At 38.1% G+C, this 72,089-nt stretch overlaps 4 protein-coding genes and 1 pseudogene across 4 annotated transcripts; 3 read left to right on the top strand and 2 right to left on the bottom strand.

Moving 5' to 3' along the window:
- The first annotated feature begins 5,023 nt into the window (after positions 1-5,023).
- LOC105047262 (uncharacterized) lies at positions 5,024-7,648 on the top strand. Its single transcript, XM_010926110.4, has 3 exons — positions 5,024-5,286; positions 5,644-6,068; positions 7,016-7,648. The coding sequence occupies exons 1-3, from the start codon at positions 5,122-5,124 to the stop codon at positions 7,452-7,454; spliced, it is 1,029 nt and encodes a 342-aa protein (XP_010924412.1). The 5' UTR covers positions 5,024-5,121; the 3' UTR covers positions 7,455-7,648.
- Positions 7,649-8,868: 1,220 nt separating this feature from the next.
- LOC105047261 (homeobox-DDT domain protein RLT2) lies at positions 8,869-28,678 on the bottom strand. The gene is given in 19 exon segments (XM_010926107.4): positions 8,869-9,823; positions 9,826-9,961; positions 12,178-12,441; positions 15,845-15,949; positions 16,075-16,710; positions 17,882-18,436; positions 18,521-19,237; positions 19,320-19,529; positions 20,280-20,435; positions 20,534-20,686; positions 21,550-21,636; positions 21,971-22,071; positions 22,343-22,565; positions 22,646-22,810; positions 22,889-22,978; positions 23,071-23,598; positions 23,856-23,926; positions 27,729-28,235; positions 28,357-28,678. Coding segments are annotated over 19 exon segments (5,544 nt in total). The 5' UTR covers positions 28,505-28,678; the 3' UTR covers positions 8,869-9,131.
- A 4,973-nt stretch (positions 28,679-33,651) lies between these two features.
- On the bottom strand, positions 33,652-34,312 carry LOC105047277 (protein DMP6-like; annotated as a pseudogene).
- Positions 34,313-39,511: 5,199 nt separating this feature from the next.
- On the top strand, positions 39,512-40,945 carry LOC105047260 (serine/threonine-protein kinase-like protein CR4). The gene has a single exon (XM_010926105.4). The coding sequence runs from the start codon at positions 39,534-39,536 to the stop codon at positions 40,542-40,544; it is 1,011 nt and encodes a 336-aa protein (XP_010924407.4). The 5' UTR covers positions 39,512-39,533; the 3' UTR covers positions 40,545-40,945.
- Positions 40,946-56,569: 15,624 nt separating this feature from the next.
- LOC105047259 (NAC domain-containing protein 73) lies at positions 56,570-63,869 on the top strand. Its single transcript, XM_010926104.2, has 3 exons — positions 56,570-57,061; positions 57,364-57,568; positions 62,853-63,869. Exons 1-3 carry the CDS (start codon positions 56,918-56,920, stop codon positions 63,386-63,388), a joined length of 885 nt encoding a protein of 294 aa, XP_010924406.1. The 5' UTR covers positions 56,570-56,917; the 3' UTR covers positions 63,389-63,869.
- Positions 63,870-72,089: the final 8,220 nt, after the last annotated feature.

The raw sequence follows: 72,089 nt of genomic DNA on the forward strand, positions 1-72,089 counted from the left end.
TATTCGAGAATCGGAGGAGTATATCGAAATATATCCCTCCGTGTTAGTTAGGCTTGAAATGGGAGAGAGGGATACCAGAGGGTCAAAATTCAATCTAACCATCTGATAGATAGATTGAAGTGTCTATAGCTTCATATCATCAAATGAAATATGTAAGAACAATCCGTTCAAGAATTGGAGAAGTATATCAAAATATATCCATCTATGCTGGTTTTGGCTTCAAATGGAAGGAAGTATCCAGAGGGTCAAAATTTAACTTAACCATCTGATGAAGTACTGGTTGGGGGGTGTCTATAGCTCCGTATTATCGAATGAACATATACAAATAATTCGTTCGAGAATCAAAATAGTATTTTAAAATATATCCCTCCGTAAAGATTTAGACTTGAGACGTATCAATTACAATATTTTACTGTTTCAATTAATTTAGTTTTAAAATTATTAATAATATTTTATTTTTTCATTACAGAACGGTGGGATATCCGTCTCTCATCCACCTACTACTGTAGAGGATGTATAGGAGCAGAAGCAGGAGGAGGAGGATCTTCGTTGATTTTTTTTTTAGTTTTAATATATTATATTTAAAATTTGGTAATATTATTTGTATAATTTAATTTTGATTTAATATATAATATTAATTTTTTATTTATGATGGTGATAAGTAATTGTTAGTTGGTATAATGTCCATAAATATAATTGCTTGTTAATTAAATTATAACATATTTTAATAAATATAATTATTAAAAATATTTTTTAAAAATATATATAATTATTAGCAACGGCTTTAGCAACGAAATTCCGTCACTAATAGTATTAGCGATGGATTGCCGTCGCTATTATATTTTTTAAATTTTTTAAATTTAAATTTAAAAAATATTATAAGTGATGGAGTGCTGTCGCTAGTATTTTTATTAGCGATGGCTTTTTAGCCGTCACTAATAAGCTGCTTTAGTATCGTTTTTTTTTTGATAACTTTTTAGTGATGTATAGATTAGCGACGGCAATTAATTTATTAATGATGGCATTTGGCCGTCACTAATAATAAATTTTTTATAGTGAATATCTAGAATAAATTTTAGATTTGAAATTTCTGAAACCTTTTAGCACTGAACAAGCTTTAACACACACTAAGGCCTTATCAAACATCAATCCTTTATTCTATGGGCTACGATTAAATGTCAGGATGCGAATGATTGTTGAATGGAATATATTCTGACAGTCCAGATGCGACGTTGAAAATGATATCTGATCCATTAGTCCTCGATGGTACTGGAATGACATACTCATCTATTGGTTTGTCCACATGGTGGAAAGAAGTCGTCTATTCATAAATTCGGTCCGAATCGAATATTTTTTAGTGGTGATTGGGGCCTATAGTCACACCCGGAGAAAGTCCGGATCACCCTCTCGGCTTCTATTTTTTTTAGCAAAAAAAAAATAATCATTATACAAAAAAAAAAAAAAAAAAAAAGTAAAACATCAATCCTTCACCAGGTTATCTTTTTTTCCCCAGCACTCTGGATCTGAAAGCAAGAAGTTTATAAAATTATGCACTGAGAAGACGTGTGTGATGCCCGCTAGATTTGAATTTCTTGGCCAATTTACTATAATTTACATAGTCTTTTTTCCAAAGTACCACCGGCATCACGTAGAAGCTATGAAGAAGTCATTTTAGAAAACATATTGGGCAAAGGTCCAAAAGAAAACAGGGAGTCGGATCTCAGGAGTGAGGAATAGTAGTTTAAATATAACGGTTTAAACGGATATCCATTCAATCCGATCAATTGATATAGTAAACAGATTAAATAAATCAAAAAATTAAAATCTAAATTTAATTTAAATAATATATAATTAAATTGATCAATTTATTTATATTTAAATTTATTTAATCCAAATCTTAATATATTTATATCAAATCAAATGTAGATCGAACCGTATTTTGCCACATCTATGTGCATCCACCAATGTCTGCAAGCAATGTTACTTTCGATATCCTAAAAACAAACTAGAACTTATAAATTGAGCATTATATCAGCCATAGCTTTTTTATTCTAGTTCCAAATCTTGAGCGGTTCTACTCTCTAAGATTTCATCCAAAATGGCCACACCAGCAAAAAAAAAAAAAAAAAGGTGTGGAGAGGCAAGGGAAGAAGACAAGAACGAAGAATCACTCGGGCTAGTGCTGGTCAGTGCAAACCTAGCAAAATGTTTGTGAAGACAAAACCTACATCTAGGGGTACAACCGTAACAAGAAGCCCAATCCATGCACGCATGAACCAAACATGGACCAGCCTGCGTAATTTGAGTGCAAATTGTTTGCCCAGTGGACCTTATGAGAGCATCACTCTGTCTTCTACAAGGGCAGTTCTATGAGCGAACGGCGCCGACGGTGATCCGCTCGCGGGCAGCGGAGCACAAGTGAATCCATAGACGGTGGTCGCACCCTCTCCTTCCCACAATCAGAGACTCAGAAACTGACCTCTAAAAGGAGATAACCACGTTAGTTTAGAAGGGAGAGAGAAAAAAAGCCATCAGCGGCTGAAAGAAAGCAAGAGTTAAGAGAGAAAAAGAGAGAGAGAGAGAGAGACATGGCTGCATTAATGCAGGCCTCTGGGATTCTTGCTAAGGTTCACCTTCGCCGTGACCGCATTAATGCTTCAATCCCTCATCGGTGCCGCGGTGTGGTTCATTTTGGGTAAGCATCCATCTCTTACATCTCTCTTCTCTTTAAATTTCTTTGTGGTTCTTGCTTTTGTGGAGAATCTCATTCACGCTTGTGTTTTGGAAACTTTGCAAAAAGAAAATAATCACTTTACTTCCATTGTAATTTTTGCTGCAAAAGAAAAAAAAAAGATTTATTTTTTAAGTTTTATGAATCAGTGTGACTCTACATTTAAATGAATGCACATACTTGTCTAACTTCATGCACACATATTTGATTGATCTGCATGTATGGATATTCTCAAAACTAGTCATAAGGGCAGGCACATAACAGTCCAATGTAAACCAAAAAAAGGTGCTTCTACCAAATTAACCATTATTGCAGCCATAAAAATGAAATGGATTCTTCTTAGCTATTTTTCAAAGAAATAGTTCTATTTAAGGTTTACAACTCTCAGTGGGCTTTGCTCCTTCCATGTTGCTGTTGATTTTTTATGACTTGCATCTGTTCTCATCCCACGGGTGCTGTGCTTAGGTGGCCAATTTGGCAATAGATGTGATACAGCCTATTCAGCAATTTCCACAGGATTCGGCTGAAGAACTCATAGGATTTATCAAATGGACCGTCCATTTAAGTATGGTCTAGTATCAACCAAATGCTACCTAGCTCAAATACTTTACGCAAAAAAAAATCCGCAGCCCAAAGGCTAGGATTTGGGCTGAATTTAGATAAGTTCTTAAAATGCAAGCTAGATGATCCAATAGACCAATTTCTATAGAATTTTAATCTAATCCTGTAGGAATATCCAAACAGGCTTTAAAGTAATTCAGTGGTTCATTGATAAGATCCCTTACTAATGTTAATATTGTGAATTGTTTGTTTGTATATATCTTTGATGATTTTTTTTTTTGATTGTTTAAATTACATGATTCTTTATTGTTGGCATGGTTGGAGCCTTTTGTGATTGGTTTGAGTCATTCATTTTGAGGTTTGTTGAGGTTTGATTTGAGGCTAATAGGGACCGGTGGTCTTATATCTCAATTTGTCAGTTACATTTCAACCTCCAATGTGATGCTCATATGGTGTGAATTATTTCTATTTTTATCGTCCCAATTCTGAAAGGTCCATCAGGTACCTATCCAGCTCCATCAGGCCATGTCCAAAGGCCCATGAAGTTAGCAGCCCACCGAGCACCTCCGAAGTGGATATGAGATTGACATGATCCAAGTGATTACATTTTGTCTAGCTGTGTTCGTTTTGCTATAAAGAAAGAAAGTACGTTTGTTGACGGTAAATGTTTTCAAAGTGATTTACTTAGAAGCATTTGGCAAGTAGAATTCCTCTTTGCTATTGATCCTCCATCCTACAGGTGTCTTGAGCTGCACTTGAAATGTTCAAGAGATGGTATAATACAATGAAGTATGTTCTCCGAGCGTTTGGGTTCTGATTATGTCTTTGGCGTGAGAGAACGGTGGATCCTCTTCTTTTTAATTTTTTATCACATAAATATTCGATCATATTTTAATATTTATTTTTTATCTAACTGTATAATTTTTAAAATAAATATTATGTGATCCAACAGTTGGTATCATAAAAGAATAATTATTTCTTTTTGCCCGAAAGACACAATTCAAATCCAACTTTAAAAATAAATTTTATTAAAATATAATTTTAAAGCAAATAGATGGAATAACTCATCATCATCGTCATTATTATTATATAAAATATTAATTATATATTAAAAATTAAAAAAATATTTTTATCATTAAATTTTAGTCTAAAATTATTATTTTAAGATGATTTTGAAAATATATTTTTAAAATCATTACATTAGATGATGCTTTGCAATTATGATGACATAATATCATTAAAATATAATCAAATACGGTAATTTTATTATTTTCACCAATATCAATTTTTTTTTTAAAATCAACACGCATCCGAGAATCCTTAAAATATTGCAGGTAGCAGCTGTGTGTATAATGCAATTTTTCTTTTTTTTTTTGAAGGGATCATACAAATTATCTTGAGTGGGCATCAATGGTCTTTAATCCCCCTGCCATCCCCATCATGCGAGCGTTCTTCTATGCCACCCCTTTCTAGCGAAAATGGATCATAAATGCTTAACCGTTGCAAGGGAAGAAAAGCTAGAGGTGTCCACCGAGAATTACTCGAAGAGAACATACGTAAAAGGAAAGTACCGTTGTAAGAAGAAAAAGAAGATCCGGACGCAAGCTTAGACACCATCATGTTCTCATGTCTTCCTCGTCCCCAGCTTCTTCTCGAACCTTCCACTGGCTTCTCGACTTGTCTCTCTTCCAGAGCTTTCCACGTCTCCTTCTATATATGTCTACCCCCTCCCTCCCCTTCTCTTCCTTGAAATCCAAACACTCGCAGACGAACCCCACCAAGTAGCAGAAGAAGAGCAGCAGGAATTGCAGAGAGGAGGAAGCTAGGAGATGGGAGTGGATTACTATAAGATCCTCCAAGTCGACAAGAACGCCAATGACGGAGACCTCAAGAAGGCCTATCGCAAGCTCGCCATGCGATGGCACCCCGACAAGAATCCCAACAACAAGAAGGTAGCTGAGGCCAAATTCAAAGAGATCTCCGAGGCTTACGAGGTACGCAATCCATCGCCCCACCTTTTCTCCCACTCGATTCCCACCTTGAATACCCTTCAGAGATCGCTTGTTTCGATCCTTTTGTTAGTTCTCACTTCGAATTGCCTCCGAAGATCTCTTTTTTCCAACCCTATCCCCTCCAAAGATCACTTTTTCTTTCTGTTTTCCTCTTTTTCTTAGGTCTTATATCCAATTCCCGCCTAAGGAATACTTGTTTTGCATCTATTTCAATCCATTTTCGAGTTTTTCCCTCAAATTTTTTACAAAGATTACTTTTTTACGCCTAATTCCCCCTCTCTCTTAAATTCCTATCCTCGGATCACTTTTTTTACTCCATTTTTTGCTTCTCTTCTCCAGGTTTTAAGTGATCCCCAGAAGCGCGCCATCTACGACCAATACGGGGAGGAGGGGCTCAAGGGGCAGGTCCCGCCTCCGGATGCCGGCGGGGCCTCCTTCTTCCCCGGCGGCGGTGGGGACGGGCCCACCGTGTTCCGCTTCAACCCAAGGAACGCCGACGACATATTCGCGGAGTTCTTCGGTTTCTCGAGCCCGTTCGGGGGCATGGGAGGCGGCATGAAGAAGGGTGGAACCAGGTTCTCCAGCTCGATGTTTGGGGATGACATCTTTGGGTCGGCGTTTGGTGGCGGAGAGGGGCCGATGAATTCGCGTCAGCCCGAGAAGGCGGCGCCGATCCAGAATACGTTGCCATGTAGCCTTGAGGAGTTGTATAAAGGCACAACGAAGAAGATGAAGATCTCCAGGGTGATTGCGGATATAAGTGGGTAAGTCTCTTCCGTAATTCTTTTCTTAATCTTGGAAATGTTTTTTATATTTTCGTTTTGCTTTGCTTTGCTTTGATAACTATTTTTTTCTCATTCTCTAAATTGCTTTTGTTTGGTTCAATTATAAGTGATGGAAGATGGGGTGCGTGAAACTATATCGATTTGGTGAGCTTTAATTGATGATATGCCTCGTTTATATGATTATCCAAGCTTGATTTTATTGGGATTACTTGGATTTCTATTTTGTTGCTGTTGAGTCGTGTGAGTGTGAAATATTTTACTTGGTTTGTTTTGATGAAGGGATGCTATCTTATAGTAAGTTTAAATGGTAAGTTTAACTGCTTGATTTAATTACTATTTGGTATTATTTTGGTGTAAATATCGCGACGTTCCTATATATTTTTTTTGATGGGTTCGAGCCATTCGCATCTAGAACTTGAGCTTTGCCTACTTTCCCACCAACCTCAGGTTCGTGCATGTGATTCTTTCGTGGCTTGCAAAATAGAAGCATTCCTTTGCTTTCCAAGTTGACGTGCATACCAACTCCGTAGGCTTGCAAATGCATCCCCAGTACTGTTAGATAATATGGACAAACTTTCTACCATTTCCCCTCAGGTTTACGTTATTGAGTTACTATGGAGGAAAATGTATTCTTATTTTTATTGTAATCATGCTTTTGTTCAGAAGAGGATTTTATTTTGTTTCTCATTCATGTAGATGATGAACTTGTTTCTCTTAGACATGTTTCCTTTGATAAGCTTGGTTGTTTCTGCTATATCGTTGGCTTCTGGTTCTTTGCTTGCATACACATTGGTAAATTATATGCTTTTTGAGACTCCAGCAGATGCTAGACTCGATAAAAATTGTCTTAGCAGCTTCTATATCCAGTAGAATGGTTTATGATTTCAGTGCAGTTACTGATTTAATTATTTGATAATTTTGTGCAGCAAAACAATGCCAGTGGAGGAAATCCTGACCATTGAGATAAAGCCTGGTTGGAAGAAGGGAACAAAGATTACGTTCCCTGAGAAAGGAAACGAAGAGCCCAATGTCATTCCTGCAGACATTGTTTTCATCATCGATGAGAAGCCACATCCTGTCTTCACAAGGGAAGGAAATGATCTGGTTGTGACAAAGAAAATTTCTCTTGTGGAAGCTCTGACTGGGCATACCGCCCATTTGACAACATTGGATGGTCGCAGCCTCACCATACCAATAAATTCTGTGATCCATCCCAGCTACGAGGAGATTGTTCCTAGGGAGGGCATGCCGATACCGAAGGATCCATCCAAGAGAGGAAACCTTAGAATCAAATTCGACATCAAGTTCCCAACAAGGCTTACTTCGGAGCAGAAAGCTGGAATCAAAAGGCTGCTTGGTCCTTAATCCTGAAGCGACTGGAGAGAGAAGTTTGTGAATATTTCTAGTGCGGCTTGGCTTGATGGGCTTGATGTATTTATAAGCTGAACAGGCTTTTGCAAGAGCTGTATCTGATAGCTGAGTATAAACATAATTGTAACATGATCATTTTTCAGTAATAGAAAAAAAATACAGAGATGGTCTCTTATTTTTTCCCAAAACATAGATTGTTGCTTGAGAACTGCTGTTCTTGTGATCAACCCTCTTTTTAATTGGAACCTGTACGGCCAACCCCCTACTTTGGCTGGAGATGGTGATGGCGGATCAAAAGATTTTCATTGTTAATTGTGTACCATGAAAGATCTTGAAGATGCTTCTGACGTCTATCGTCTTCATGCATCAAATGAAATTTCTCATCTTGCAGATTCTGAGATACATCGTGGCCTTGTTCTATATCCCCCACGCCATCAATAACTCATCAGGTGGCTGGTGACGGGCTTTATCTCTTCCCGTTCCTGGAGATTCTAACATAACAGCACTGATCAGTTTTTGGAATAAAAATGTAATACCCCTTTTATCTGTCCCACCTGTATTAAAATATTCAGGACCTTTGTCTCATCAATCCATCTTTCATTGACCCCATCTCTTCTCACACGGATAGGACTTCCAAGCTCCCTTCTTCCATTGACTGGAGCACTTGAGCAAAGACCATAAATCACAGTTTACAGATGAATATAACACATGCTTTAACCCTCTCCGTTCTCTTGTAGCCTTTCCCCCAAAAAAAAAAAAAGCAGACATACCGCAAGCTGAGAAATTTTTTCCGTGGGCTGAGAATTTCTTGATTGCCTGACAAATACCCAGTATTTTCTTGCACACCATCCTCCCTGTGCCACCAATAAAGAACTTGCGTGGTGACCAACCCAAGCAGTGGGGTTCTTCAACAGACCGTTCCATGCTAAACGTATGATGCCAAAGGTGGTTGAACACAATTTTCAGTTAATCTGAATATACAGACAGGCTTTCATATCAGGGACAGCTATCACACAATTGTTTAAGCAATAAGCACGCTGCCAAAAGCTTCCGTGAGAACTCGAATGCCACAAGCAAAGAAAAAATGGCAGTGGTACATCACGATGAACATGGAAACAACCGGATGATACCAAAGAATTCAAGATCTGAAAGTACTACCATGCATAGCTCGGCCCACCCTTTCAATGTGATAAACCGGGGAAGCACGGACACGCTTCCTCAACCTGACACTGCATCATAGCTAGTAATTAAATCAAATATATCCTAACCAAATGAAAACTTTTATAAATAAAAGATAAATCGTTTAATAGGTACATAGAACAGCCTTGAAAGACCTGACCGACACAAAATCTACAAATTTCTGTCACATCACTCGGTATTACTTGGCCTGATCCAATTTTGCTGCCAGCTGGACGAATAGAGCAAACCTGCCTCAAAGCAGCCCTTCCCACTGACAGAGAGGTCCTTCCCTTATCTGAGCTGTCCAGAATTCACCTCAGATTGCAGAGGCAATTAGAAAACTTCATCATACTGCCTCAGCACTTGAATACCATCAGTCATTGAAAAAAGAATAACTACAGCTACAGCTATCACCACGCAAAAAGGAAAATGGATAGTTATCATTTTCTTAAATATTTTTCTTCTACGCTATACTGGAAGAGTTAGAAATCCTTAATCACTGTATTCTGAAGAGAACGATGAAGCGCCTTCATCTTCATCTCCATTTCCTTCATCCCTGACCTCCCCCTCATCCCCAATTTCTTCATCATCTTCATCATCCACATCAGCATCCAAGACCTCATGCCCATTACGGTCCACCTCATCTTCCTCTACCTCTTCATCTCCTTCCTCGTCATCTTCTGGATCATCCTCCTCTTGACTCTCATCATCCATTAGTCCTATGGGTTTGCTCTCATCGTAGTCTATAGCATAGTCTGCTGCCTGGTCATCATACTCCTCTCCCGATGCCTGACCATTTTCATCAGATTGGGAACCTTCACTGTTGTCATCATCTTCGATGTATGCCCTACGGGTGTCCTCTAAACCCCACTCTTCTCCACCTGAGCTTCTTGGAGACTCCTCAACATTGTCCTGCTTGACACTATTACTCACGCTGTTAAAATTGCCAAACAAAGACTCCTTTCGAAATGTTGGCACCCTGCTCTCAGATCTTTGACGTGGCCTAACGGTGCGACGACCCCGCCTACGTCCTCCTCGGCCACGTGTCCTGCCTCTTCTTGTATACTTTTTTGTGGTCTTCTCAAAACTATTGATGTTATCATCTCTGAACTCTACTCTGGCGGAGCTTCCATTCCCTCTGGAGCCTCTCCCTCCACGACCACGACCCCTTCCGCCCCGACCCGGCTCCCTCGTCCGCGACCTCTACGTCTACTTCCAGGATCAAGCCACTTAGCCTCTCTCTGGTAATCTACTTGGTCTGCGGTATCTGCTGGATCCAGCTCTTGGAAGTTCTTGACCACAGCATATCTTGATGGAAGTTTCTGCAGAAAAAGATACTACAATAATCCAACAGGGCCAAAATATGCTAAATTTAGATATCTACCGTGTTGAGGGCCTGTTTGGATGCCCGCACAAAGAATTCCAGGGATAAGTTTCTCATGCAACTGAATTTTAAGAGAGTCAATGACGGTAGAGAAAAACTTGGCATCCATGGCAAGAGACCAGGAGCTGAGAATATAGTCTTTGAAAATTAAGATACAGGAATTCTTCTCAGAGAAGATTTCCAGTATCCCAATTTTTTTTTTTGAAAACACGAGCCAAAGGTTCCTTGATCAGAAACATTATTTTACTCTCAAGCTAACCGGTTCCCACCATTAAACATTCATGGTATATGCTCTGGACAGCTTACCCGCGCATCCAGACAGCTCCTTTAGAAGTCCCAACACAAAGAAAGAAGAGACACTAATCTACAAAATTTTATTTTGTTTTTTTACTCAAATAAAATCCCCAGCTAATCATTGGTAAGTACGAGGGGACTACATATGTATCAAATTTAAGCACACAACTCTATCCAATAGGACAAGCTTATTTTCCGGATAACATTAATATCAGAATTTACAAGAGCAATGTGATGCAAAAGTATTCAGATTTTACCTTACTGATAAAGTTCCTCTAGATTTAGGATAGGTTTAGTTAAAATTTTAGATGAGTCCACGAGACAAATAGGGAAACACATTAGGAACGTGGCACAGAATAATTTTAGGAAGAGTAAGAGACAAACATTTGGTGAAAATGATGACTTAGAATGGTACCCAAACCCCAATAGCATCATTCACATGTTGGTGAGTGATACTTCAATAGAATTTAGCTTGAAAATGAAGTGGTTTCTGACATTGAACTAGTGATCAAAAATGCAAACTTCAATATTTGTCCTGTTTATAAATGTATGTTGTAAAACAACAAGATGATAAAAGGAAGCCTGGCTTTAAGGGATTACAATATATACGGAGACACTTTCAATGTAACTTCCTGGAGGCAGATAACATTAACAACCAGGTCTTAGGAGGAACAGGAGCGTTCTTTTGAAATAAAATTAGAGATTTCACTAGTTCAAATCAACGTAGGACGGATTCTGGTTGTTATTTCAAAAGGCTGAGCACAACCAAGGTGCTCACAATAACTCTTGCATCCTAGCATCCCTCATTTCTTTTTGGAATTATTGTTTTTAACATTAAGCATGCAATTAAAAGTCATTTACTTTTGATGTAATATGGATAACCTAAATACAACTATTAAGGCTCCACATTTTGGTTCATGGTTGTTCTTCCTGAAAAAGAGACAGGACTTTTAAACACGATTACTGGATTGAATAAGAGCATAATTTGATTAAACCATAGATAACTTGTTTTCAAAAAGTAAGGAGATATTCTATCTCAATTTTTGAGACAAAGCATAACTAACATTACATAATTTTGCCCCCTACAACAATTTCCACATGAGAAAATTAAGTTATATTTCTAGAATAATGCTATAGGGCACCTACTATACGCATACGAAGATTCTCTTGCCATGTCGCAAGAGGGAATGACTGCAACTCAAGATCTGCCATATCGACCTGTACTGACTTGTACTGACTGTATGGTACCTTACCAGTATGGTACCAATGTTCGATTAATACATGAGTCGAACGAATCCGTACCAGTCTTTAAATCTAGCAGAATTGATCCATCCCACAGATACCACCCAAGACCGGGGTGGATACTATACCACACCAATCTATAGTCCATACCACATGGTTTTGAGCAGTACCATGATAAAAGTGAGAAAAGGCAGAGAGCTATCTCAGCACGGGAAGGTACCATACCATCCCAAACAGATGACATACTGGTATGGTACCCAGTACCAAGATTGCAGACCTCCACAAGGGGTTTATTGATATAGAGTTGCCAGATCAGCAATTGCGGGCCTACTGAACTTTTCGTGTGCACTTAACAGGTTGCCCTGAAGCATTTTCTTATCTCAAATTGAGCCAAAGTATCATATTCGTCCTAACAATATCGATGTCCAAATCCTTATATGTCACACGAATACTCTACGATTTAATCAAATTTTAGTATAATATATCAACTGAAAAACCATAATTAACCATTATGATGTTACTGATTCCTACATTCCCATCCTATCCGGTCTACAAGCTATCCCGTATATCTATTAAAAAGAACACCAAACTTCAGACGAAAAGAGCAGATGAACTTACAATGAACTCTCCTACTTCCTTCTCTTTATGAGATTCCAGCTTCTGGTGCAGCATGTAAGAAATTGAGGAATCAAAATCCAACAGTCTTAAAGTCACAGCTGCTGCAGTATCAGGCACCCATGGAAGTACAGGAACTGAACCATAAAGGCCAACAGTGCTGTCTACAAAAAATCCTGGTGTAGTAGAACTCAGCAGTTCAGTTGTTGTTTCAAAATGCGATGATAGACAGTCCCGTTTTATTGCACCTTCTAACAAAGTCAGAATCTGCAAGCAAACGAAACAAAATACAACATTACTACTAGATTTCTATATAAAAAGACACAAAACAGCAAGTCCACAAAACTAATGCTCAGCTTAGTGGTATTTGAATCCAAGGAGTGTAGCATGAGATTATATTGACACCAGAAGATACCTATTCAAAATCAGGCAATACCAAAAGGCTGAAGTAACATCCACAAGATGCAAACACCAATGACAAGTCATGCATTTGAGATAACCTATAACCATGTAACCTTTTTCCCAACTATTTGGGTTAGCATGTATTTTAAGATATAATCCAAAATTCCAAGTGATTATATCCATAGCACATTACCAGTAACAAACCGATTCACATTACTTAAAAGAATTCACAAAATATAAGGTATCTATAGTCAATACTACTTCTTTAACTTCCGGTTATATTTTTTTCTTTTTAAGTTTTACAAGTCTATCCAGAAAAGTTGGTGAATTTTCCAAAGTTTCATGAAGTATCAAATTTCCCCTCTATGAAAACTAGAGAATATTCTTTTCTAGGCCAACACAAGTTCCACCTGGAAAATATATCGAGTCCACTTAACATTAATTCAATTCAGATTCTTTCTCAATCTTGAGTAGCGGTCAGGATCTACTTAAGAATACAACCATGGTTGGTCATACCACCCCATGTGGAGCATACCATACTGTCCGGTCTCATACCATACCGACACTTGATATGTTGTCTTGTACTATATTAAACCGCATACCAATACTGTAATAGGATGGTACCAGTAGGGGGTCCAGTACTAAGATGGTGAACCTTGAGTGCAACAAACCCATAGATAAGCTGCTTGTGCTTCAGATCTATTATGCAGTTAAGAAGCTTGATACCATGTTCAACAAAGCAAGATGCTTGCTTTTGCAATCCACCAGCCACCATTGCATAAGTGTGCTGTCTCTCTTTCAGGCAATGCAATGAAATAAGGACAATTTACTTTTGACAGGCACACTGATAAAGAACAACTGGTACAAAATATACATTGAAGATGAACCAGGTATTTTCCAAACTGTATTACTGCTTATTTTCGTCTGATATAACAATGCAATATTTATTTTTAAAGTTATGCAAGCACTTTATTCCAACTTGGCCATATCATATATGCAGAATACCTATGGCATTGCAATTCTTAGGATCATTGCTATGCCATTTTGTATTGGATAACTCTCCTCCCTCCTGGAATTGGAAATCCTTTATGGGTTGAACTTGGTTATGCAAACCAGCATTAGCAAGACTAATATTGGAATATTTAGGGGTTATCCAATACAGTATGATGTGCAGGGAGTGAGAAACTGCAGGTGGAGAAGTCTGCAAATACTGAAAAGTGGAGAGTAAGCAGGCAATACCTCCATCAAGCATGAGTAAGAACTTACAAAATAATCCAAAAAAAAAGTATTATTAGCAGTTTTACAAGAGAGTTGAGCTATGTACCCATGCCAGCATGTATACTGTACACACTCATCTGATTCCTAGGAACTACCTACATGCTCATCTGATTCACATGACAGCCAGAACATTAAGTGGGAAATGCTGTGTTGCAAGCTGCATGTGGACAATTGTTCCACTACATGCAAATGCAAATCTATCACTGTCCTTCACATCTACAATTCTACATGCATGTGACATGTATTTACAATGTTTTATACTGTATTACATTCATAATATAACACATTAAAATAACAAGAAGATAAAGTGAACAATTCAAACTTGTGCATGTGTACACCAAACAGTTCCATTATAAGGAAAAAATATTAATCATTATCTTGACTATTGATGCAGTGACTTAAAGTTAAACAATGACTATAAATTTCATCAGAAACAAGCCAATATTTCTTGCCAACACTGTAGCTAAAACCTTGATAAGAAGCAGATAAAATTCACATGGTGCCAAACAGATGAATTATGGCAATTGAAGCATTCCTTATGATGGTCAATAACTGCCAAGGGCAATGGAGACAATTTATGATCCCAAGCCACAAAAATGTGCCACCAATGTTGATCGGATTACAAAGTCGGCAATAATTACAAGCAAAATCCCAGGAAAATAACACCTACATCTTCAATAGACCTGTTCACAGGCCCAGCCAGCTCAAGCCACAGTCTTTTGGGTGGGCTTCGGCCAAGGTTTTAGGCCTGGCAGGTTGGCTAGGCCTGGACAACAGGCCTACTTAATAAATGGGCTGGGCTTGGGATTCAAGTCCGGCATGAGCCCCTGTATTGCCTGAAATCTTTCGTGTTGATTGTTTGTGTTTGATGTATTTGTAGAGTTACTTGACAATCGTTGATGATATTTGAACTTAATAGGGTAATAGACATGTCGTAGGCTATTGACAATATTTAAATATTATATTTAGCTTTTTTAAAAAAATAAATTTAAGCAATTAAAAAAAAAAAAAAAGAAGAAGCCCAGAGCCCAGGCCTAAGTAAATTGTTTGAGCAAAGCCTAGCCTGGTTCATGAATAGGTCTAATCTTCAATCATGGTCACTTTTATACTATATTTTTGTTAGCTTCCGATGAGTAATTAACTGAATCACAATTAAGGTTTCAAGTTTTGGTGTAAATGCATGGGCCATGGCACACATGTCATGCCATGTCAAAATAAGAAAGTCAAAAGAAAAACATAGTTATTTAAAAAGAAAAATAGATTCAGTGTCAACTCATGTTGGGACCCAATTCTGGAACATGATCATGATGCATTACTTCTGGTTTCATTTAATTGATATAACAAACATTCAACATTACGTTCATATTTTACAAAAGCAAAAAGAATGGGGGAAAATGAAGTGAACAATCCAGGAATCCCACATCCAAAAAGACAACCAACTGGAATGCTCAATCAAAAATTACTAGATTGGAAGCTGTTTCACCCTGATTAATTTGAAGATCTTTCCCCTAATTGTGTTCATTTCAGGTCAGGGCCACGGATAATTTTGGTCAATGACAACAGAAGAATACCAAGGACAGTTAAGCTCCCAAAGCCGACAAGGGCCAAAGCAACCAAACGTCAAACAACATAGAGTACCAAAAGCTAATGAAACCATATTTAACAATTTCCTAGCACTAGCATTGAAACTTATTACCTTAATGCCAATTTAATTTCATGAAGACAGCTAATGCCAACAGGAAGCATTTAATTTACTGTACGGTAGAAGTGAAACAGCAAATAGGCCATTGAAACCTACATTAGATAGACACAAGGTTTATGATGCTCCTCCCATTGAGTAAAGAATTTCAAAGAGTGGTGAAATAAGAAAAACTGTTATTTAACATTATTGGTTTCTATTAGTTTTAGCATAATTAGTAGGAAAAACCATATTAAAATGATCATATCACAAATTAGATATTATGAGGTTGATATGTAAAAGTAATGCAACCTGGAAGAGTTCCTCAGCAGATGATGAGGAGTGCAACTTTACACCCCAAGACTTTCTATATCCTTCAGTCCAAAAAGGCTGAAGAGCTTCTGCTGGAATGGAGACCTACAAATACAGCAAACGCTAAAGTGAAGACAAGCAGAAGAAACCACAGTAAGTTAAACAAATTTAATTCAAAAAATGAAACTTATTAAAAAAAAAAAAAAAAAACTAAAGCGATGTCACAACACCTCAATCACAGCCAACTTTGCCTTAAGCAGCCTGATCCCAATGGGAGGAGAAGAATCTGAAACTTGCATTTTCAACTCAGAGTCCATTTTTCGCTTTTCTTCACACTGAGTCACATGTTCTGAGAAATTCGAATCAGCATTATGAAAGGGTTTGAATGTCTTGTGGCAAGTAGGGCAATGCCTTTCTTCAGCTAAGTAAGACTGGTAGCAGAAATGACAAGTTTGTAGCAGCTCAGAACATCTTTTCTTCCCATATTTCATGGCACATAACATATGAGGATTGTAGCATTCTTTCCACATCCATTTTAAGTAGCCCTGGTACCTTTGCAAAGCAGCATTCTTCTCGATCCCATTCCGCCCAAGTTCAATCTTGAAAGATTTCGAGAATTCCAATGCATCAGAAGTATGACCACAGAGAGTACTGCTGGGACTATCAAATTCAGTGCTGCAATCAGGACTTGATGTCATTTCAGTAGCCCCTCCTTTTGCAGGACCTCCAGCTGAGTTCAGAGAGGTGGTACATTTTTTCCTCCTAATTGCTTCTTTGAAGGTTGTCTCAATTCTTTGCAACATAGAATGCAAATGCGACTCCCTAATACCACGCGTATCAAGGGCAGCCAGAAGAGCATCAAATGCCTGCATTTTTATTCAGGAAAACATTATATTACAAAAAAAAAAAGCATAATTCACAAGGATCATGTGCCACATTCAATACTTAAGTATATGTCGTGAACGAACCCAAGATTACAAAACAGCAGAGTTCAATTGGTTTCATATGTGTTAAACTTCAATAGTGATTTACTTCAAAAAAATGAACTTCGCCTTCTTTTGATGCCTATGTCACCCTAGCCCGACTGATAGAAATTAGTGAACCTAAGATGGTAAGCACTAAAGGAACAAACACATCATTCCTCCAGTAAATGTTGCATGACACGCACAAGCAAAGGATGGAAGGAAATTATACTAGTGATCCAGATAGTGTCTGACATGGCCCCTCATTCTTATTCATAGCTATAAAAATGCTCCTTTCCATTAGATAAGAAATGAATGAAAAAAGAATGAATGCAGATTATTTGTTGACAATAACTTTGGAAATGAAATGAGTAGGGAGACCGAACTACAAATGCCCATGCAATAATTATGAGCTTAAAAAAATGCAAGATTAAATAATCGAGAAAAAGAAAGTATGAAGTTTCCAACCTAGTCTATATGATGGTTCATTTTTTGGCAAGATGAGATATCCACTAAGCTATTTCCCCTATGCCCTATTCATTCATTATTAGCCCCTTCAGTTCCTCAATCTGTATCTTGCCACTATACTAGCATAGCTTGCAATTCTTGACATGCCAATCAAGTTTTTACATACTTTAATTCTGTGGTAGCATTTAGATAAACTGTGGTTATTGAATCAAATTGGGAAAAAAAAAAGTTGATCCAGCAAATTCAGAAATGCACTGTACATGAAATTATTGTGAACATAGCAAGAACTATTGCACTACCCAGTCCAAGCCAATTAAAGAACACAGAATTTACTATATATAAACATCTAACAGAGAGAAACAAGTATTCGAAAAAGGAAAACATCAAAAAATGGCATGAAAAAAATGAGCCGACAACTTAAATACAGCACCTGAAATTTAAATTCAAAATTGTTTTGATAACTACATAGTTGACTGCAACTTCTATCTAATTAGACAATAAGTTTGTCACTGACAGATATTCTGCTTAGAGAGTAAGTATGCATCCTCCACTAAAAGTAGGTAAATACAATTAAAATTCTAACTATAAAAACAAAAGAGATGAGCACCTCCTCTGAATCAAGAAGCCTCCAAAAGCCATCTTTGGACTCAAAGAAGATTCTTCCTGAACCAGGATCATTTGGTGAAGCAGATGTTGAAAACTGCCAGTACCGATTACGCCTACGATCTTGACCCAAGGGCAGAGACCTATATACATATAGTTGTTCTGCCTTGTGACCAATGTATGATTTTAACTGGGAACGTGACTTCTCAGCTGCATATCCATATTGTTGAGGAGGAAGAGTGTCTGCATTTGTAGAAAAATCTTGCCCTAAAGAATTCTTCTCAGCAGACACATTACTAATAGTTATCTGACTGTTTTGCTCAAGATACTGGTCATTGGTGATGGTATTTGGATTCCCATCACAGCTCTGATTCTCAACAGTGTGCAGTGGAGTTTGATCTCCCTCTGTTGCGGCATTTGTTTGGGTTGCCTCAGCTTTGCTCCCTGTGAAAGAAGTATACTGTAATTTGCTTGCATACTCTTCTTTAAAACGTCTTTTATCAAGCTGTGCCTCCGCCCACATTTGCTTCTTTAGAGCATTTGCAGCTTCCAAACGTTCCTGGAAGACTGTGCTTTAGATGACAGGTCACAAATAGAAACAAAAGTAAGAAAAAACATAGTACAAAAATAATCAAATTGCTACCTCAAGAATAACACGTATGGAGTTTCCTTCAACAGCAACACCAATCAAGGCCACAAGCGCCTTAACACGCTCTTCAACACTAAGATCAGAATAATCACCTTCTGTCAGTCCCTGAACCCATGGTTCACCAAAGTTGCTTTCATCAACCTCAATGTCCTCCATGTCAGCACTAACTACCCCATGGCAGTTTGAATCAACATCAAGGGACTGGGAAGCACCTGAAGCACTTATCACTTTGGAATTTTCAGGAGGAGGAACCGAATGACCTTTTTCCACATTCCTAGAAACATTCCGTGGAGTTAATTCGACCTCATCACAAACTGCCTCCTTGTTAGTACCTAGGGAAGTTGATGCTCTAGTATCTTTTAATTCAGTTGCAAAAGGAACATTCTTGTTCAGTTTTGCTTCAATACTGGCATCATCAACTTCAGGGTCATCAGCAACATCACATTCAGAATCTTCATCTCTTTCAGCATCATCAGCATCTTCTGCATCCTTCTCAGCTTCAGAATCTGAAAGTCCATTTTGGAATACTCGTATCTTTTCTCGTGCAGCTGATAGTACAGCTTCTGCATCAGCAGGATCTTTTCTAAAAGGAGGTCGCACACAATATGTTGAAGGAGCTGTTCTTTCAAAAAGTTTTGTATCTCTGGACAATGCGGCAGCAATAGATGCCTCTGGTGTCTTGCTTGTCGTGAGATCCCTTAAACCAGATTTCTGACAATGAGGGGACCGCAAAAGAAAATTCAGATGACCAGGTCATGGAGAGGAAGAATTTGACAATTGACAGGACACATACCTGAATCTTGTCTGCAACTTCTAGTATTGTGAGGCCTTTGCTTCCCTCGAGAGAAAGGACATGAAAAGCAGCAAATTTGACAGTACCAGGGGTTAACCGGTGCCGAGATCTACGCCTATGAGTATAACCTTTTTCTTGCATCCATGCAACTGCATTTTCAGCAGCGGAACCATCCCGTAAAGTGGAAATTACATCCTCACCATCATTACCCTGACAAGCAAAAGAAAATTTTGTAAAAACTCCACTAAAAAAGATAAATGGCCTATCGGATACAAATACGAATCGGACACTAGTATAGCTGTATTTGTATCCATATTCTTTCAGCAAATATGAATCAGGTACTAATATATTTATATTTGTATCTCATATATTAAATCCCCTGGGAAGGCTGTCCCCATGAAACAGGATACATTGCCGTCCCAACATTTGGGATAAAGAATGCTCCAAGATGTGCCAATCGAGATGCTGAGGTGATGGCAGGATGGTCCTGACACATGGGATGATACCCCATCCCGATGTCCCATGGGATATCTTCCTGGGACTCAAACCCTTGTTTATATCCTGCTGGGGCATCCTGCAAACCCATGATTCTCATGACAAATATAAACTACTAGTTATAAAGCATATTAATGGCCTGGTCTAGAGGAAAAACTCGAGGGACAAATTTAAAGTTCCATCGTAAAGCAATCAAAGTGCATTTTTTTAATGCCTAATCTTGTTAACAAATAAAATCCCAAATTGGCAACTGTCTGTCTTGTCTTCTGAAATGAATAAGACTGACCTTTTAACTGTGCTTCCCTAATTCTTTATGATAAATATATGTGCATCCAGACAATATCAGTACCGCGAACGGATATAGCCACATCAACCAAGGCAGGTCCAAAGATGCTTACCAAAGTTTTGCAGGAATTAGATTAAGATGTGAACATTATTTTAGAAGCTTCATCAGGGGAAGGATACCTCATTGTCATCACGGAAATAAACATGTTCCACATTTCTTTTCTTCAATTGAGGCCCAAATCCAGCTGACAAAGCAAATTGTCGCAATATTTCAGGCCATGTCAAGTAATTTAAGTGGCGCTGCCAGCTGCGTATGTTGAAGCCCCAAGCATATGCCTATAATGACAGTGAAAGTTGAAAAATAAGGAGATATATTAGACACAAAGTAATATTGAGAAATTAAAGTACAGGGCAGGTGCAAAACACCAACATACCCCTTCAACAATCTGTGGATGACCTCCTCCTGTACTAGCAGCACTATTTTGGTTAGCTCCCATTGCAATAGCTGGAGTCCTTGCAACATCCTCGATATCTTTAATGATAGATTTCAATAAAGCAACATGTATCTCCCCCAGCAGTCTCGAGTCCTGGGAAAGCTTAATGTTAGATCGGCAAAACCAAGACTGCTTACTTGGTTGGCAACTGGGAAACAAACTAGCATCATCTAGGATCAACCACACATTTATCCTAACTACATATTACATAATATCCTTGAAAAAGTTTGGCCTGACTAGATAGTGGATGAAGATAAATGCACTCCTTATCAATATATATGCCCTTTTTAAATATCATTTTTAAAGAGAGATAGCTCCAAGGGAGTGCCTTCATCAAAAAAAGTGCTATTAACAGTTCACAAAATACACCACAATGCCTCAAAAAAACATTAAACTATTTCCAAATATACAATTTTATCATCATTTTCACTTCATCAGGGAGATAAGAGTACAAATACCCCAAAATTTTAAATTTTGGAAACATACTGCATGGTATAACAAGTGGTGCACAGAGCACGTGCAAGACACAAGTAGTCACATATCTGTCTCTGCATGTATACAAAGCTGAGTTTGAGCATTGGGGCACAATGTGACTAGAAGCAAGCTTACTCCAGATCAAGCCAACAGTGGCGATAAGTGGAAAAGAAACTTCTACCAGTCTATAATCAAATTTAGAAAGCATTAAAATATTTGAATAAATCAAGTATATATAATGGAGATGGGTCTAGCTAGTCCAAAAACAATATATCCAGACAAGCATTGATCTTTATGAATGTCAGCCAGAGTCTAGACTCTAGACTGATTGCAGACCAAGCTAGTGCCTTGCAACCTTCATGCTCCTGACTTCAGACTTCCACGTTGTTTATAGCACTGGTGCAACAGCAAATAATTCCAGGATGCAGAAAACGTAAGATAACAAAGTTCAGATGATTAAAAGCATTGTATAGAGGACTCACATAATCATGGAGAGATTGAACAAACTCATCAAGAGTGAATGGCCAAAGTCCAAGGACATCAGCAAAAGTAATTAAAAATTTCCAAACCTGAAATTGATAGACAGTGGCATTTAATATGTGTTAGGAAAAAATAACTAACGAACACATATAACAAGAAAGCATCATATTAAGTGTAAATGGAATTTTAGTAAATCCATACTCATGAAAGCTATAAAGAACATCACCAGCTTTCTTATATGATAAACAAATCACACATGCATAATCTAGCTTATTATGTCAGATATCCAAAATAAAATAAAATAAAAGTACATTCGAGCAACAAAAGATGTTAATTGAAAACAAAGTCATCACAAGAGCAATCAAGTTGAACATGAAATATTAAGCAAAGCAATGTATAATAGCCAGATCAGAAGAAAGGTACCATAAGAAGGTTCCCAATGTTCTCTTCAGAATCCATCCAAGGTTGAATTGCAAAAGGTCTCTTCAGTTGCACTGATTTGGGCGGAAATAAACTCAACATATCTGAAGCACATGGAAGTGTCGAATTACTGATCAAAGTTCATAAGATTCTTCGCGATGGATTTTGAACAACCCTCAAGTTGACTTTTATTTATATAGCAGAAAGCAAAAAAAATTAATCATGCTTATAAGCAAACATTGTAACTTCACCAACAAAAATCATTTTTTCTAACTAAAACTAATTCATGTCATTTCCCAAACTTCAGGTTCCAAAAGCAATAAATGTACAAGGCAACTTCATAGCTGAGCTGTATATGTTATAAAAAGAACATACCTCTAAATGAATCTAGCTGCTGCAGCGTATCACAGTCAAGTGAGAAAATTGAGGACAATCCTTTACTTGATGCAGCCAACTCCATTAGTTCTAAGCGCTCATCTTCAATAAGCTCCATATATTCTCTAGCAAGCCTGCGAGCTGTAGCCCTCTCATGAGCAGCTTTAAGCCTTGCAGCCTCCTTCTCTCTTCGCAGTTCTTCTTTCTGCCTCATCTTCTCAGCCTGAACTCATCCCAAAGAGAATCATATTAATTTACTTTGTAAAAAGGAAACTCAAAAGTCCATACTGTTGAGATGCTTACTCTTCGGGTTTCTTTCTGCAAGAATTTCTCCTTGCGCTCAAGTGCACGTCTTTGTTCCCTTTGAAATCTCACTTCCTCTCTCTGTTTTTCACGCATCATCCTCTCTTCTTCCTTTCTTCTTTCACGGTCATGCCTTTCCATTTCCCTCCGCATTTGTTCTTCTCTCTGTGGATGAAAATCTTTAGTTCAGCAAGCAGTTAATGAACGTCATCAGAGACAAACATTCAGAAAAAATAGCAGCACCTTTCTTCTCAAAATATCTTGTTTTTCAAGCTCTTTCCGTATCCGCCTCTCATGGGCTTCAACCTCCTTTGCAATTCTTGCTTCTTCACTCTGCATATGTTGAGAGTTTACATAAAAACAGAACCAACTTATTTTTAAAAAAAAAAGGATCAGAAGAAGCTTGGTCACTAGGTCATGCATACCTTGCGTTTCCTCTCCATACGAGAAGAATCTTCATCACGAAAAATCCTCCTATCAGATGATAAATATGGATTTTCTAATCCCATGACTTGATGAACACCAAATTGAGTGTCACTTGAAGCACTGGCAAATGAGCTGCTGTGCGGAGCAGTCTCATACTCTGTTGCAACTGCAGAATAAATTTGCTGCCGGCCTTGATGAGACAAGAGGTTGGCACCAGACATTTGACCTTGAAAAGTGTAATTAGGAGCCAGCTGTTCATTTCCATGCAAATATTGCGCTCCTGAAGTTAAAGATGGAATCCTGGTACCAGGAGCATCCACTGAAGAATCATAGAAATGAGATTGAGATACCCTGTCATATGCCTCTGATCGGACACTTGGCTGCTCAGGTAGAAACTGATATTCATGAAGAGCCCTTGGACCCATCTGAGGATGAACTACACTAGAACCTCCAACTGCCGGCTTCCTCTTCCCATTAGATGAACTTGGCATTAAACAATGTTCTACGCTAGGCAAGAAAGTTGATGCCTGCAAACAAAAGCCAGAGTATTCCAAATGTTGAATGGAATATATGATTTCTCTTCTGCAAAAGATAAATCAAGACTCATAATGCTAACCTAGAAGTAGAGACTGTAGGACATATCAATATTAAAAGGTGTTAGATTTGGAAAAGTTAAAACAAAAGCCTATCAAATCATAAAATCAGGGATGTAAACCAAATGCAAATTTGCCAATAGCAGCAGAATATGATAGATGATAGTGGCAAAATAGAAGACCTTAATCACCTTTGCATCATGCCTCTCAAACATTTTGCCATCATAAGGTCGCAAAGGCTGCTTCTGCTGCGATGGCATTGCTGTAAAAGAAGAAAGCGAATAAGTTGGAGAATGTGCATATAATCAGCATCAGCAATCAATCAAAATATAAGTAAAATATAATATCCGATTGACAAGACTGATTCACAAAATACATACTCGCAACTCATAATAAACACTGGACTTGAACTCCGGGTGAGCGGCATCATCCATGATTATATATTAATACAATTCAGCCTTGATATTTATGACTTTCTTATTTGGAAGACCCAATATATAAACTGATTGTTTATATATTTTCTTTTAAAAAAAGAAGTCCAAATTAAAACTTCAAAGATAGTATTTGATGCTTATTCAAACCAAAAAATAAAGAAATCCGCTATAACACACCCCTTCTTCTCGATTGGTTATGAACACATTGATTCTGTATAAATTCACTATGATGCCAGTGTGAATGCGTAGACATGCCTAGTGTTTTTCATCAATTCAAAAGCCAATTGTATTTTATTTTTTTTTTAAAATATCAGACTAAAAGGTAGATACCACATGTAATTCCTAGTTTGCTATACACAAGCTTGACGTCCCTTCTGCCCTCTTTAGGAACCAAGAAGGTAAAGGCTACCAATATCTAGCTTGCAAATTAAGAATAAAAAATGAGGCAGATCCTATCATAGAGGAATATTTCAACCCACCTTAACAAAGATGTCTGTCAAAGTTGTAGTTCACAAACAAAGAACATAATAAGCAACAACAACTATGATAAGAGGGCCTTTAGTTTCCTAGTATATCTGGATTGCAAAAAATCTCTTAATGAAATAGCTTCAGCATATGCTAGCAATTCTTCACCGTGATAGCAGTAATGATACTAAATCTAAGATGAACCTTTTATTAATCACTTTATTCAGACACAGGACTACTCAAGAGTGCATGTTATATGGGACTTTCCATTTCAATATATCTGCACTGATTTGATCAACATGTCGAAAGCCACATATATACATGTACAACTATGTATACGTTCACATGCAGCATTGCATATATGCTATATACCTGAATGCAAAAGCATCCAAATGCGTACCCACATATATATGTAGGAGCGCCTGTTCCTGCATGTATGTATATCACCAGGATTTGGTGTCCGCATTTGGAGAATGACAGGAAAAAATTAATTATATAGATGTAAATATTTGATGCTGATATCCATGGCATGGAATAAATGTGACCAGAACTAGAGGCACTGCATTGGCCAGGAAACAGGAAAAATGAGCATGTTTTCTCCCATTTGAGGTCAAGGTAATCCACTGGGAACATTATGCACAAGGTACCTAGGTCCAGTTACAATGAGTTGCATTATGAAGGTATATACCAGAGGATCTAAAGGGTTATAAATGTTATGCCTCAAGATACTGCATTTTCCCCATACTCATCATCACATGTTTATGTTGTTTGCAAAAATCCTAAAAAGTGTATTTCCTAGTAGTACTGGCAATAAATAAGTGGCAAAAGAATTTCACTCCCTTATGGGGCCTCTAGTGCCACCCAACTTGATAAAAAGCACCAACAAATTCAAAGGCACCTCAATGACTGCACAAACAACATCATTCACAATTTTTTCCCTGAAAATTAGGATGAGTGGAAGCCTGTCCAGTATTGGGGTGATGGCAGGGTCAAACTTGGGTCTCTTGTATCAATATAAGAGCCTTTAACGGCCCCACCAGGCATCATCCTCACATCACTATCATGTTTAGGTTCAACTTACTTCACTATTTTGAATTTAAAAAACAAACTGCAATACATCCAGCACACAATAGTAAACAGCATCAAACTGATATCACTTGATCACTATACGAATCTGATAAATGGCATCATATCATGAATTACAGAGCATATAATAATTTAACTGCCTAATGGGCATATGAAGCTGCCAACCACCATGTGCCACCTCACACATAAAGTCATACTGATTAGTGTCCAGTATTAATTATGCAAAAAAAAAAAAAAATCCCTGCATAACATTTTCTTTATCTTGCATTATAATGTAAATGTTGTGTTTATTGGTCTTTGCAGATTGTCTACCAAATAAAAATCTTCTAACCAAGTAATCAACAGTTACCAAATATTATAAGAAATTTCTCATGTATTTATTTTTCTATTTTTTAATGAATGTTTTTAGAAAAACTCCTCTTTTCCAACTCAATTCTTTCCCTTATTTCTTACAAAATTAGTTTGGAAGCCTATAAAAAATATTTCCTCCCTTGTTTGCTAAAGGGAATTATTAGAACATTATCTGAAATATGCTTGTGCCATATAAAAGAGAAGACAAACTCTTCCTGACACTCATACAATAATTCTACTTTTGGCTAAAACTTAAACACATTTTTTAATAGATGTGTGATACAGAGCTCAGATTTTCATTTCCACTATTAAAGGGCCATGCCTTTTACATCATTCTTCAAACAGTAGCTCAAAAACTTGGAGAAAACTGCATCTACTTAACAACGACAACTAGACAAACCTGAAATCTTGAATCCATCCAAAAAATTAATGACTTCTCATGTCGTCACAAGTCATGTGTACTGGTGTAACAGACTCTTGAAAATCCATTACATAGAAGGTAATATTTTTTTGTGTGGACAAGTACCTAATATTTTGGTTTCCAGGTCATGTCAAACTGTTTTATCGGCAAGCATGAACCAGTACCAATGCTTGTGTTCTTGAAATTGACCATAAAAAATCAAATTTAATGATTAACAAGTTTTAGTTTCATCTTGCTGGACCATAGTAAGGAAAATAAATATTTTCTGACAAAAATCATAAGCAACTCAAGTGACCTAAGGACTTCAATCCTGTACATGACATATTTTACACTAACAGAAGGCACTCAAGAGGACAAAACTACAACGAGTTAGAAAATGCATGCACTAGTAGATGTGAAAAAATTTTAATGGCGGTGAGCAAACTCCTCAGATACTTTACAGGTTGCAATCAAATGTCTGAAAAGCCCAACACATCAGAAAATTACCATGTCTGGTGGACAAATTGTGATAATCCAATGGAGCCAGTAATTTAGTAGAAGTCAACACAATGTATGTTAAGTTCAAGTCAAATGAACAGAATTATTAAACTTAAAATGAAACAATGACAGAGCTGCATTAAATTCTTGTTCCAGCCAATCTCATGTGGCAATAATGCAACTACCAGAAACACCTATCCCCTCAATCATCTGAACAGTGCACCTTATATAGTGTTCTCCAAAAAAAAACATTTCTAGGATTCTAAGGAGGATGATAAAACTAATAGTAACAGAACTACACAACTAGATACTGTAATTTCATGAAATAACTAACATGAGCAGGAGCCTCTTTACCACAAGTTATTTCTCATGCATAATATCCTTGCCCTGCTTTGGAAATTTTCTTGTTACAAGAAAATCACAAGAAATAAGGATATAACTACTGGAAAAGGTTCCCTACCTCCTACCTTTAAATCTAAGAGTATTAACAGATAAGAAACTCCATCATCATGAATCTAGAACAATAACATGGAATTCCCAATATCAGTGAATTGAAACGGACATTAGAATCATATATTAGTAATACTAGAAGACAGAAAGAAACAAACTCTTAAAACGTATAAACTATTAGTTAAACATCTAGAACAAGTTGAAGCCCATAAGCGAAAAAATGTTCCAATAGGGACTAGCAGTTGCAGGTCAAAGAACTCAAGGCATTAGCAACGCTACCCATCTCTAGCCCTCATAGAAACCTTAAAAAAGAGCTGCCCGGTAAAGCGCTTCACAAAGAGCATATGCTACCATCATAGCTAGTATAACTATATCTGTACCTATGGGTGCACCAAAAGCACCAGGCGGCAAAGGATCGAACTCTACACCGAGAATGGGTCCATCCTCCCTCAGCGGCTCCCCAAGCTGCGCTTCCACAGAAGCAATCACACGGAGCTCGGCCACTGAGAGGGGCAGTGGCTGCACCACCGGTAGCAGCCCCGGTGGAGGCTCATGATACCTCTTTCCAGCAGACGACATCTCCAACGCGATCCTCGAGACAGCTGCAGCAGACCGGGAGACGGCCTTCCTTGTCTCTCCACCACTCCCAAGCCCCCCTGCAAAGGGTTTCGAGCTCAACCCCGCCCCTGCACTCCCTGACCCCATCATCACATCACCCCCCGCCGCGGCAGGCGGCTGCGGCTCCTCCTCCTTCCGCTGCCTCTTTGCCGGCGGGAACTTCCGGTCCTTCAGCCTCCGGTGACAGAACCACATCTGCAGCTGGCGATCCGATAGCCCCGTCTTCGCCGACAGCTCCGCCCTCAGCACCTCCGACGGATAGGTCTCCACTGCCCAAAACAAAACCAAATCAAATAAAAAAAAAAAGAAAAAAAAATCCCCACCCGATCGATCTCTAAAACCCTAGAATAATCGTGCAAAAAAGAATCAAAAAGGGATCGATCAACAGACCGGCATAGGTTTTCTCCAGAACCTCCAATTGGTACGGGCTCTTCATCTTCCTCTTCGGCGGTTTCGTATCGCCCCCCTCCGGCGTCGATGCCGGCTTCTTGCACCCCTCCGGTGGGGGCTTCCCCTCGCCGCCCTCTCCGATCTCCATCGGCAGCGGGCCAAGCCCTAGACCAAGAATAGGATGAAGATTGGAGGCGAAAAGTCCGAACCTAAGTCTTCTGTTTTTAAGAGGACAAATTCCTTCTCCGCATCAATTTATACCACGAGGAGGAAAAAAAAGGACCACAATTTGGCGTGGAAAAAAAACCAAAAGAAAAAACCAAAAAAAAAAAAAGACGTCGAGATGTGCGGTGAGATTCGGCGGAGAAAAATAATAATAATAATAATACCAAAAAGAATAATAACACCACCGAAAAAGCGAAGAACAATAAGAACGAACAGAGAGGAATTAGAGAGAGGGGCGGGATAAAAAGATGGAGAGAAGAGAATGAGGCGGAGAAGGCAACTAGAATAAGAATACGAGGAATAAAAACAGTGGTTGGTTTGGATTCGGTGTTGGGTTTGGGGTGGATTAAAGAGGAACAGAGAAGGAGAGCGGTGGATTGTTTCCATCTATTATCTTTGGAAGGAAAAAAAAAAAAAGAGAGAGAACGTTGCGTGATGTAATGTGTGCGAGGATTATTTTTTCTTTGGTGTGTGATTTCTGGAAAAGTAATGATTTAAGAGAGAGGAGTTGTGGAGAGGACTTGGTAATTCGGGATGATTGAAGAGAGATGCGCGAATTCCCTTCGTTTGAGGTTTTATTTTATTGTTGGGTTTTGGGTTTGTTCTCTTTCTGCCTTTCTACTATAGTTTCCCATGGTTCCCTATTCTTTCAACCTTTGAATTCTTTTGTTGGGATGCGCCGCAACCTGTGTACGGAGGATTAATCCAGGCCCCTCGTTCCTCGGTGTACAGGTATGGATCCGAAGTGGTGGGCCCGCGTCTGCCATGGGCCCAAAAGAACAAAAGATGGAATCGTGGACCGGACGGTTTACGTGGCCAGTACGGTTTTCACCCCGCGAACATTGTCGACGTTTGGGAAGGGATAACGACCAGGTCAACGGCGGGTTGGCTCTGATTGACTTGGCGGCTAACCAACGATATTCATCTGACCAAATCTGAAGCAAAATAATAAAGAGGGAAGTCATTTAACCCATTTATTTCATTCTTTTTAGCCAAATACTCATTTGGATACTTGAATTTAAATTGCTTTTCAGAAGGACAAAATAAATAATTCTAAAAAATGGTATACAATTTTTTATCTACTAAATTCATTTATCCTACTTAACTCGAAAATAAATTATTTCATTGTGTAAAGTGATATAATTTATTCTAGGGGAAGGATGAACTGGAGTGATTTGACACATTTATTGTGGATTAAATCATTCCACTTCTAAGCACAGCCTTAATGTTTCAATCTTAATGCGACACAAATAAATTTTGGATAGAAATTTCTCTAACCCAACGAAAATTCAATTTAAGCTGAATTTGGACCTAATCAATTAGTTTTGGGTTAAACTGGGTTGGATTTCTTTCAAGAGGGATAAGGGGTCAAGTAAATCAGGCTATATATGAGCTTCAAGATTGAAACATGTGAGTTATTTTTATTTTCTCGATATGAGAATGGATGATACTTCAGAGTGTGTTTGTGCAATGTTATTTGAAAGAGCTAAACGTTTTGAAGTCATGTTGCATAATTTCAAAGAGGTTGCATATTGCTTCCATTGCATTGAATGGAGTTAAAGGCAAATTCTAACCCAACCCAACTAGGAAACTATTTCATAAATATTATAAAAAATGTGGGAAGTGAATTTTCATTACAAATTCCTTAGCAGTGTGCTAGTCATAGAAGAGCTTCAATTTCATTACACCATGTAGTCGCAATAATCTTGTGATCTAAGTGTAATGAAATTTCACTAAAAATCTTTCTATATTCGTTGATTGCACTAAAATCAAGATTTTGTTCTTTCTGCACCACAATCACATTATCATTTACTGATCACAAAATAGGTTAGAGAGGCACGGAACCGAATATAATCACCAATAGCTCACTGGTGGATGCACTTTGGGTTGTATCTTTCATGCAAAAGGATGATTCCTCTTCTTTTGCACTGTCAACCATTGAATTGCATAATAATTACTTTGAAGCTGTGTCGGCAGATGGAAGAAGAAGATTCGATTGGTTTCAAATCTATACTTCTAAAGCAAGTAGTTTGCTTGACCGGATGGTTCGGGAGGCACTGGTAGTCTCGGATAGGATGGGGCTCCAGGGGAGGAAGCCAGGTGCCAGATTTTATGGATTCTGGCCAGTATCAGAATGTTGCAAACTACTTGGATGAAATGGTGCACAGTGGGATTTCACCAAATCATGTGACATGGAAAACTCCATGCAAGAATTTATAGTATGGTGGTTGCGGGACTGTGCGCGAGTCAAACTGGTTTTTTGGGTATATTAAAGCACGAGAACTCGGAGAATTTATGCTGAGCCACAGAAATTTTTTTTCTGGTGTGGTTTTTCTGCAAGAAGGGTGATGTGCACAAAGCTACACGAATAGTTTGTGAGATGCTGATTTGAGGGGTGTAGCTAGCTAATCAGGACACATGGAGAACCTTAAGTTCCTGGTTGGATATTGGGAGTGGAGAAGGTCTGGGAAGCAGCTGGATTGATATGGGCTCAGCTGGTGGTAGATCATGAGTACCTCGGGTCTTCTTCAGGAGCAATATGAGCTACGTTGTGCCCATCGTGCAGGCTGTGATGCCATCACGTTGGTTCCTTCCCCAAGTCCCTATGAGGCAAGATTCCCATTTCCTTATCCAAGTCCATGGATCTTCACTCTCCAGCTGATCCAGAATTCCTCCACGGACTCTGGCAATGTACGTAGAGACCAAGAGATTTACTAAGCTTCGCTGCCAGACCATTAAAGCAACAATGGACAATTTAGGAAAAAGTGGTCGCTTTTTTCGTCAGTTTGACCACAATTTGAACAATATGGGGTTGCAGACCACCTTCTTTTCCTTAAGTTTTCAGCAGTCAATATATATCCTATTGTTGAAGGTTAACCAGTCAAAGACCTTGATTTTCTCTGGGATCAGAAGTTTCCAGTTGATTTTGAGAATTGGCAGGTGATTCCTCCGTGACTTAAGAATTGAAATGTCATGACTTTCTACAAAAGTGGCATGGTAACATGGTTTTACATACAACATCTAAGTTTGATGAAATCAAAACAAAATATCTATCCAAAGTCATATTAATCATGGGAAAATATTAGGATTCTTAGCTCTCAAGATTGTTGAGTATTAGTGAAGATGCATTGTTACATGCTACATCCCTTAGCACCGCTACATGTCTTTATTGACTTCTTGGATTTTATTACTTTGATCTAGGAAATTTTTCCTTACATACCCATCTAAATGCTAAGGAATGATCTCTAGACTACTTAGAAGGCGTGGATGTATGGTAACTTGGATTGGATATGTTTCAAGCGCATCAAGATCCTTTAAAGGATTCATATATGAGTAATGACGAATTTTAAGGAAACTTAAAGAATTCACAGAACTTCTCCTTTAAGATCAAGCATGAGGATAATGGGCAGCAATTGTAAATGAGTCTGAGCATAGCTTTACTGTTAGGAAAAATGCCAGTATTAAAAATTTTAAGTTTTATTAAATAAGGTCAAATTTGCGGCTACTCCAAGGAAGATTCCGGCAAAGAAGTCCAAAGGCAATCCGTTTTTTCAGAAAATCAAAAAAAATCATTTTCATCACTCATAATATGATGATATATATTTCTCTAGTGATGAAGGTTGTCAAGGTAGTTTGTGGATTTTAGGCTTAAGGGACCCTTATTTAGCTTCTCGGTGCTTTAGGCTGTTTGTGCTGGTTTAAACAAAGGAAAGTTGAAAGAGAAAATGAGCAACCACTTGGTTTTTTAATTCAGAGAAAAAATAAAGAGAGCAAGAAACAGGAAAGGAAAGAGCTAAAAGGGCAAAAGAGGAAAACAAATAAGAAGAGGATGAAAAGAACAAATTTGAAAGTAAGGAAAGGCAATAGCCATGCAAGTTCAATTCCAAAAATATAGAGAAAAGAGGAAGAACAAGAGTAGTAGTATTTTTCAAGAAGAGAAAAAAGAGAGGAGAAAGAGACAACAGGAAAATATTGTCATCTTGATCGACAAGCTCTTTGATGATTTCACCGAAGGCATGTCATTGTTCCTAGAATTTTTTTCCCCTCTGAATTGGTTATGCATGCATTCAATCACGTACAACTAATTTTGAGATTCTTTAACACATTTAGTTCTTTATCTATAGATTCATGGTTCTCCATATATCAAATGTGGTCCAATGACCATAGGTAACTTCATAGTGCTATTGCCTCTAGATCAAGATCCTTCGTAATTGTAGAACCCATCATCATCACCCACATTGATTTTTGAAGCAATGCCTGCTGGCGAAAAACTTGTAGAGATTCCACTCTTCGCCGTAATCTGCAATTTTATATGTATTTCTAATGGAATTCTGTTATCTTAGTCGATACCTGCCTTAGGTGCATTTGTTAAAGACTTAATGCAGAAAAGAATCTAATGAATAGTTACATAATTTGGCTGCAAAAGGAAGATGAAGACCACGACCTGAAATCTTGGACTGCCAAATATTTCTTTCTCAGGCCGATTATCATCAAACAGAAAAGTTAACAAAGGTGTTACATTTTTGTAACTTCCTGGAATGCTTTTTGCCATGCTTTAATGAGAATATTTTAAAAAATGCTGATCCTTTTCAAAACTACATGAGCAGTTTGCCGCATTTTCCCCACATTCTGTGAATTTGCAATATCCTTACAATTCAAAAGTAAAAGAAAAATATACAGGCTACGCAATTATGTTAATGACATTCCTGTCGTCTTTTCTTAATTTATTGCACGGGATAGCTGTTTTGCTGCAACTTAATTTCATAATATCTATTAATCTCATACGAATTGTCAAAAGAAAGAATAAGCTGAATACCAGTCGCAGAGTAAATAATGGAGGTTTTGTTACCAAGAATATATATTATGTCCAACAAGTAGAATTTCAGGATGCTTCTTCAAGCTCAAATCCGCAGCTCCTTTTCTCATATTAAGCCGTCTTTAAACAGTAAATGAATAAAACGTTGTTTTCTATGCAAAATTATACATCTTACACTCCATAAACCTTTCATCATGGATGACTACACTTGCAACTCAAGAACAAGGGAAAACAGAGAGTTGGAGCAATTGGCATCAACGGGAAGAGAGTGGAAAGCCGATTCCATGGCGGTGGAGGGGAAAGCAACGAAAAACATGCTGCTAATAACTCCGATACCGATCGGCAGTGAAGTGAGAACCCGCTTCATCTCCTCAGATGGGGTTGGATACAAGCATGACACCACATTCTGGTCAAGCAAAGCAACCGCCACAAAAACCAGTATCGACATGAGCGCATGGACGAAATCTATGAACTTAATCCTGTAGTTAATTGCAACCTCTGGAGGAAGGGGTGCAGTTCCGTCGATGACCCACAAACCCCGGAACGTTGCCAGCCCATGCCGAACCTTGCCGGACTCATCCCGGAAGCTATCCGTGAAGCTCTGGATGAAGCAGGACAGTCCACAGAGAGCCACCAGGCCTGCGGTCATGTACCAGTTCATGGCATTGCAGTGGCCTTGGTTGGTGAAGATGGGAGACAGGAGCTGGAAGGCAAGAACAGTGCCGGTGGGTAGGAGGTTTGCAAGATGGGCGGTTTTCTTGAAGGTTTTTCTGATTGCTTTCCGTTTAGGAGTCTTGCGATCATTGTTGGATAATTCTGGGATCAAGAGAGGTTGCTGCTGCTGCTGCTGACGGTGAGCTTCTTCATCACCCTTGTTTGGTTCCATTGTCATGAATCTTTTCTGAACTCTTCACCAAATTGGAAGCAGGTTGGGTGTGTATAATAGGCAGGGAAGGGAAAGGAGAGGAGGAAGCAGGATGGTGGAAGGGGGAATGGGTTTGTGATATGGCTTGGAAGGAAGAGGAAGCGAAACTGAAGTGGGTGGGAAGCAAACGTTTTACATGAATCGTGGAGGGGTTTTGGTTACTTGTTTGAGGTGGCTGTGAAGTTTCCATAACAACTGCTTATTTTGAGTAAAGGCCTTTGTGACTTGTGTTATGTGTAACAGAAATCAAGAGAGAAGAATGCCGGAGAAGATGGGGGCTCTACTCGTTCAGTTTGACGCTGTTACCAGAATATCCGCTTGGTGCCATTTTCGACCATTTTTCAAGATAACATATTTTTACGTTAATGGCTTTATAAGATTGCAGGCGAAGGCATTGGCGATAACTTATAGGTGGGCTCGGCTAACCTCTTTTGGAAGGCCTTAAGGTGGACTGTTGATGCTAGGTCCAGGATGGTACATTATTTTTATGGTGCACGTAAATATTAATTAATTGTGTCATTCTTTGATCATCATTTATTCAGTTAGTTGTGTTTCAATTAATGTGTATTAATTGGCTTGTAACTCGCGAAAGTTAATACGGTACATGTCAGATCAGTTTAATAAGTCATTCAAGCCAGTGATTCAAGTAATGGGGCTCATAGGGCTGTCTGAAGGCTGTTATATGCATGGATATCTGTCAGGGCATTATTTTTTTAATTTTTTTTATATTATAATTATAATAAAAATAAAAAATAAAATAAAAATAATCAAATATATGGATCAGATAAAAAAAATTCATCTTTACGAAATATGCAAACTTCACTATGAGAAAAATAAATATTACAAGAGGAGATCTCACCTTCAATTCGTACACTCAATCTTTTCCTCACAGAAAGTTCTCTCTCAAAAAGTCCTCTCTCTGAACACATGAAGCGACCGTGTTCACTGTCCAATAGCTTCTTTGGAGCCTCTGCTCCTATTTTTGTTAGCGCCACGCGCCCGTTCTCTCTCTGGGTTCTGTGCCAAAGCCGTCCGCACGTCTCTGTTTCATGTACAGACCTTTTAAAGGCTTAAAAAATAAGTTAGATTAGGAAACATAGTCCCACAGCACCCCAAAGACCTCCCTGGATCCTTGAATCACGACCGACAGCTCCCTAGGCCGTCGGATCGCGACCCAATTCACAGAATAAGCCATAGATCACGAGAAATGCGCAAGAAACGGTGTCCGATCTATGATAGACCGCGAGAAATGACTAAAAATGCTCTCGTGGTCCATGCGCTCGTCCGTGGATGCCCGGTCCACCATGGATCGGGATACACGGGCTGAATCCACGCTCGCGCGTGCATGTGGGCCTGGGCCGCTCCCGCATGCACGCCTGGGCCTGAGCCGCGCCCTGCACACGTGCGCCCGGGCTTGGGCCGCTCATGGCCATGCCATCGCCGGCCCTCCGGCCGCTGTCGGTCACCGCCAGTCCTCCACCACTTCGAACTTCGTGCCAACTTCAATCAGACGTATCTCTTCGTCGGACTTCGTTTCGGATGATCTTGGCTCGTTGGACTCCATTTTTCATCGCGGACCTCACTGTGGACTCAATATGGATCAATCTTGAGATATCAAATCCAAACAATCTCCATCTCGACTCGACATTCGCCTCCACCTGACTCTGAAGCTTCTATATCTTCTCGCCCCATGCTCTGAGGCAATCGCTGCTAATCATGGATGGACAAACATGGAGTTGAGCCAACCACTGATCCCATCTCCGTCGTATGCTGTGCTCTTTCTGATCTGAGTCTGCTCGGAGTATCATCCTGCGGCAATAAGAATCTCACTTTGCGATATCGCTTTCATCCTCCGAGTCTCGCATCTCGTGCCCGATCCACCTCCACCTGGAGCTCACCTCACTCTGAGTTCCTCCTGGCTCCTGAAGCTCCATCTTGCACTGGACTTTCCGTCAGATAATAATGTCCTCTAGACTTCTTCTTCCCCTCCAAAATAATTCTATTGCCGCATAGCATTTTAGGATTCCTCCACCAGCTACGTCCTGTAGCCTCTCGAATTCAATCTACTATTAGATAAGATTATGTCTAAAATCGGATATGTATCGGACCTCCCCTAATCTTCTCACTGTACCATATGTATCTTCCAGCTGACCGTCCCAATACCTCTGATCGCACAGCTCGATCCATCCGACAGATAAACAATGCCCTCACTGTTCTCCAAGGAGTCAAACTGCTCCTCTCTACAATATACATGATAGGTACATGCAGAATCTAAAATCCATTACTGGAAAAAAGTCGATACCTTGTCAGATATCTCTAAGACATCTCCCTCTGAATTGCTACTGACCGTCGCTACAGTAGCCATCATCCGATCCCTGAGTTGAGAGCAATCTCTGGCTAGATGTCCCAACTCGTCACATCGATAACACCTAGTCTTGCTCAAGTCCCTCATCTGGACTTGGACCGCCTCGTCGAATCTTTGTCACTCCGTCTACCACCTCCTGCTTTTCTAGAAACCACTATAGCTGAGCTGCGTCACCTGAGCTGAAGTTAGATTCTCCTTCTTGAGAACCTCGTTCTGGAGAATCACCACGGTGACCTCGTCCATCTTGATGGTGCTCTTCCCGCTAGAAGAGCAGTCACCAATGACTCATACGAAGGAAAAACGATGCTAGCAAGACCAGCGCCCTGATCTTTTCCTTAACATTCTCGCCAACACTGAGAAGATAGGTGAGGATCTTTTGGAAATGGCTGAAATACTCCTGCACACTCTGTCCCTCAGTCATCCACAGTTGATAGAACTGCCTTCAGAGGAAGAAAGTGTTGGTGAGAGATTTTACTATGTACAACTCTTTGAGCTTTGACCACAGCACCGTCGGAGAAGTCTCACCAAGCACATGGTCACACCTCATCCGCTAGGTACATACGGATGGTATTCATCGCTGCATCTGGAGCCGTCTCCAACCCTGCACTCCATGATGGTCGACTTCTCCTCGCATAAGAGAGCATCAATAACTTTTGCTAGATGAGCACGTCCTTCACCCTTGCCTGTCACAAGAGAAATTACTCTTTCCATCAAACTTGTTGATCTCCATCTTGATCGATCATATCTTCTCCATCTTCAGTCTTGCTCACACCGCTGCAATCTGCATCCTTGTACCGTCTCACTCTGATACCACTTGTAGGTAGATGTCTGATCAGGACAACACCTCTATGATCTTTTCGATACCGCACGTTACAGTAGGAAGAAAGAAGAAATAAAACAGAAACAATCAAATACGTGGATCAACCAAAAAAAGGCTCACCTCCACGGGGTATGCAAACTTTAGTATGAGAAAAAAAATATTATAAGAGAAATCTCATCCTCAACCCTCGTACACCAATCTTTTCTCACAGAAAGTTCTCCTCACAAAAGCTCTCTCTCTGAGAAGACCCCCTGAACCCTTAAAGCGACTGCTGTCCACTGTCCAATAGCCTCTTTAAGCCTTTGCCCCTGCTCTTGTTAGCGCCGCACTCCCGTTCTCTCTCTGGGTTCTCTGCCGAAGCCATCCGCACGTCTCTGTTCCATGTACAGGCCTTTTAAAGGCTTACAAAACAAGTTAGATTAGGAAACATAGTCCCACAGCACCCCAAAGACCTCCTTAGACCATTGGATCACGACCAGCAGCTCCTCAGACCGTCGGATCACAATCCGATCCATAGAATAAGCCATAGATCGGGAGAAATGCACGAGAAATGGCATCCGTTCATGGTAGACCGTGAGAAACGTCTCGGAAACGCTCTCGTGGTCCATGCGCTCGTCCATGGACCTTCTGTCCACCATGGACTGAGATACACGGGTTGAACCCGCGCTCGCACATGAAATGGGCCTGGACAGCACCCTGCATGCATGCTCTCGGCCTGGGCCACGTTCTGCCGCACCTGGGCCGCGTGCTACCATCGCTGGCCGCCACTGATCCTCCATCACTTCGGACTTCATGCCAACTTTAATCAAACGTATCTCCTTCATTCGAATTTTATTTTGGATGATTTTAAGCTCATTGAACTCTATTTTTTATCGTAGATCTTATTGTAGATTCAATATAGATCGAATCTAAAGGCTTCAGATCCTAATATTATGTACACCTTCTAATAAGTGATTTGCCCTTCGGGGCCTTGTTCTAAACCCACCCTAGCTGCCCACCGCCAACCACTGGGTCTTCATGGTCTTCTCTGCTGACTGCTGCCTGATGATTTGTACGGATATCTCTGGACTACTAGTCTGCTATATGGGATCGCTGCCTTAATTTTGTGTCTTATGTCATTGGCGGAGTTCTGTCATGGTGCTGAGTTGGCTTCTGAGTAGGTTGTGTGTCTTGTCTCTATCTTTATAGCCTGTAATTGGCTGGTAATCTTTCTACTGCTTTCTTTCTAGTATCAATAAAATTACCTCTTTCACGGCCCACCCCCCCAGACCAAAAAAAGAGAGGAAAAGGTAGCAAGATATGAAGATCTGTGATTGGCTGGTAATCTTTGTACTGCCTTCCTTCTAGTATCAATGAAATTACCTCTTTCACCCCACCCCCAAGCCAAAAAAAAGGAGCAAGATATGAAGCTGAAGATCTTGGGGTGTATGACCAAAAAGTGCCACAACCTTAATTTGGTGGTCTCCTCTCTGTCATCTGTGAAGATAAGTTGGAAATAAATAATCCAAACGTACCGAGTTAATCTTCAAAATTTGATATTTAAAACAACCAGCAGGGCAAACTGCAGCACCAGTTCACGAATTAATCATGAACAAAATTCCTTCATGGATGGATAATATGAAGATTGTTTCCAAGTTAGTCATCAGTTCTCCCGCAATTACTTTGACTATGGTTTGCACTGCACTGCCATGATTCTGTGGCTCCTCCCTGTGTTCACACACTTCCGTCGCCTGTCGTTTTATACTTGGCCTAAAGGAGCTCTCCATCAAAGTCGTTCTCCAGTGGGTTGGTGCACCAATCGACCATTACACAGACAAAGTCCTCTCGCTCTACCTGCCCACCTTGACGAAAAGCCAATGTCCATGTTGGTTATAACAAACAGCATAAAAAGCTCTAATTGGAAGCCCAACACCCTTCACCTAATTCTACACCAACAGAGAAGCTTGCTCTTTATACTTCTTTTATCTAGACGTCCCCCTTGGTTCTTTCTTACAAATAAAAAGAAAAAGGAATTAAGAAAGCGACCATGAGCCACCATAGCTCCACCACCGCCCAAGACGTCCTTGTTGCCATCATCTGCATCGCTCTCCTCATCCTCTCTGTCATCCTCTTCATCCTCTGCAAGAAGCGCCACGCCGTCGACACCGACGACACCATCCTTCCCGCTGCACTGCATGCCCAGTCCCTTCCACTAAGCGAAATCGAGGCCGCCACCGATGGATTCCATCGGTCCCGAATCGTCGGCAAAGGCCACCTTGGGACCGTCTACAAGGCCATCTCGGCGACCATCGACGTCTTCGCCGTGAAACGCATCCATCCCCACCTTGTCCTCGGCAACCCCGGCGTCAGCTTCTCCTCCAGGATCCGGTCGCTCTCCCTTGCCAACCATCCTAACGTTGTCCCCATCATAGGTTTCTCCGAGGCACCGGGCGAGCGGGTCATCATCTCCGAGTTTGTGGGTATGAAGAGCCTCGAGTACCACTTGCATGGGATGACCGGCGACGGCTTGCCGCCACCGGAGCCGTTAAACTGGGGGATTCGGATAAGGATTGCGGCAGGGGTAGCACGGGGCGTCGAGCACCTGCATGAAGGGAATGCACCTGGCGTCGTGCATGGGTGCATCAAGCCTAGCAACGTTATGATTGATACCAACTTTGGTGCTGGAGTTTGCGACTATGGGCTCTCTTTTTTAATGGGGCCTGAGGAGAGGAGGGGGATGGTGGGGTATGTGGATGGGGAGGGGTGGGGTGTGTGCAAAGAGAATGATGTGTATGCATTTGGGGTGGTGTTACTGGAACTTTTGAGTGGCAGGAGGAGTGAAGGGGGAATGGTGGTTGCTTGGGCTTTGCCTTTGATAAGGGAAGGAAAGGTTGGGGAGGTGTTGGACAAGAAACTAAGTGTGCCGATGGACATGAAGCCTTTGGCAAGGATGGCGAAGGTGGCGTCGGCGTGCGTTGGTAATGGGAGGAAGAATAGGCCTTCGATGTCTCATGTGGCGGCCATTTTGAGCAGCTTGGAAGAGTATCCTTATGTTTGAAAGTAGGGAGATTTTTTAGGGAAGTGGGACGAATGGCCATGGTTTGATAATATCCTCTTTTGTTTGGGTCTGAACCAGAGTGAGACGGTCATGCAACGTAAGTCTTCCCATCATTTCCTGGATGATACAAATTTGTGGAAATCCATTGTACTGTAACCATGGTTGGGGGATGCGAAATGGTCATTGTTGAGATGATCATGCCATAAACACCAGTTTTAAAGCTGTCGATGTTAAGCATTAATGCTTGCCCGATACTGTTGCCTTATAATTATTGAGAGTTTTTAACTTTAGCTGGCTGGTGTAAATAGATTGGTTTATCAACAGATGAATTATAAACATGTAAGTTAATTTTTTATATTTTTATGATGCTGAAAATAGGTTGCCAATTTAAACTATTGTAGATGACACGACTGAAATTTTGTATCGATAGCTCACATAATGCTTATCTCAGCCCGTCTCATCCCAACCTTTGCCTGATATCTCATGTTTAAGTCCGGCTCTAGAATCCCTCCTAAAGTCTGGTTGTCTGTACTAGTTATATTGTTGTTATTTTTCTCCATTTCGGGGAGTGTCTCAGATTGGGATTTAGACTACCACGAATCATGTTATACTCGGGCCGGGCCGGGCCGGGCCAGGAAGATTTAGTTGGGCGTTCAATATACTCAGCATTGCTCATGCTTTAACTTCAGGCCTCGCTCAATCCATTCCGGCTAGATGATTCATGGTGTGTATTGGTGAAAGCTAGTTTTGAAACTCCTTCCAGGACATAAAGCAAATCAAGTCAAGATACTTTAGCATAGATTAACGACGAACAGGTTGTGAAGACAGTTACACACCCCAGCCTTCTGCAATTATTTACATAAGGATTTCTATGTGAACTAATCTTATAAATTGTCGAATAAATTAAATTTGACCATGAACCATTTTTTTTCATCAGTCCTATTATCGTAAGGCAGGAGTTGTATCTTTCACAGGAATGGAGGATTCACCTTCCTTCGCACAAAACCCCCATTGAGGATCATGCAATGGTCACTTTGGCATATGTGCGGGATGAATAAAGGAGTTAGGAGTGCTTTGAGATTTATGCAGAGCACAATCTGATGACTGACGTCATGATGAATGACGTCGCAAAAGAAGATCGATCATTCTGTTGCGCGAAAGATACAACCCGAATCCATTGTCGTGATGGGCAAGGTTTTGGTTGGCAGCGGATTTGTTACTAAAAAGAAAAGGTTATGCACCCAGCTTTATCTTCTTTTGTCCTTTTTCTTTTTCTTTGATAGCATGTTATTTCTATTTGGACTCTTGGATTTCAGTTGCTTGTGATCATCACTGGAATAGATGCACAAGAGCTGGCATCAATGGCTCCTGCATGATTCGCTGCCCTGCTTGATTTGGCCAGATTTATTTCCAAATGCAGTAAATTCGTGGCAATAACAACAGCCACTGATTTTAAGTTTTAACTACATCTTTACCTGCAATTGCCAAGCTCCTTTAGGCATTGTCACATTGACACGCTACGTACTGATCATCCTTGTGAAAAGGGCATCGATATGCTGATCGCTTGAGTTAGTGGACAGGACGAGTGTGTGCAAAGAAATGTGACAAAAAAGGGTTAGCTTTGGAGTTCACTGGTTATTGTGATGTCTGGAATATATAATATGTATCCTGCGAGATTCTAATTAATGCAAAAATAAAAAACAAAAGATCAAATACTAAACAAAAGAGTCAATGGGATGAGGAGGATGTAGATGTAACTATAACTAATTAATGCTTTTGGTTTGAATTCTCTTCCTCACTTTCCACACGGCTTGTTCCTGCTGCGAAGCAATCAGTTTAGTGGCTGCAAATGAATTCAATTAATCTTCTCGAACCAAGACGAACACAAGAAATGATCTGATTACTCCAATTTATTTCCTTTAAGCTAACATTGTTGCAAATAAAATGAGGAATTTATAATTTTGGGGTTTTGTTTTGGTAGTAACTTTATTACAATTTATATCTCCCCAATAGAAGCAACACTCTTTTAAGGTTTCAATTTGGCCTAGCTAATGCTTCATGAAAAAACATATGCTCTTACCCCAATTCTCACTTCAATGATCATTTTGATATTGTTTTGCCTAAGGGTTGCTTTACATTAGGGGTACAAATAGGTCAGGTTGGATCGTGACATAAGTGATTCCGATCCGATCTGATTTTTTGATCGGATCAGAATATTGGATCCAAATCCAACTCAATAAAATATCTGATCGGATCGGATCATATTCATGATCAAATTTCTTGATCCAACGAGTCATTTGGGTCGGATCGGATCTATATATAACTCGACTCCGATTCATAAAATATGAGTTCGGTTCATATTCGGATCAGATCGGATCTGAATTATAAATAATAAAATTAATAAGTAGAAGATCTATAAGCAACTTTATTTGCACTACTACAGGATTTAATCAACTTTTGTTAATGAATTTATTATTCTCTTTATTTATAGGAAACAAGTAATTGAAAAGCTTATTGTATTCAATTGCAAATGATACCCGTTTCGAAGAAAAGAATGTGTGCACAAGTTGCTATCAAACATCAAAAATTATAAGAAAGAATAATAAAAAAAGTTATATAAGTAATGGCATAGGGTTCACTTACCCATCCAAACTTCTTTTCAAAAGGCTATATGTCTTAAACTTTTAGGTGGCACAATAAAAGTTGTCTTCTTATAGCTTATAACATACTATTCAAAAAAATCTAACTTCAAAAAAATTCTATCAGATCTTGTGATTAGAGAATTGATTACGAATATTTAAGATATACCTATAACTATAGGAGACCAAATCTAATTTTGTTTACATATATGAAAAAATTCAAAAATATCAATAAAAATTAGCAAATGCTGACAAAAATGGTTGAACTTGTAAGTTCTTGGCAAAAAAAAAGAGTTATAATAAATAAAATAAAAGAAACATAGGTTTGAAACCATAAGACAAAAAATCTGAATTAAGATAAAAAAATCATTAAATAGATTAAAAGAAGAAATCTACAAGATAAGATATAGAAAAACCTAGAGCTAAGTAATATTCCTAATTACTTTTAACTTATTATTTTTATATCTAAATGTTAAGAATTTCTACTTTTCAATACTGTGACTTTAATTAAACAATAATAAAAATCGTTGGTACAGAAATATGCCTTTTGAGAGAAAATATTGTAGTCCATCCTATAAACTTATCATAAAGTAGGAAATCAAGAGTATATTGTTATAGGTCTAATTGTCCAAGACAGCACTCAAGTTACAATTTGTTTTATTTATAGTAAATAGAGAAATTATTTTACCTAAAAAGGTAGAGGAATCGAGAAAAGCTAGTGAGAGGGCATTGTGTACTAAATTTATAAAAATTCTGATCTATAAAATTTTGATCATGATATATGAGACTGTTAGAGTTCCCATGTCCCACACTCTTCACCCGAAAATATAAAAGTCTAATAACATTTTTCTTACCACTACTCCAGATTTGGTTAATTTAAATTCAAAATATTCTAACAAAATTTTAAAAGATAAAAATCTAAAAATCAATAGAATGTATTTTCAAGAGCAATAAATATTAAAGCAGTCTTAATCAAAATTAACATTCATGTAACAGAAACAGAGAGAGTGAGGGAATCTTGACAGAACAAAAGCAGTGCTACTTCTAATATTGTATGTGATCCAACATATTTTTGTTACATCAAAAAAAATATTCGAGGACCAGCAAGATCTGAGTTGCAACATGGATTAACATGTTATGAAATAAAGAGAACCCCAACAGTCTGTGCTGACACAAAATAAGCTCAACTGGGATGAAAATATACATTGAGACTCAAGATGGATTTGAGTTCAGCCATTTAGATGAGTGTTCAAATCTCATATTAGGTATGGATCGGATCAGATTAGATCGAGTCATTTATCTCAAGATCCAAATTAATCCAAAAATCTCTATGAATTGAGTCGGATCGGGTCGAGTCAAAATTCAAACAATCTAGATCTGACTTAAAAAATATCACTACAACAAAACAGAATATTAGCGATGAAAAAAATTTATTGCTAATAATTAATTTTTATCAGTAATAGTTATTAGCGATGAAATTATCGTCGCTAATATTTAGTCACAAATAATGACATCATTGATAATTTTTTACGATGAAAAAAATTTTCGTCATCAATAATCTATATTACCGATTAAAATTTTCATCATTAAAAAAATATTTTTCAAAAATTATTTATGATAAAAATTTAATTATACAAAAAAATAATTTACGATAAAATATTACGTCGCTAATAAAAAATAATTTATTTACGATAAATAACTTTCGTCGCTATTAGTTTAATTAAAATTTTTTATAAAATTTAGATTTAAAAAAAATATTAGTGACGTAAATATTTCATCGCAAATATCACAATTTTTGACATAAATTTTTATTGCTACTAAATTATTAATTATTTATGATAAAATTATTTTTATTACTATTAATTTAATATAAAATTTTAATATTTTTAAATTTATTAAAAAAATTATTTACGATCAATTTTTTCGTCACTAATATATTCTTTGGTGACCAATATTTCATCAAAAATAATTTCATTGTTAAAAATTTATGCATATTTTTTAAAATAATTTATGAATATATATTTTTAATTTATATTTATAATATTTTTTATTTATAATATATAAAATAAAAATAAAAAATTTACACAATAAATCTATAAATAAATTTCATCATTTTATTATATTAAATTAAAATTACAAGAGATCTGAAATAAAAATAAAAAACTACATAAAGAGGCTGTCAAGTGTCAGCATCTACAGAAGAAGAACGGGTTGGAAAAGGAGAGTGCTCGGAAGAGCTCGGATCGGTCTACTACCGTCTCATCAGCTGCATCATCCACTCTATCTGTGCTATCCACTCCATCATCTGGGTCTGGAGTAGCTAATACTCGTCAATACGTGCAGCCAACTCATCAGCTCGTTGCTCAATTCACTATCGATTCTCAGTAGTCTGCCTCTGCACCTCCACCAGTCGAGCATCGCAGGCAGTATGGATGTCAGCCCTGGATGAGCGTGAGGATGAGGGAGCACTGATCCCATACCCTAGACTCCTAACATAACAGGATTTCGTACTAAGCACTTGATCACAGATCTCGTTATCTGTGGCTGCGGTCGAGCCCTCAGAGATAGATTGGGATTTGATGCTTATCATACGATCTTGAAAATTAAAGTTATAGCTATTTTAATTTTATACTAAAAATCAAACTGTAAATAAAAAAAATAATTAAAAAAATTTACAAAATACCCCTGGCTCTCCGTCATCTACTCCCCTGACCATCGCTAGTGGGTCTGCTGGTAGATATCAATCTTACCAGGAAGCTCGCCACTCTCTGCATCTCTTTGCAATTTAAGAATAATTAATTAAAAAAATTTAAATAGTTAGAGAGTTAAAATATGCAAATTAGAAGTTACTTACCATCTGCTCTATATGACGAGCGAACGACCTCAAACCCCCACAATGCTATACGGTCTATCTTGTCCGATTCGCAGTGTTCTAGGCATATCGTCTCTGTACAGTTAGCAGTCAAATTAGTAGGTAACAAATTAAATTTAAGAATAAATGATTCAATCATTAAACTCTAAAAAAAAAAATTGGAATGTGTAACCTGATATGCCAGATCCTCGTATGCCAGCATACGAGAGTCCAATCATCCATAATGATACTATCAAAGGGTCACTGCCGTGCTGCCTCCACTCCATGGTCCTGCATCACATGGTACCAATACTAATGAATGCGGTGGCGATACTACTTGAAACGTAAACATAAATGAACGTCCACAGTTTACCGCACGCGATCTTCCTCAAAATCAATAATATCAAATACATCCTGCCAATAATAAATATTAGAAGAAAATTATGCTAATTAAATATTCACAGTATAATTTATTTTACTTGTAACTGAGTGTAAAAAATTTCTCTCTGAGCTCGTACAACGTGACGTCAATCGAAAAGCATCACGGAGGCATAGCTGCAGCATAGGATGCCCAGCTCGATCTGCCACGACTCGTACTATCCTCTAATGGGCCTAGTGTAGTCGGGTGGTATCTCAATACGGAGATGCTGTCTCGGGTACTCGTGTCTTCAATGCTCTAGAGCGAGGTTCTTCAATGGACCTCACCCTCACCTCACCACCGATGGAGACTGGCCTGAAACAATAATAAATAAATTATTAGTGTTGGTGCAAAAATCTGCCGGCGTCGGAGAAGCTGGAGTCGAGGGAGCCGCGGTCACCGCTGGGACCTGCAAAGGAAGTCTAAACCGGAGTTGGGGGTGCTCCGGCAAGACCCTCCGGCGCTCAAGTCAGTTCTCTGCCTCAAAAAGAATGGAGTGCTTGAACGAAAATTTTAGCAGAGTTTTGAGATAGAAATTAGAGCTGAGAAAATAACGTATCTGGGTCCCTCTTTTATAAGCGGAGGGTGCAACAGACTGATAGCGATGTTTGTAACCGTCTGACAGTGGGCCGCTCGATGCCAGGAGGAGTTTGTTATTAAGAGTAGTGGAGTGAAATCGTGGCCATTACCGTGGCCTGCCACGTGAAGCCTGTTACGGGGAGTGGAGCGGTGTCCGTTGTCGCAACTTGCCAGAGAGTAGAAGAGCCGCGCGGAATCCGTCATAGAAAGTGGAACAGAGTCGTGGCCATTAATGTGGCCTGCCAGGGAGTGGAGGCCTATTGGCCGAAGCTCGGTTGAGGTGTCGAGCGGGAAGAGGTAGCTATCCACCTGAGAGGAGCTCGGATGTTGCTGGCGAGCCTTCTACCGTTGGATGCTGTTGGGTGTTAATACTACAGGCGAGGGCCATTCGCCGTAGGAGCTCAGTCAGAGATTTTTCGTAGACGAAGATCGGTTTCACGCAGAATTCGGCAAAGGATCGACCGCAGCGGATGTCGGATGGCGCTGGAGAGGTTCATCCGCTGGAGGGGTCCAGCTGCTGGATTTTGCATGTCGTAGGAGTTCACCCGAAATCCGTCCGCTACAGAAGTTCGGTTGGAGTCCGATCTCCGTAGAAGCCCGGATGAGGATCATTTATCGAGAAATCTCGACCGAAGCCTGCATGCAACAGAAATCCAGAAGGAATTCGTCCACAATGGAAGCTCGGGTGAAGGCTTACAGTGAAAATCCGGCGCGGACCGCTCGTAGTAGAGATTTGAAGTAGACCGCTTGTAGCAGAAGCTCGAGGTAGATCGCTTGCGGTAGAAGTTCGGAGTCCGGCCTTTGTAGGAGTTCGGATGAGGTCTGCCTGCAACAGGAGTTCTGGACGGAAGTCTGGCTCCCGTAGGAGTCCGGATGAAGTCTTCCTGCAGCCGGAGTCGGAGACGAAGTCCGGCTCCCGTAGGAGTCCGGATGAAGTCTTCCACTTCAGCTGGGGGGTATTTTATACCCAACAATTAGTATGATAGTTATCTAAATAAAAAAAATAAATTTTATTATATAAAAAGTATAATAATACCACTCGAACTCGCCTCACTCGGACCTGCCTCATTGGGATCTGTCAGTGCAGGATCCTCTTGCAACTCTGCTGGTGCGGTAGTGAAAATGAGCGAAGGCACCTCAGCCTTAGGGGTAGGCTGCGAACATGAACGTCGTCGTTTATCTCTTGATACCATATCTGTAATTTTTGACATATAAACGAAATAATATTGAACAATAATAGTAAAAAATAAATTACATTCTAATGAATAGAATTATATCGTATATCATTATTGCAAGAGAAGATTCAACAAAGAATATAGATCTATTCATCAATATTCGTATCTTTCTCGATGTGTAGGTTCTCTTTCGAATCACAATAATTGACTAATGTATCATCTTTTATCTCATCGTCATTTATGAAATGATCGTCACCCTCTGACTCATCAAGATTAAATACAAAATCAGCTTCAACTTCGTTGGACGGCAGATCAACCCTATTCAAAGAAGCTGTTACAAGTTCTTCATCAACAAGAAGCTTGGCTAATATTTGTTCTTTCCCTTAATTTTTTTTTTTCATGTAAATCTGAATTTTATCCATCTCTAATTGGGTTGGTATGTCATATACACCTCTAGATACTATTTTTTGTATGATATGTCAATTACCTGATACTTTAGATCCTTCAAATATATTACTTGTTTGGCTTGAGTTGTTAATATATACGGCTCATTTTGGTACCATGTTCGTGTAAAGTTTACACTGATGAAGTATGGATCGATATGAATATCGATCTTTTTATTATTAATATCTCATCATTCACACTGAAACAAGAATATAGAATTACCAGACCCATACTTCAGTTCTATGATATCTATCAGTACACCATAATATTCAATCTTTCTTCTCCTTCATATCCTATCATAGCAATCCCACTATTCTGTGTCTGTCGTTGCATCTCAAGCTTCCTTGTGTGAAATCTCATTCCTCCAATGATATAGGATACGTAGTAGTTAACTCTTTGTAAACTGTTCAGAAGTCTCTTCTATCTCAAATCGGATATTATGTTCATGATCAAAATTGCCTTCAAATGCACTAGTACTTATGTATATATTGGAACAAATATCTGATATAAATCATCCAATAGTTCTCTTATACCACATGTTCGATAAGTTCAACAGCATCACTATCATCTTTAGTATCGTCATTGTCACGCACAACTTCATTCGGATCACCCTCTCCATACCATATCCAGCAAGTATACTTTTTATCCATACCATAACGTAGTAGATGCTCCTCAACAAATATTATGTGATGATATACCATATTGACACATCTCTTGCATGGATACTTTATCCGACTAGCACCATCAACCTTAAACCATGCAAACTCAATAAAATTTCAAACACCTTTTCGATATTCAGACAAAAAAATATTTCTGACATTCATCCAACTTTTGTTGATATCCATCTAACAACAAATATGAAAATCATTAACAATAAAGAAATTTTTAGTGGTATTCCTTCGAACCGGATTTCGATCCGGATTTTGGATCGAATCTCGAGCTGAATTTCAAACCGAATCCCGACCCGAAATTCGAACCAAATCCTGATCAAAATTCAGACATGGATCATTTTATATAAAATAGCATGCATTAAAGAACACAGACTGAACAGTAACACAGAAAATCTCCTTCTACCAATTTAATGAAGCAAAAATGCATGATCCTATCCATTTTAAATAATTACTAACAGGTGTGGTCCTATTCTTTTAAAAAATAATAATCTTATTATTATTATTAGTCGATATTTTATTTTATCATTATAAAAATTTTAACAGCATCTCTTCATGGTTCTCCAAGTATACGATGTGAATATGGTGCCTAGCACCCTATCCACCATATACCCGAAGAATAGTGGATAGAAAACTGCTGAGTACCACATAAAGAAATAAAATATCAACTATTAACAATAATAAGATTATTATTTTTTCAAAAAATTTGAATACAGGATATCCAAGAGTCGATCTGAATCAAGATCGACTCTTGAATGAGAATCTATGGCTCAATACAATTTAACTACCATCTCTGAACATATATTCAAAGATGAATTTCTAATTTATCAAAAAAGAGTAACTCTGTATTAAAATTTTTTCATCAAAAATTTTACTAGAGTTTTTTTTAAAATAAAAATATTTTTTATATTTAATTATAATAAGCAAAAGCATACAAAGTAGCACACAAAATAATTAAATCATAATAAGCAAAAGTAATATGCATTGTACTAGTGAAACAATAAAAAATTTATAAATTTAACAGTAACATTAAAAATTTATGTAATAAATATAAAATAAACTATAAATAGTTGAGCATATAAAATAATATTAATATAAAATAATAATATAAAATCCAATCCCACACCGAATATCCTCTGCTCCCTCTCTCTTATCTTCTAAATTCACTAAAAGCAGCACCGTGAAGACAATCCCATAGATAGGGCTTGAAATAGGTCGACGGCTAGGAGGCCCATCGAGCCGAGCTTCAGACTCGGCCCCAAACTATTCAGGTCGGGCTCTAGCAAAAAAAAAGGACCCGTTTGGCCATTGAACTAGGCTCGGACAGACATTTGGCCCGGCCCAGAATTGATTTGATTGGGTTGGATCGATTAACCCCCTTCCCGACCCCGACCCTGATCCCAACCCTGACCCAATCCGTATTTTAACTTTTATATATATAATAAATAATTTTTTATTTTTTTAAAATATTTTTTACTTAAAAATATTTTTTTCTAAATATTTTTTTCTAAATAGGCTCCAACTCGGCCCGCCGACCCTCACTCCTGCGGTACCGCACCATCACCCACCCCGCACCGCCCGGACTCAACCCTCGCGACCCCCGCTTCTGTGGCACCGTCGCCGTCATCTACCCCATGCCACCAAGACTCGGCCCCCGCGACCCCCGATCCCGCAGCGGCACCGCCATCACCCATCCCCCGCGACCCACCCCCCACGGCGCTGCCGCCCTCTCTAAGCCCTTATAACCCGGATTCCAACTCGAATCTTGATCAGATCCCGATCTAGATCCCAACTCGGATCGGCATCTCGATCCAGATCCCGACTTCGATCTAATTCAGATCGTGATCTAAATTTTATTTTTATTAAATAAATAATAAAATATTTGATTAATATTTTATTTTTTTTATTTTTTATTTTTTTTCTCCTTCGTTTCCCTCTTTCCTTCCTCCCTCCCCGACCGACCTTCCTCCCTCCCCGTCATGCAACCCCCTCCGCCCCCTGACCCCTCGACCCCTGTATCGCCCCCGATCGCCCACCCCCATCCCTGCAACCCCCTCCACCCCCCGACCCCCTCCCTGCCCCCGTGTCACCTCCGACCGCCCACCCCCACCTCTGCAACCCCCTCCGCCCTCCGAACTTCCGACCCCCGTGTCGCCCTCGACCGCCCACCCCCACCCTGCAACCCCCTCCGCCCCCCAGTGGCCGGATCAACCAAAAAAAATGGGGTGGGAAGAACCCTTAACTCTGGCGGACGGTAATGGCAGCGGTGGAGAAGCCCACAACAATGATGGCGGATGGCAACGACGGTGGCAATGGTGGTGATGCGGTCGCCGACGGGAAGAGAGGGAGAGGGAGGGCTCAAAGAGGGGAGAGAGGAGAGGGAGGGCTCGGAGAGATGAGAGGGAGAGGGAGAGGGAGGGCTCGGAGAGGGGAGAGAGAAGGAGAGGAAGAGAGTTTTATGCAAAGGAACGTCGAGTTGACGTCTAATAGATATAAAACTATTAGCGACGAAAATTTTCGTTGCTAATACAGTTATTAGTGATGGAAGATAATTTTCGTCGTCAATAAGTCCTGTCAAAAAATTCTCACTAAAATTTAAAAAAAAAATTATCCAAAAATTCATAAAATAAATTATTGACGAGGAAACAAAAATATTTATCATTAATAAGGGTATTAGCGACGGAAATAAAGTTTTTGTTGCTAATAAGTACCATCCAAAAAATTTTTTTTCTAACAATTTTTCCTTCAAAAAAATAAAAAAATTATTTTTAAAAGGGTTTTGCTGATGAAAATTTTTTGCATGCTAATAAATTTTTTTTCCATTAACAATTTTTTTCATAAAAATTGATTAAAATAATATTTTTAAAATATGGTTGCCGATGAAAAATAAATTTACGTTGCAAATAATTTTCTTAAAATATCTTAAAAAAATTTAAAGACTATTTACGATGAAAATTTGGTTTATGTCGTTAATAATTAAAAAAAAATTTCTCTCAAAATCTTTCAGTTTAAAAAAATCTTTCCAATAATAATTTTATAAATAATTAATTTTAAATTTTTTCCACCAAAAAAATTTTTCATCCAAAAAATTTAACAAACAAAAATGACATTAAAAAATTATTCATGATAAAAAATAAAATTAATTTTTTTTAATCTAAAATTTTTTGGTTTAAAAAAATATCAAAAAATTTCATCAAAAAAATTAATTTTTTATTAATAAAAAAAATTGTATAAATAGTTAATTTATGATTTTTTTCAAATAATTTTTTTTTCTAAAAAAATTATATAAAAAATATAATTACGATCAAAAGTTCAATTTACGTTGTTAATAATTATTATAAGAATAGCTCTTCAGCTTCCACAATGGAATGGATACTATGGGAGATCGATAGCTTTGAGGTCTTCGATATCCAAGGAGTTATTTTTTTCTTAATATTTTATTTCAAAAATCAGAGTATGAAAATATCACGATGATTCTGAGATCGCAAGAGAAATTCATCAAATAAAGATTTGGAGGATAGGATAGAGACAAAAAGTTAGAAATCTAGAAGCTCGTATATTGCATGCATGTGAGGATCGAGCTTGAGAAATTCAAAAAAATTTGTGTGAGCATCAAAGATTTAATGATTAAACAGAATCAAAGCAGACCTGTGGATAATACAAATTATGTTATAAAGCACAAGTTCATATTTATACTTTATATTTCTAGAAAGATGAGTGCTCGTATTGTTTGTCTTCTTATGATTGAAATTCCTACAAAGATACATTTAAACATCGATTGATGCGAAAAGTACGTATCTTTCGAGATCGTAAAAGTTATGCTAGAATACGCTGCTTAACTATATGATTTCTGCATGAAAGGAGGCTCCTTTCATGCAGCTTAAGGCAGACACTCCATTAGAAAATTTATTGGTATCACTAGTAACAGTGACAGCGATGAATAGATGAATTTTACGTCGCAAATTAATGTATAGCAATTTCATTCAAAATGATCTATTTATTCTAATATGTGAATATCATCAACTTTCATATGATTTTTCTATATAAAAGTTCGGTCTGCATCATAACTTACATTTGCTTCTTTACCATGTAAAAGGATAAAAGATGTATACAGCTGCCACAAAAAATAGATGTAATTATCTTACACAAAATCAGAAATTTAAATTTTATGATTTTTTTAAATTTTTAATTTTTTATATATTAACGATGAAAATATTTTCATCGTAAATAATTAGTATTTACGATACAAATTTTTTTTTCACCGTAAACACTTAATTATTTACAACAAAAAATTTTATCATAAATAATGAGTAATTTTTGATTTTTTTTAATTTTTAATTTTTTAAATATTAGTGATAAAAATATTTTCATCGTAAATATAAGCATTTACGACATAATTTTTTTCATCGTAAATACTATATTATTTACGATAAAAAGTTTTCATCATAAATAATGAGTAGTTTTTTATTTTTTTTAAATTTTTGATTTTTTTACTACTGATGATGAAAATATTTTCGTAGTAAATAATCAAGTATTTACGATAAATTTTTTTTTCATCTCAAATATTCAATTATTTACGATAAAATATTTTTATCATAAATAATCTATAATTTTTAATTTTTTTAATTTTTAATTTTTTTTAAATATTGATGATGATAATATTTACGTTGGAAATAAACTTATTGACGATGAAAAAAATTTTCATCGTAAATAGTTAAATTATTTATGACTAAAATAATTTCATTGCTAATATTTAAAAATTTAAAATTAAAATAAATAAAAAATTATTTACGATAAAAATATTCGTTGCAAATAATAAATATTTACGTTGGAAAAGATTTTTCATTACTGATAAGAACTATTTACGATGAAAAATTATTTTCATCGTAAATAGTAAATTATTTACGATGAATATTTTTATCATCGTAAATATCTTTAGTGACGATGAAAATATTTTCATCGTAATAATTTCATCGCAAAAATGCTCTTTTCTTGTAGTACGTAATGGATCCAATTTTATAACTTGATCCAGATCCACAAATCTTTTAAAATGGTTTAGATCGGATCTACACGGGTCGGATCGAATTAGATCACGGGTCAACCCGACCCATTTAGAGCCTTATTTATAAATATGCGTAGGTAAAAATCACCCAAATTTAGTGGGCTTTGCTAAAAATTTCCAACTATTTTTCACTCACTTTAATAGTTTTGTTTTTAATTTTAGAAATATGATGGAAATGCCACCTCTCATGTTCTAACCTAGAACATCTCTTCAACTAGGCTAGTTTTTTTAATATATTTGCTTTGATTTTGTCTAAACATATGTTGCTTGGACGGAACAATTAGTTTGCCCTTGCTTTTATGACAATCCACCAAAATTTTTCTTTCTATTTTTGTATATAATTAGATAACCATCCAATTAGGTACATAAGGTCATAACATTTGATTACTATTTTTGATGAAAGCAGTCCCCAACTCGATCTTTCAAGAATCCACCATTTTTTAAATCCCTCCACCACCTTGCCCAACCTCACCCAATTGGGCCTAAAGACCTAATTTCACCGTGTTCGTTCAATCAGAATCTAACATGTTAAAATTCCGGTACTCTCATCTCATGGTATGACTCATTTAAAAATTAAGAGATCTTAAAAAATCAATTTGGCCTTGACATGACAACTTATAAAGCATTGCCTATCTCAGAGGAAACTAAGCAATACCATCATTTATTTCAGGTGATTTTGTAGGGTTTTCTCTTTTTTTTTTTTTGTAATTGTTAAATTAGTAGGCATAGGTCAAATTATGGATTTTTTTTTTTGTAAAAATAATCTACTTTTGACTTTCTTGGACCACTATACAAATTTGCCTTTTTCTGTAGAAAATTTTTCTTAGTTGATACTCTCATATTGTCAATAGATGGAAACATGATATAGGTTGATCCATAGTTGCAAATGTGAAAAAGTAGTACAAGGACAATGATATAGTGGCCTGCTAAAATTTAAAACGGTTACTTTTTTTTTTAAAAAAAACATAATAAAGATCCTATCCTTTAGACTTGATAATTAAATATTTTTTCTACGGAATCCCTTTTATTTTGTGTCTGTGGTAAAATTTTCTTTTATTTTATTTCTCTTTTTCAGGCAGACAGCATGAGGAGAAATACTTCGCGGTCGCAGACACGTGGTCCCCACTTTAACAGATTTCCTCCCCCAGAAAATCCTCCCATTCCCATCCCACCGGAGATCTATTGCCCGGAGTAACTAATGGACGCAAAGCTAATTGCACTGTTAAACTTCAACGGTCCAGTCTACTTTCTACACCTGTCCTTATTCCTTTCTTCTCATCAACAAATACACAGCCTTGCCCCCATCTAACTTCGGTCAAACTAACTTCTTCCAATCAAGCTCACACCTGATCCTCCCACACAAGTCTCCAACCACGAGCCATGCCTTGTGGGAGTCACAAACATGTCGGCATGGCTTGCTTGAGAAGCCAAGCACTCATTCTCCAGCTCACCAAATTATCAAATTGGAGAAGAACAAAAATAATTCTAATCATTAAATAGGAAGACCGATTCATCCACGCCTATTTGACAACAAAAATCTCAAATATTCACCATATTAATGGTATTAATTGGCTGCATATATTGCAGTAACTCTCTCTGTATCATGTATAAAATATGAAGGAATGATTGGTCTTCTTTTGCGACACCAATTGTTGGATCATGTCTTGTGCAAATCTCAAAGCACTCCAAATTCTTTTTTCTATCTATTTGTATGGATTTCATAGCGGTTATTGCATGATCCTATGGTACACATCATTAAAAAAAAAAAAAAAAGAATCATTCTTTGGGTGCAAAAAATACGGCTGAACCCTAAAGATGGATAACAAAGAGAGCAATATATTAAGGTTATAGAGAGAAGAGGTTAATGGCTATATGCCTTCCAAGACACTCTAGGGCGACCTTGGAGCTAAAAGGATCACCCTCTCTCTGTGTCTCATCTAACCATCTCTCTCAGGGTGGTGAAATGTCTCTTACGAATCAGGTTGCCCCATCTCTACTCAACCCATTCTTTCTGTTGGTTTTTTAACCTAAGGTTTTCAAAGGGCAAAAAAAAAGTGTGCTAGAGAGGTTACATGTCTCCTTCTACACGTATACATAGCATGACCATGCTTGAGGACGAAGCAACCTATTGATATTTGTTAGACTTGTTTTGTCTTTTTCTTTTTTTTCTTTATATTCTTTGTTTTCTTAGATGGTTGGAGGGGTATTAGGAGGGGTTTTTCTTGTCTTCTGTTTTCGCTCTATCTGCCCTAGAGAATTATGATGAAAAGTGGAGAAGAATTCTATTCCTTCCCAAAGCTTAAGGAGAATTAAGGGAGGGGGTGGGGAAGAGGACACCCATAGCTTTAATATATAAGAGAGACAAGCTTCTTTCTTCTTTTCCTTTTCCATTCTTTTCTTTTCTTTTATCCTTTTCTTTCCCTCCCCAATCTTTACATATTACTCTTCTCAGTCTTGTGCCTCTTCTGGTGAGGAGGGTGAGGCCTGTCCTCCGAGGAGGGTTTAAGCTTGGTGGGTATGAGAGGTGAGGAAGAAAGATGGCATGGTGCAACAGCTGCGATGATGATCGCATGATCGAGAGGAGCTCGGGTTCTTCGTCCGCACTGATCAACAAGAAATCTTATGCAAACGCCATCGAGACGTGCCCTTCATGCGGCCACCACATCCAATACGAGGAGCAGGTGATACCACCTTTCTCCTTTCTTCTCAAAAAATTGATATTTTTTTCTGAATATTTTCTTCATAAATTTGTTGCATGGTGGTGACACGTATCATGATTCATTCATGTCACTTCTGCTCAGGTTAAATAAATTATGATAATATCTTCCTTTTTCTCAAGTTAAATAAATTTAAAGAGGAATTTTTACAATGAAAAAAAAGAATTATAATTTATATTGTTTGTAATGTGCATGAGAAAAAACATAGAGGAACAAGAAAATAATAACATATATCTGATGAGTGATATTGGCATGGATGTGCTCAGGCTGCGGCTGCTGCTGCTGCCATCCAAGATTTGCCCGGGCTGCCTGCCGGTGTTAAGTTCGATCCAACCGACCAGGAGCTTCTCGAGCACTTGGAGGGGAAGGCGAGGCCAGATTCACAAAAGCTTCACCCTCTCATCGATGAGTTTATTCCCACAATTGAAGGCGAGAATGGGATTTGCTACACCCACCCAGAGAGACTCCCTGGTAATGATCTCCCTTATCTTCATGATATACCTACGAAATAGTTAATCTTCAAACTTTCTTGGCCAACAATTTCATATGTTAATTATTACAATATGAATATTTGATAAGGATAGGCACACCTAACAAGTATCCATCTTCATGCATGCTCCAACGTGCTTGCTGCGTACGTGCTTGAGCAGTGATGCATGAGATCTTAAGGGAATAATTTATCGCCCCCTAGCCATGCCATGTGTAATAGCACCGGAATAATGACTTGGTGCCCAAAATGCATGGTGGAGTACTGAAATCCAGAATCCAGCGTACACCATTAGTCGTGATTCACAAAAATAAGATTAATTGTGTTCTGCGTTTGAGAAGGGCTCCAAGATGAATATATTCTTCATGATGATGAATGAACAGCATCCGACCTGAAGAAGAAATTTTCGCATTTAGGGTGCTTAGAATTTTGTGAAATAGCATAAAAGATGGAAGCCTTCAATTAGAAGGCCTATGATATATTTTAGCACCAGAGCATAACTATGGTAGCTGTGGCGTGGAAGTAATAATTAATTTGCAGCCTGCTGTGACTTGTTAGGACACACTTGCATACATTGGGATAACTAAAATTCTACGAACAGGAACCATATTTTCTTGTTATAGAACTATTGAACTTTATCTTCTATTTGGTATAAAGGATGGCTTGAAGGATGGATGGATGGAGGAGAAAGGATGGATGGAGGAGATGATTGATAGATTTTTCATCCATCCTCTCATATGTTTGGTGAAATATGGAAGGATGAGTAGAAATGATTTCCTTCTCTATTTGGTATAGGATGAATGAGAGAAAGAATGAATAATATTTGTATAACATTTTTACTAAACAGCCCTTTGATAAAAATATTATTATTATCAATTTATAATACTTATTTATACTAAAAATAAGCAATATATAGACTTATAATTTTTATAATCTATAACTATTTAAAAAATTGTATAAATATTTAATTTAATATATGATTTTATAAAGTAATTATTAATGAATGAATTATATAAATAACTAATTAATTTATAATTTAGTTTAAATAAATTATTAATATTATATAAATAGTTAATTAAAAAATATAAAATATAAACAGAGAAATAGAAGGTAATCTAATTATTTATTATAATTATGAAAATTATATATTAAAATTAAAATAATGACTAATAAAATTTAATAGTATACGATTAGTAGTATATATATAAATAATATGAATAAAAAAATAAAGAAGTATTATAATTTTATCAAAAAAATTAATGAGGGATAATTTTATCTATACAAAAATCCATCCTTCAATACTTCATTTATTCTTCCCTCATCCTCTCAAATTGAGAGGATGCAAATTGATTAGTTAGGGTGGATGGACAATCTTTTTTTTTTATTTATCCTTTGTGTAGCTTTTGGAAAAAAAATAGTGGATGGAGGCCATCCCTCCTTCCAATCCTATCCATCTATTTTTTTATGACCCCAACCAAATATAGGATTAGGGCTGCTTTAAGTTTTTTAAAAGAATATATCGAAACTCTTGGTTTAAAAAACTATTAAAATATATATATATGAAGTATTTTTTAGCAATAAGTTGTATGAAGCATAAGCTAACCAAAATGGATTTTATATATTGAGGCTTCTTCTAATGGTCACACCTCTCTCCTTAGCAACTAGAGGTTGTAATTTGGGTTTTTGTGTGTGCATCTCCAGAAATTTGGATTTGGATAATTTTAGAATAGCTGGATTTCTCTCTCTTTATCTAAAAAGATAAAAATAATACTTTAAAAGGCTCAATCATAAAAATTAGCAGCTAGGTAGGTCTTCATTCCTTTGTCTCAATAAATTTACAAATAAACAACTAGAAATAAATAAAACTTGGAAACCTGTCAATAAATCAATTGGAATATTTTGAAATTAGGCACTGATTTTTCAAATATTATCCATAATAGATTTTTCTAAGATTATAAGCCCTTTTGCTATGCAATATTTAAATTATAAGAATTTTACTGTAATTTGATATCCTAATTTATTTTCATTCATCCCATAGTTTCCATGCAAAATCTACTCCATAGTGTCTAAAAAATGCAAGAAGATATGAGTGAGCTAAAGCTTAAGAATAACTTTTATCTTTTGTTGGATCAAGTAAACTAAGCATTAAAAACCAATTTTTATAATATAAAATTTTAATTATAAATAAAGCACATTGATATTACCAATGCATATATACAATACAAAGTATGTCTATTAATATAGATTTGTATAAGATCAAGAGAAAAATTTTCCAAATCAATTTCTAATCTTTATGACTACAACTATGATTGATTCATGGTAAGCTCTAAAAATGACTAGCTCCTAATTATAATAAATAATCAATTAACATATGTTAATGATCACCCTAGTGGAGTTCAAAAAGAAAACTAACCGAGAATCATATAAACAATATATTTGCAACAGCATGTGCCAATGATTTCCCTACTTAATTACCTTGCTCGATAAAATACTAGCTCTTGACCATAATATGTTGTCGATCAGTATGTATCAGTGATCGCTTCACTGAAAATCTAGAAGTAAACTAGATCCTAAACTATATGATGTTAGTTAAACAAGAGAGCAATATCATAACAAATTAAATCAACATATCTATTGACATAATAAAATTCAGAGAAAATCATGTCCTACTTAATCACATATTTAAGATTCATTTTTATGCACATACACATATGATATTTAATTAAGCATAAACATATGCATAGATAAATATCTTTAATTTAAATTTCGAATAATACAGAAAATAGTTAAGCAATGTAAATTTATAAATCAGATAATGTGCATGATAAAAATACAAGGGGTAGAGATATATTATGGATTAACTTACGAACACCAAAAGTCTCTTCCATCAACTTATTTATGATTTAGATAGAGCATATTTAATAATTAGTAAAAAAGATGTTATTTTAAAATCTTGAACATTTTCTAAGTCTGCAGAGCCCATCCAAGGCTTCTTGATCCAAAATCCTTTTAGATCAGGGTTGGGACTTCAGCTCCATCAATCGGTGATGAGGACCTAGGTATACATCCTGTTGGGGAATACCGACCGACCCCGCTCATGCCGGCTTATAATCGGCCATACCGCCCGACCGACGGAGCGACCGACCGTCCGACCGACGGAGCGACCGACCGCCCGACCGATGGAGCGGCCGACCGCCAACCGACGGAGTGGCCGACCGCCCGACCGACGGAGCGGCCGACCGCCCGACTGCCCGACCGATCGATCGACGGACGCCATCACCGACCGATTAACGGCACTCTACCGACTGTGGATATGCCGGTCGGGCAGACCTTTTCCACTTTCCGGACCGACTGAACCAGGAAGTCCGACGGCCGACTCTCGCAACATGCCCGGCTAACGATCGAGGGGGCCCGAATCTCCACCCGACGCCACACGGGTGGCGACCGACCTAGGATCGGTCGGCCCCTCCGATCGCCGTACAGCCGCTAGAGCCTGTCAGCCCTGACAGCGACATGCGGCTCTGCCACCTTAGGGCACTATCCCGCCTAGGGCATTGTCAACCCTAGTGATTTGACGGCCCCACGGCGGTGTGACGTTTTCACGGCGACTCTGACAGTCTACAGTGAGTTGACAATTCTTCAATTGTCCGCGCCATTAATAACGGCGCCATACCACGCTCCACTATATATATACCGGGGAAGGCAACAATGCAGGTGGTCTGAAAAATAACAGGCTTGCTCTCTCTCTCTCTCTCTCGATTGAGCTCTCTGTCTTCATTTCACTGTTGCCCAGTCACCTCTCTGACTTGACCGTCGGAGGGTCTCCGTCAGAGCCGCCTCCGTTCAGTGTGGACTTTCTTTTTTGCAGACGCTCGTTCCCGATGACCAGGCGATGAGAGGATTGGCCGCAACACATCCCAAGCCTAAATCTAGTCCTAGGTGTACCTATCATCCCCTCATCCAAGTAGGATCGAGACTTCTCATTCATGTCTTATGTGATGTATCCAAGGATAGATGGGCCCTGCCTTGCAGTTTTACATACACACGAGGCAGGAGAGAGAAAGAGAGAGAGAAGAAAAAAAAAGTACAGGAGTATGAGAGAGAGAGATCAAAAGGAGATGGGATGATTTGACTACATAAGGAAATATAGAGACACCATTGGTTGGACCTTTGGCCGCCACCTACAGTACAGCCGCTGAGCATTGAGGGGGGTCTTGAGTGGTGGTAGTGTTGGTGAAATAGGATGCCCATGTGCTGTCCTCCTTAGGGTTGTACAAGGAAGAAGGACCACAAGAAAATGAAGAAGAGAAGGAAGGAAGTCTTTTTGATTGGGAGTTCTAGCTGAGATGATGGTTGAGAGCTTTGATTATAATGAAGTGATAACCCATGAGGCAAGAGATGGGGACCTCTTATAGGGTGGAAAAGAAGAGAAGGGAATGAGATGTGGGTGGAGTGGGATGGGGTGAGGTTATATGCATGGGGAGCAATGGCTGTGGGCTTCCTGGGGTGATCTAGAAGAAGGTGATAGAGAGGAAAGTTGGTCAGAACTAACCGACAGCGAGCTTCAAGGTTGGCTTCCCTAGTTTTTAACAGGTGCCACGGCTCTTGGTGGGCACCATACTTCCTAGCGGGCACGTGGCATCACAAAATCAATTGGCTACTTGACCAAAACAAGGATGTCTCCTACGGCCATTTCGAAATAGGGGGTGCCATTTTTCTTCTACAAAATTCGAATTGAAATCAGCAAACTATTTACTGACTTCCTTCTAAGTAAAATCAGTAAACCATTCGTCCACTCGCCGATTTTACTTGAAGTTGGCAATTTATTTGTGGACTTTAACTTAAAGATGACCCGATTTGACCAGCTCTTACATGCTTACAAGCATCAGATGATTTGAACATATTATAGTGATCTCTCGTATATTCCTAGAAAAATAGCATAATAACCTTCTCAATTAGGAGTCATATTATTTCTTTTCATAATTGATCCAAATGAAACTTCTACAAGTATATTTCTTAAATTACAATATGAAAATAATTTTTATTTTGTACTTAATTAAGGCATGGATTTGTTCACCAAAAGGAGAATATCCAAAACAAAATATCCAATAATCCATTCTAAATTTATCTTCACCTGATGACCAAATATACAAAATTATCATTACATTGTTTCGTTAAAATTCATAACAAATACTTGCTTGGATTCTATTTTGCAAATTTAAATCACCTTCCACAGCTAGATTCTGAAGCCATGATATATTTTTGTAGGAGTGAGCAGGGATGGTCTAATCCGACATTTCTTCCATCGCCCTTCCAAGGCATACACAACGGGGACTAGGAAGCGAAGAAAAGTGTCTACCGACGAGCATGGAAGGGAGACGCGGTGGCACAAAACTGGCAAGACAAGACCAGTGGTCGCAGGTGGGAAGCTGAAGGGGTACAAGAAGATACTGGTTCTCTACACTAACTATGGCAAACAGCAAAAACCTGAGAAAACTAATTGGGTGATGCACCAATACCACTTGGGCTCTGATGAAGAAGAAAAGGATGGCGAGTTAGTTGTGTCCAAGGTATTCTACCAGACGCAACCAAGACAATGTGGCTCTGCCACGAAGGGTGCAGCTCGAGCACAATCTAAAGATCTAAACAGTGACGATAATCCAGTCCTCAAGGATGCGAGCATTGTCGATTACTATAATTCATCACTAATCACCTACAACCAAGTTGGGCACAATAGAGCAAGCTCCCCTCATCTGATACCCAATTTCGCTGTACATGCTGGTGGAACTTCCTTTCTTCCCTAAGTGGACCAAAGTATCCAATTCTTTTTGCTTGCATGCAAAAGAAAGAAGTGAAAAAGAAGCCGACAAGATGGCGGAAGAAATCGGAATTGGGGGGTGGGGGTATTTTCCTTACGTACAGGTGAATAAATTTTAACCCGAGTTTAAATCTGTTACATAAATGATAGCTCTCAGGTTATACTCGAGAAGGTAAAATTCCTTGGAATAGCTAGGGATCCATTACGAATAAGTCGACCATCAGCTTTTGCCTCAGATGCTGTAAAGAGAGTGCAACTTGCAACATTTGTATGGCAAGGAGAGAGTGGGAGACTGTTTACATGTTCATAGGGGTATCATGCTATCATGGCAGTTTTATTTGTTTGTGCTGCCATAAAGTTGTAATTAAGATATGGAAAGTGACAATAGGACTTAGCTATAGATTTTCATTTTGTAACGATAATTGGATGATGCAAGCTTGCAAAGCCTGGAGGGTATTGGTTTCGTAGATCTGATGCGGCTTGTCTCGGTCTTTCACGCTCTCAAGGGGTTAAAGAAGACTGACAAAATACTGTTTGGTGTGTGTTGGTCTATGCTGGTTGGCTTCACCATTATGTAAACTTTCTCAGGAATGAAAGCTTTTAGCTCCTTTGCTTATCAAAAAAGAAAAAAAAGGAAGACTGACAAAAGCAACCCAAGAGAAGAAAAGAAGATGCTGTAATCATCACCGGGAAAGTATCGATCCATTCAAGTGAAGCTGGCTATGGACCATTCTTCCAAGTTGAGAAGACCTACTGTAAAGACACCATGCAACAGAAATCCTCCAACAATGTTGCAAGCAATTTAAGCAACGATATATATGAAGCAAATATAAATCAATGATCAAACCAGCGTTTGGTGAAACTCAAAATATCTCTTCGTTTAAGCTTCATCTTGATATTCCATATTAAATTGATGGGACTTTAAGTGCAATATGCGTTTCTTTGCTTTTTGTACCATGTATAATCCTAACGATGTCTGATTGTTACTAGATCCTTTCCCCTCCCTTCATATAAATATTTAACTAGGTCAGAGGAACCCCACATAATCCAATGATAGTGTCGTACTTTTATTATAAAAACCAAGGCTAATTAGAAAAACCCAATCAATCAAGAATGCTTTTATGATCTATTATCATATTAAATTATATAATATCTTAGTATATCTGGCTATTTTATCGTAATTATTACTAACATCACTTTACTGATATTGTTATAATAAATATTTAATATATTTCTATAAGATTATAAATTATAATAATGTTAATGTTATATGGTAATAATATTCCGTTTTATTAATATAATTTTACTGTAATAAAATTGTTATATCTTGTTAATTATAATAATTATTCTCTATTAATATCATACAAAATGTCACTATGCCGTATGTTTTATTATTATATTTCTTAGATGATGCAATATATATATATTACTCTTAAGTGTTGATGTTATATTAAAATATTAATATTAATCATATAGAATATATCATGATATAACTGAAGAGCGATCTTAATGGCAGAAAAGGATAGTAAGATATGAAATCATCAGCAAGCGATCACTAAATTCCTTATTATTTTCGCTCAAGATCAAGTTTTTACCTACTCCCTGATTCCATTAGTCAATATATGAGAGCACAATATGAGAGAGAGAGAGAGCCTAACCCGAATGTCTAAGGTAATTCAATTAACTGAACTGCACTAAGTATTTGTTATTATTGTTACTAGATTATGATAATAGATTAGGAAATGGAAACGTAAATTAAGACGCTGACAGCAGATGCATCTCACGTACCGGAGTGACCTTGGGAGTTCGCGTTATATATTAGAATAGATCAAGTTACTATAGTTAGGCCTGAGAATTAGTTCGGATTCTAATGTGAATCTGGCCCATCAGTCACATCGCTAATGAGAACAGGTTGAATTTTCTGGTTATACGTCTAATTCATGGCTAGTTCGTGTTTGGATTGCCTTTTCAAATTGGACAAGAATGGGCATTTAAAACTTGGAGTCATGTTCGAATTAAGCTACAATCTAACTCAAATCTAACATTTTCAAGCCGGTCTCTAGCAAGACTCCAAGCTTAACCCGAAATGAAGCTGGCCTCAATCAAAGTACAGTTTTCTTTCTTTTGTTAATTTTTTCCCCTCCAGAGAAAGAGGAGGGGAAATCTCATCTATTGGTGTTAACATTATAAATTTATGAACCTTAGAAAAAATATGAGAATTTGGTAGTATTTTTGGCCCACATAATAATGAGATGAGAGATAGTGTATGTCCATTTTATGTGACAAGCGCACACAAAACAGAGGCGTATTTGTGCAAAAATGACGTGGTTGGCGGCTTTTTATATTAAATAGCCTAAATAACTTACAACCTAACTATTTTACATTTAAAGAAAAAAAACACATTGATTTTGAGAATATATTATGCAAACAGAAAGGAACGGAGGATAGATGGGCTTCGGTTGTACATAGGATTCGCAGCACTCAATCGGATGGATATCTCTATCATATCCGCCTTTGGAATAATGCTCTATTTTAAATATATTTATTTTAATATATATAGAGATGGCAAAATCAATCCGATCTAATGAATATGCTCCTTACTCAAATTCGATCAAATTCAAAAAATAAAATTTGACTGGATTTGGATTTGGATTCGGATTTGGATAAAATTCGAAAACTGTAGCACGGATATGGATAGGATATGGGTAGTGTTGTTTTCTATCTAAATCCAAATCCGATCCGATCTACGGATATGGATAATATCCGAACCCATATCCGAATAAATATATTTATAATTCTATTTTGATTGATAATTTGTATAAAATTATTTTGGTTATTTATATGTTCTATGTTGAATTGTAATTCTATTTCTATGTTTGATTTTTATAAATTTGGACTTATAAATTATGTCGTATATTGAATTAGTAATTTTGTTTTGATTGATAATATGCATAAAATTATTTTAGTTGTTTATTTTTTTAGGTATGAGATAGGTATGGGGTAAGTATAGGTTGGGTATGGAGAAATGGGTTATCCATGGGTATCTCCGAACCTATTGAGTATGGAGATGGGTATCTCTTTTCTTATCTAATTGGATATCGAGTAGGATTTGAATATAAGATATTAAATTCTAATTTGGAGATGGGTAGTACAATATCTGACTCAAATCTTATCCATTGCCATCCCTAAATATATTTTTCTAATGAATATTTGGTTCTACTTATTAAATATTGACCAATGATTAATTTTTCCTTTTTTTTTTTTTTTTTAAGACTTTCCCTAGCTAACATTCGGTGATTTGTTTATGATTCCTAATATACCAGTCGTGTGGTCTATTTGAAGCCAGGCTATTGGATGCTGTTAATGCATGTTGTATGTATATAAGATATGCTTGGATATATTTAAGTGCGTCTTGATCTAGGTCCGGTCCAATCTAAATTAGATAGTAGATTCTATATTGATGATGTGAATAGTTAGATGTACTATCTTCAAATTATTTATATACTAAAAATTATATAGTTTGGAGTTCTCTAATCTAGACATCAAATAATGAGAAAAATAGATATTTTAAATAATATAAAATAATATATTTTTTTGACCACTTGATTTACATGTTAAGAGTCTCTAAATCCGATAATTTTTGATATGTAGATAACTTAAAAGTATTAGATTATATTCAATAGTTTGGATCATTAATATGGATTCTCAACATTTCATCTAAACTTGATTGGATCTAAATGGAAATCCAGTTGAGTGTAACAAAATATGTGTGTGTATAGATATGTGCGTGTGTATATGAAATATAATGAAATATTTGTGATTAAATAACTACGTATATAGAAACTATTTAGCTTCTCTTTGTGGTAGTTTTTTTTTTTGTTTGCACCATAGTAACCAAATGTTGCAATAAGCATGTAATGATAATTAACAAGTTAACTTGATTCAAATGACTTAATTAATCTCCTTGCAAATCGACCAGTGTCCGCCTTAAGTGCTTCATTGCACATGCCTATCCTATGTATTCTTGAGGATGTCATCTAAAGTTCATAAAAACAAAGGGAGAAAGCAAAGATTATCACCATTAGAGTGTAGCATGACTCATCTCTTACAATATTCAATATAGCCTTGAGTGCATAGAAGACTACTAAAGTAGATTAAAGCTATCTTCTTTTAAAACATTTTTTTAATGATTAGACCATTGGTGCAGCATTACTTTGTTAACCAATGTAAATCACCAATTCTTAGCTAAAAGAATCGTATCAAAAACGGTTACACTCTGCATGCTTGAAAAGAAAAACGCAACAGCACCAAAATCTCCCCTTCCTTTACTCATTGACAAGACTCCTATTCCCAAACAAGAAAAAAAGTGAGGTAGTCACTTAACGAATGATTTAATATAAGCAACATCAGAAGCCTATCGTGGCTCATGAAAAGATGGGGCGCGGCGCCTCAGCTTTCCCTTTAAAGTCAAGAACTTGGTATCGAGCAAGATTTAATCTAAAGGAAGATTTGGCACTAAGGCTCGAGAAATTTTCAACTTTCAATGGCTTTGCCTCCAACTTCTTCGCTTAATAGGCATTGAAAGTAGGGCTGAAAGGTACTGCATAACTTTCCACCCATTTTGACACTCTAAAGGATTATTCTTTTATAGATAAATATCATAAAAAATGATCAATTTTTTTATTAAACAATTTATCTATTTTTTATACTTTTTAAGATGAATAAATTATTTTATTATAAGCAATATTTATCCATAAAATAAAAAAAAAATTATCCATCAAGAAGGTGGCTAAATCAATTTTTCATTAGCCAGTAAAATAGGCATTTAATGCTGTACCTAAAATATCTATCCTCATTTTCAATATCTCCATCATTCAATATTTAATAATTTAATCAAATCTAAAAAGTATAAAGGATATCATGAAAAATATGAATAAATTTTACCAACTTATCCAGAAAAGTAGTAATGTAAAAGAATATGAATAACAAATTCTGAAGCCACTTTTCTATGTGTAAAAAAATATAGATAAACTATTTTTCTATCTAATATTATCTGAAAAATATTTATCTAAAAAAATATAGATTCTTAGGCAAATTTTTTACCTGCAAAAGAATGAGCCCTAAAAATTCTAATGGATCACACTTACTTATTGGTTAAATACTAATCCTAGCACTATATACAGGTGGGAAAGAAAATGATTCGTTGTGCTTGTTTCATGCAAGCAAAAAGTTGTGCAATCTTAGTAATATTGCACTTAATATTACTTATATTTAAGTTGAAATATATTTTATTTTTTTAATTTTAATACATCTCAAATTAAATTTTTGTATTAAATAGTGTCCTACTTGAATTCCCAACACATTCTTCCAATACTAGATCTGTTGGCTTAAGATTATTGCCAAATTTATTAACCAATAACCTCTTGTCGGATGTAACTCTAATCTTTGATTTCTTATTTTTTGTGATTCCACAATTTATAACCCTTCACCTAACATTACTTATATTTAAGTTAAAATATATTTATTTTTTTATTTTTAATATATCTCAAATTAAATTTCTTCGTTAAGCAGTGCCCTACTTATATTCTCAACACATTCTTTCCAATCCCAGATCTAGTAGCTCAAGATTATCGCCTGTTGGTGCAGAATTCTGTCGATGCCGGATGAAGCTGGAGTCGAGAGGATTATGGCCACCATCGGAACCTACAAGGAAAGTCTAAACCGAAGTCGGGAGTGCTCTGACAAGATCAGAATTCTGCCGATGCCGGATGAAGCTGGAGTCGAGGAGATCACGGTCGCCATCGGGACCTGCAAGGAAAGTCTAAATCGAAGTTAGAGATGCTCCGACAAGACCCTCCGATGCTCAAGTCAGTACTCTGCTTCAACAGAAATGGAGCACTCGAATGAAATTTTAGCAGAGTTTAGAGATAGTGCTTAGAGCTTAGAGGAGAACGTATCTGGGAGGTCTCTTTTATAGATGGAAGAGCGTAACCGATTGACAGCGACGTCCGTAACTGCTGGTAGTGGACCGTTCGGAGCCACGTGGAGTTTGTTATGGAGAGTAGTGGTGTCCGTTGTCGCGACTTGCCGGAGAGTGGTGGGGCCACGTGGAGTTTGTTACAGAGAATGAAGTGGTGTCCGTTGTCGTGACTTACCGGGGAGTTTGGGTCGGACGGCTGAAGCTCGGTTGGGATGTCTGGTGAAGCGAAATAGCTCTCTGTTTCAGCAATCTAAGAGAAGTTCGGATATTTTCGAGGTTGCTGACGGGTTAACTGTTGTTGGGTGCCTTAGGCGTTGATACTGCAGACGGGCGTCATCTGTTGTAGAAGTCCGGACGAAAATTTTCTGTTGGAAAAATCCGACTGGAGTCCGATTACTAGAGAAGTCCGTCTGAAATTTGTCTGATATAGAAGCTTGTCTGAAGACTGTCCGCTGGAGAGGTCCAATTGTATGAGGAATCCGACAGAAGGTCGACCGATAGTGGAATTCGGAAGGCGCTATAGGAGGTTGATCGATAGAAGAGTCCGAAAGGCATTGTGGAAGTTCGTCCGCTGGAGGAGTCTGGAGGACACCGTGGAAGGTCGACCGCTGGAGGGGTCCGGAGGAAATTTATCCGTTGGAGGGGTCTGGTTGGCACTGTTGAAGTCCGATTGACGTTGTTGAAGGTTGATGGCTGGAGAGGTATGAAAGACACCGGAGACAGTCGGTCACTGTAGAAATCTGACTGCTGGAGCCCATCCGTTGTAGAAGTTCGTCTGAAATCCATCTGCTGTAGAAGTTCGGACGGAGTCCGGTTCTTGCAGAAGTCCGGAAGGAGCCGCTTACTCTAGAAGCTCGGATGGAGACCAGTTACCGTGGAAGCCCGGATGGAGACTGCTTATTGTAGAAGCTCGGTTGAAGTCGCTTGCAATAGAAGTTCGGACAGAATTCGCTTACTGTAGAAGCTCGGATGAAATTTGGAAGGTGGTCGATCACTATAGAAACTTGGATGAGTCTGGTTACTGTAGCAGTCTTGCTGCTGGAGAAGCCCAGACATTGACGAAGTCCGGAAGAAGCTTGGAGTAAAGTCGATCGTGACAGGAGGAAGTCTGGAAGAGATTCGGAGAGTAGTCAATCACTGTAGAAAATCAGCTGATAGTGAAGCCCAGAAAGTATTTGGAGCAGTCCGATAGACGACTGAAGAAGCTCATTATTTGAGAAGTCTAGAGGGCACGATAGGAGTTCGTCCGTTGGAGGAATCTGGAGGACATGTGGAAGGTCGACTGCTGGAGGAGTCTGGATGGTACTGTGGAAGCTCGAACGGCCGGGGAGTTTAGAAAGACACCGCACAAGGTCGGAAGCCGGAAGAGTCCTGGGAGGGTTGGCCTCTTACGAACTTCGACAGGGGTTATTTTATACCCAACACTAGTCTCCCTACTTCCGAGTTTGGGTTCCGAATGAAGAAAGTACAGAGAAATTTTCACAGCTGAAGTTGTCCCCTTGATTTTCGTACTCAATTGTTTCCAATATTTTGGTGTTTGGTGCGCCGGTGCTGGAGTCTTTTCAAATTGAGGTGACCCGAAAAGATTTTTTCGAAATTTCTTCTGGAACGTTGCTCCAGGTATGACGTAATAATGATTCTGTCAGTCGTCAGCCGTCTACCACGACGAGTGGGACATGCGGTGGTTGTAGATCGGCCAAAGGAGATCTGCAATCATTATTGCGTGGACCTTGAGGTCTATTTAAACCCGTCCCCCTCCTTCAGGGGTTTCACCTTGCTTGAGATTTTTCTTCGATCTTCTCTTCTTCTCCGAGAGCTTCGTCCTCCTCCAACGTCCCTCTCGATCTTAGGCGCCCTTCAGGTCGACCTCCATCGCCTTCATTGCCCTTCTGTACCTCTCGGACCAGCCTAGGTTAGTTCCGGAATCTTTCTTTTTCTTGCTATTCTTTCATTTTTCCTCCTCTGCATTCCACCCGTTCGGTTTCTCCGCGAGCGCCTTATTTTCTATTTTTTTTAATTTTTTCAGAATTTTTTGGGGTTTTCATTTGATTCAAAATGTCTCCAACACTTCCTCCTCTAGCAGTTCTAGAAGTTCGTCAACTCCAGCCCTCCAAAATCTTAGTACTGTAGATGAACCCGTACTTAGGATTGGATCTCATCTGGTCTTTGTACCAAACACCATTTCCAGCTCTTTAACCTCGGACGAACTCTCGCTGATTAGGATTCAGTACGGAGTTCCTCCGGAGTATGAGCTTGAGCTTTCCGGACCAACTGACCTAGCGCCCCTCCCCCTGGCCGCTTTTGTTTATACCAGGAAGCCTTCCGCACCAGGCTTCGACTTCCACTCCCACCTTTTGTTGTTGTTCTTTTTCACTTTTTAAATATTTTTTTAGTTTCTGTAGCGCTGAACTCCTTTAGGTTTTTGATTGAATTTCTTTCCCTCTGTCATTTAGCTGAAGTCCGGCCAACTCTTCCCTTGTTTAGAAATTTTATATCTTTAAGTGTCATCCTTCGGCAAAGGACTGGTGGTACTTCTCCTCCTAGTTTGGTAGAAAGGGGTTGCTGAAAGGTGCCCCCTCTTCTATCCATAACTGAAAGGAGAGGTACTTCTACGTCCGATGCCCGACCCTGATGCTGGGGTTGCCCCCTGGGGCTCCCTGAGAGACTCCGTCCGTCGAGCTTCTAGCCTGAGAAAGGATGACCTTGA

This window comes from Elaeis guineensis, chromosome 6 (assembly GCF_000442705.2).
Source record: "Elaeis guineensis isolate ETL-2024a chromosome 6, EG11, whole genome shotgun sequence".
Lineage (NCBI taxonomy): Eukaryota > Viridiplantae > Streptophyta > Magnoliopsida > Arecales > Arecaceae > Elaeis > Elaeis guineensis.

Excerpts from the sequence above, each read along its gene's own strand:
- LOC105047262 (XM_010926110.4), top strand. The coding sequence starts at position 5,122 with ATGGGAGTGGATTACTATAAGATCCTCCAAGTCGACAAGAACGCCAAT. Across the intron at positions 5,287-5,643 it reads AGATCTCCGAGGCTTACGAG|GTTTTAAGTGATCCCCAGAA; the intron begins GTACGCAATCCA and ends TCTCTTCTCCAG. Across the intron at positions 6,069-7,015 it reads GTGATTGCGGATATAAGTGG|CAAAACAATGCCAGTGGAGG; the intron begins GTAAGTCTCTTC and ends AATTTTGTGCAG.
- LOC105047260 (XM_010926105.4), top strand. The coding sequence starts at position 39,534 with ATGAGCCACCATAGCTCCACCACCGCCCAAGACGTCCTTGTTGCCATC.
- LOC105047259 (XM_010926104.2), top strand. The coding sequence starts at position 56,918 with ATGGCATGGTGCAACAGCTGCGATGATGATCGCATGATCGAGAGGAGC. Across the intron at positions 57,062-57,363 it reads ACATCCAATACGAGGAGCAG|GCTGCGGCTGCTGCTGCTGC; the intron begins GTGATACCACCT and ends GGATGTGCTCAG. Across the intron at positions 57,569-62,852 it reads CCACCCAGAGAGACTCCCTG|GAGTGAGCAGGGATGGTCTA; the intron begins GTAATGATCTCC and ends ATATTTTTGTAG.